Genomic DNA, 65,376 nt, shown 5'->3' with positions numbered 1-65,376 from the left:
AAGTGGATATAGAAAAATATAAAACCACAAATATAAAGAAACTGTCCCACATGTCATGTTTACAAGGTGGCGATGCTACAAACTCTGACACTGTACTTCATCACTTTGGTAGATATTTAGTCAACGATCAGTTTATGGAATTTGTTCAATATTCGTCAAGTGATAATCAGAGTTAGTGGGATTCGTTTCTCAGGATGAGTGAAAACTTTGACCGGCCAGTGACACAGATGAAAGGTCAGTTCTCCATCGGGTACAGAGGGAATCCATCCAATATTTGAGGTATGTAGTCCAACTGGTCCTAGAGAATAAGTCCTGTGACTATTGACGTCTGTAAGGATTCGTCCTCTTGGCCTCATGAACGTCTGTACAAAACAAAATGTCAATCCATATAACTGCATCTATAAAGCTGTGAATGGCTAAAAAGCAAAGGTCAGAGAATGAAGTCTCTGAATCTCCTGATCCGACCGAGTGACCCATCATTTCTCTTTATTTTTCCATCACCAAGCCTCCACTTGAAACCACTACAAGATGTTCTGCTCTCCTGCCCCCGACTGCATGAGGTCATCACCTCGGATTAACATGGCGTTGTGCTTTGAGGAAGAGCAGAGGAGCGACTGGTTCGAGCTGATAAACAGTCGCTAGACGGGAACCAGGTGAATACCCGCAGCCTGTTTCTGGTTCAAAGGGCTGACATCGAGCGGGCCATAAAAGTTTTGCCGCTGTACTTTCTACTTTCTTCTGCAGCTTCTGCCGGACGTTATCAGCGACGTATATTTACGAGGTTCTGGGCTGTGCATGCTGGGGTGGATTTGAGGGCTTAGGGTGAGTCGCCCCTTTAGGTATCTCCATGTGTGGAGAGAGGCAACTGGGAAAATCTTTCACTGAAAGGAAGGAAATCTAAACAATATACCACATTTCCTCTTTAATCACATCTTTTAATCAGTGATTCATCGTAGGGCCGACGGCGTTTAGGTTGTCTGAGCATCATCTCCCACAGGCTGGAGATAGAAGGAAGCAAACGAGGCAGTAACTTAGATTCAATGACCTTTAAGATCTAACTCGTGCAGCTTTTACCTCCTCAAACGTGTGGGAGTTTGAGTTGATCACTGAGGTCGTGACTTCATTGTGTAAACAGAGTCGCGCTGGCAGCCCATCACAGAAAACACATAAAATATAAAGCTGTCTAGAACCATATATTTTCTTGTCACGTCTCCGTCTCTCAGAGGTTAAACGGGGACTGTGCCTACAAAGTCATTTCCAAAGTATGAACAAGAAAAGCGAGATATAGTCGACTGCAAAGTGTCGTTAACTCGCTGAACTGGTTAACATTGTAACTGTGTTTTTCCATCGTAAACCGCTGTCGAAAAAAACCTGCGTGTGTTGTGTCTCCCCGTTCGAACAGTGTGACTGAAACCAAACCGTGCACTTCAAGATAGTTTGGAAATGTCCGTCAGGTTTCTTTACAGTCGCCTGCGACGCTCTGTGAGAAATCTGAGCTTTTAAAAGTATGCGGCACTATCAAGCAGAGCAGAACATGAGGGTATGAGAGAGGTACTCTGTGTGTACACTGTGTGTCACAAACTAAACAGTGGAGGACTGGAACAAATGCACAATCACAAGTTGCACTGGTCCAACTCTATGCAGACGATGTTCTCTAATTCACACACGAATAAGAAAAGTTGTTTTTCTGACGTTGGAACGTTTCATTCTGCATCAAAAATAACCTTAAAAACACTTTTTTGTCATTTTCTACAAAGATATTTTCCGATCGATCTTTTCTGATGATCTGGATGTGACCTCTGGACAAAGCAGTTTTACTATGATGGTTTTAACATGATAATCATTATTGGACCATTTCTGTTAAAGGCAGGAAACAAGCTTGGTCAATAATGCTGAACTCTGGAGGTCACTAATCGAGGGTCATTAATTATTAAATGCCCCCTTTTTAAAAAAAAAAGAGCTCTGTTTGAATGAATCCACAAGGGAAATAAACTGCTGTTAAACTGCATTTTTTATTCGTGGTCCATGTGGTCAGCCCTTTAAAGTACGAGGCTTCACCACATTCACACATCTGCACCGTGGAAAACTTACTGATCCACACTGAATATTTAGATTTCAAGTATCCTGTGGTTCAACCGTGAGAGGAAGACACAATTAAAAAGCTCTTCTTCAAAGACTCCAGAAAATGAGCATCATCTAAGTCGCCGAGATCGTCATTAGAGCTCGGTGAAAAACAGTATGTCTGAACCTTGACCCGCGCCGTCACCATCGAAGCCCCCCCCACCACCCCCCACCACCAGACACACACACACACACACACACACTCCCCAAAAGATGCTCGGAGATAAAAGCGAGTCGACCCGTCAGCCGTATGTACAGAGACTGGAGATCTGAAAGGAGGAAAGCCATGAAAAATGGATGAGAGAAGAAATCCACTTCACCTCCCCCCCTGGAGGCTGGCAAACCCCCCACAGTGCTCCCACTCATAATCCCTTCTCCTCCTGCACACACACACACACACACACACACACACACACACACACACACACACACACACACACACACACACACACACACACACATGCGTACATGTGGTGTATGCAAACAGTAAGACAGAGTAAAAGCACACACCACCCGAGGCCCTTTGGTAGGTGTTAGATTCAGGAGATACCACGATTTGATTTGACGCTACATTACATTAATAATTGTCCTTTATGTCATATTCCATCTCATTCAGGCTGAATCCTCACCAAACCGTTTTTTAACATTCGAATCATTCTGCACATTTCCTTTGGTTATGTGTATATTTTCAGTTAAAGATTGTGTTGATTCATTTCTTATTCAAAGGGATAAATGTATATCGAGGTTCCTCCGGTGAAGCTCTCAGGCTCAAAGAGATGCTCGACAAATTTCCTTAGTCACGCTTTCAATGGCGAGGCTCATATTAGAGAACCATTATGGCCTAAACGCTCGTTCAGAGGCAAAAACAAGAAGTACTTAACATGCAGGAGAAGATGAGCTGAGGTTTTCAGTTTCATGGGCAGGGAAATAAAAAACTAGATCCAGAAGATATTATCGAAATTAATAATTAGGGAGTATATGTGCAAGAGAGAGGAGTTTACAGCCATGTGAGGGTGAACCAGGAGGCTGTATATAAAGATGGACGACACGCCTCCACTTCCTCCCATTGTACAAAAATGAAGCCAACATATCTTGTGTATTGGAGCTGCCATCTGTCATTTGGAGCCATAGTCTGCCCAGTAGAGATTGTGGTGTCGAGGTCCTGCCGGTACACAAGCTCGACCAATCACAAGTCTGTCTCAGCTGTCAATCAGGATGTTTCACCTGTTTTTTTATCGCATCAAGTTACTAATTAAAGCTAAACATCAATCAATCAACTAACTGAAATGACAGAAACCGAGAAAAAAAGATTTTGACCTTTTAGATTGAACCTTGTTTCCGTCCACTGACATGGTGAAGGCAGGTTTTATGACCTACACTGCAACCAGCCACTAGGGGGTGATCAAGATGATTTTTGCCTCACTTTTCTCGTCAAAATGTACGTAGTCAAGGAGCTCTAGTTAATGCTAACGTCAACATTACAGCAGCTAATAAAGTTCAGCAGGAGCCAACTTCAATGGCGATTGATCGAATAGCTGTCAACACATTTGAGTTAAACCTCATGATAACAGCAGAGGGAAAGTCATGATGGTTCATCCTCTGGGCACCGTGAACGTCTGCACAAAAACTTCCTCACAATCCATTTAAAAGTTGTCGAGACATTTCAGTCCGGACCGGAGTTGTGGATTGACCGACTGACCGACATGTTGCTGACCCCGGAGGCACGCTGCTGGTGTGGCTACAAACCCCACATGTGACACACACACACACACTCACAGACACACACTTACACACGGTTCCTTCACCACCCGAGGCCCTTTACAAGGTGCGACCCAACTTAAGGCACTCACATGTACTCGTGACAGCGTGTGAAATGCCCCAGTCAAAGCGGCTGCAGCAGCTCTGGCTATCGGGGGCCTCCTTTGAGGGCCTATCTGACGGACTGGCAGTCGCCTGACGAGAAGAAGACGGAGACATGGGGGGGGGACGACGGGGGGGGGACGACGGGGGGGGGGTGCTGCTGTCACACACACTCTGATTGGCAGCTTCTCTCTGTCTTGTTGTGTCTCCTGGTAGCATGGTACGTTTCTCGTACACCTCGACTTGTTGTGTTTAATGTGCCGCCCGACGTGAAGCTGTTTACTGGAACATAATTAACCGCGACGTTTGACATAATTGAACTTTAACGACGTTCGAACAATGTCTAATGTCTGCAGTTAATATTAATTACAATCAGAACGGGTTTAGTATTGATGATTGAGGCCAATTAACCACTGTAGGTCAAAGCAATTATTTCATAGACAGAAGTCACTTAACTGATGACTGACTTAATGGTTTATTTGTCAACAGATTTATGGAAAAATGATTTCCTCCAAACTTGGTGGAAGGGTGTGGTTTTGTAGGAACCCATTAAATTTAGCTGCAGACGCTGATTAAGGGTCAGAACCAGGACTTTCTTTAACTATGTGTCGGTAAACAGTCTTATCGATCACTTAATCACACCCGGCTCAGCCATCAGGGGCAATCTGGGATTCAGTACCTTGCTCAAGGACACTTTGATGTGCGGACAAGAGGAGATGGGGATCGAACCACTGACCTCTGTGGTTAGCGGATGACCCACAGTACCTCCTGAGCCAGTGCCGCCCTGACAAATAAATCATTGAGCTCATCAGACCACGTTATATTTCTATTACAAGAACTAAACAATCATTCCTACTCTACACTTCTCAAAATCCACTGCAGACCTGCATGAGGGAGGTGGAGTTCACAGTGAACATCATTATAGTTTGTCACATCATTTGAGTCACATTACTTAACTGTGCTTTACACTTCTCATTTCTTGCATCACTTTAAAATGTTGCTGCAACGAAACACGCGCTGACCACCATGATGGCACTTTATCTTATCTGCACCCGCAAAAGAAACAAAACCCAAAGGCCCTGCAGCGTTTAGGTTACAGAGAACGAATTTAATATATGTGGGGGGGGGGAACAATATTTGGCACCAAGAACACAACATAACAAGACGTATTAAGTGAGAATAGAAAATAACCTGTTTATAGTTGCACATTTAATTTATTCCTTATTGCAATAGACTGAGAATGGGGTGGTGAGTGGTGCACAGACAGTAGAGGGCGCTCTACACTTCTGCAACGCATGTGGTTGATTTAAGGGGAGGCTCGATGAAAAAGTGCTTTTAACAAACATTAGTGCTGCAGAAACAGATGAATTAAAAAAATAAAGAATATATTCAGGAAAGAGGATTAAATAAATCGTGTCACAAAATGGTTCAAGTCAAATCTTGCAGTTTTTAAAACACCATTATGATAAAATAAAAGCAAATAGATTAATGTCAGGAAACAACTAAATGTTCCGTGTTCACTGTTAATTGAATATAAAGTATAATCACATGTCAGGAGTGGTTTTAAAAGTTATGTTTCATTGATAATAAACACACACAAAAGAAAGAAATCCTCCATCTTTGTCTTTGTGCTCAACACAAAGTGGAATTAAATCCAACACAGGTTCTCGTTTACAAAGAAGGAGCTGATCATATCTGTGGGTGCATTTTAATTAAAGATGCTTTGTCTGCACCCTGCACTGTTCAAATGAAGCTCAATGGTACAGAGGCAGCATAATTCAAGTTTTGGGAGGAGGAGGAAGAGGAGGGTGAGGAGGAGGAGGTGGTGGTGGTGGAGGAGGAGGAGGGGAGAGGAGGGGGGGGGGGGGGTTATTATACTATTGTCCGCCCCTTAATCCGGTTGGCTCAGAGACTGCCCGCAGGCCAATTTGTAAGTGGTTTGCGTGGCTGCCAATCAAATCAGACATCCTCTCCTCCTCAGGCTGTGGCTACGAAACATCTCAGTTGCTGTGTGGAGAGATTTGACGGAGGGATCCTCTGTGCATGGGCCGTCACACTGCGCTGCAATCCTGTCTCTCTCTCTCTCTCCACCTCACACACACACACACACACACGCATGTAATGGCTCGGTGAAATCCGGACGCACACGGCAGGAGGAAAAAAAAACGCGCATGTGAACAATCGTGCGTTTTTTTTGCATGTCAGGAGAGGAGGAACTCGTCGCCCGGTCCGCGGCTGCTCGTCTCTTTTTCTCCCCGCTTCTTCTCCCCCCCCCCACATGTCACTCTAATTCATCGGAGGCATGTGGAACCACCGCACCAGGATTAGGAGCCGCTTCCCGATAGTGTGCCTGCTGCTGACGCTATGGACGGAGGTGAGGGAGCCTCTTGTTTTATTTCTGAATCTCATCCAGCCTCGTGAATGATGCGTGAATCCGCCGCGCGTAAAATGAAGAAAAACCAACCAACCAACAAAAAAAAAAAAAAAAAAAAAATCAATTAAACGTGTTTTTCAATGTCAAAAGTTGGGTGGGCGTGGGCCGGCGCGTCGCATTAATCGATAATTGAATCGCGTGGCCGTCAGTTGTGCAGCATGTGATCATGTCGCGGTGACAGGGCTGAAGTGTGGGCTCGATGCGGGCGCCGCTCCATGTTGGTTTGTTCACCCCCCCCCCCCCAAAATCATGTGCGTAGATTGGGAACAAGTTTGGATCAATTTGGCCGCTGCAGCGGTTCGTTGTGCTGCTGGAGAGAAGAAGACGAAGAAGAAGACAACACCCCCACCCCCCCACCCCATGCTGCAAAGTGTCGCCTGTTCACGTGCTCCATTCATGATGCAGCACATTATTTGGGCACATTTTTTTACATGCGCCAAATGTTGGGTTTTGACGCCACTTGTCCTCCCTCTTTACGCACCGGTTCAAGCAGCCTAAACACCCCCCCACCCCCCCAAACAAAAACCACGCAGCCTGTATCGAACCCTCCTGAATGTGTCTGATTCCCTCTCTTTCCCTACGTGTGTCTGCAGGTGTCCCAGTCCACCGGCTATTTCGAGCTGCAGCTGATCTCCGTGCAGAACGTGAACGGGGAGCTGGCGGACGGGGAGTGCTGCGACGGCTCGCGGGGCTCCCAGGACCTGCGCTGCACCCGCGACGAGTGCGACACGTACTTCCGAGTGTGCCTGAAGGAGTACCAGATGGAGGTCACCACCGGCGGCCCCTGCACCTTCGGAGCTGGATCTACGCAAGTTCTCGGTGGAAATATGTTTTCTTTTAAGAGCGGGAAGAGCAACGCGAACAGAGGCGACGAGCCCGGCAGGATTTTGATCCCCTTCCAGTTCGCGTGGCCGGTGAGTGGACATGTCTTCTGACCCCCTTTCCTTCTTAGGAGAAGCTCGTTGGGGACAACAGGGGGGTTGAAGGGGTCACTCCTGGGTGCATGTGTTCAGAAATGAGAAGGAAAGTGTCTTACGACATCTAATGAATCACATTCTGCTTCCTTTAAACTGAAGTACACTCCTATGGATAAAAGTTCATCCACTCAAAATAAGTTCCTCCACGGTACATCTGTTATTGCAACAAGGTTTGATTGATAAAACACCAGAAAGCTCACATCAAATACACCAAAGTACAAGATCGTGTGGACAAATGTGTAGTTTTGACTGTCCCAAACCCCCCAAAAATATTCAATTTACTTACTTGAAATGATCAAAAGTTGCACATTTCCACATTTGAGAACCTGGAAACATCAAATTCGGTCACATTTCATCTTGAAAAATGACTTCGTCGATCAATTGATGAGCAAAATATAGCAGATGAATCTTCTTTTGAGTGATGAATCAATGAACGGACTGATTGTTGCGTCGGTGGAAGTTCTCGACAGAAAGATCCTGTTTGTAAAGTTCCAGTTTTACATAAAACCAAACCAACTTTGGTGCCAAATTTACCTTCACGATTGTGGATCAGGTCTTTGGGGTCCTGTGTGAGGATGGACCCTCATTAAATGAGGGGGGGGTTTGGCAGGGTCCCGTCCTTTATGAGAATTGACACACATCACAGCTAAATGATTGCATGCTCCACCAGGATCCGATTGCAGCTACAGTGCTTCACAGTGTCATCTGGGTCATCTTTTAAAGTCGCCTTGATATACGAGCGCTGGCTTTGTTCCAATCCTCCAGCTTGCACCTGCCAGGGCCGTGATAGGGTCATTAGACAGGGGGAAATGCTTTTGATATGTGGACCCTCTCGGGGGGGGAAACTACGCTCACTTCTCTTATGGATAAAACCGTTATGGCAAAGCTGTAATTCATCAGGGTAACTTCATCTCTACAGAATCCATCAAGTGATATTCGGTTTGTTCAGACTTCAGCTGTTAGGACGGGACTACGTTGCTGGTTACTGTTAGACGATTCTGGGGAAATGGCAGAAGAAGCAAAGGTAAAAGTCGACTTAAAATGGAAGTGCGTGGTTTGGTTTTCTACAGAATGGGAACTGGGCTGAAAAGGGGGCCACACCTCCATTGTGGTGTGACGTAGGAACATGTGCTGTATCCGCGGGCCCGGCCTGGACGGATGCTCCAATTAACTCCCTAATATAATCATGATTGAGTGACATTATTGTGCGAGCGTGAAAAAGACGTGTTCAGCCGAAGTGTTCGATGCCCCGGGGGCCGCGGTTCGGTGTGTGTGTGTACTGCTGACTGGTTTTTAACACCCCTTCCACCCCACTGCTTCCACCCCTGCTGTGGGTGCCAGGAGGCCCCTGGTGGCCCCTGGCAATTAATCTTGTTTTACAGCAGATGAGTGATAGCTGACGGATTAGGCGTGTGAATAAGGTGTGCAGGCAGGGAGGAGGAATCGCGCTGTAGTATTGTGCTGTAGCGCTGAACACACTCGTAGCTGTTTGTTTGATTTAGCCTTTGTTCTGCCTGGATTTGAATGAATTTACTGTAAATAGCTTCGGTCTGTGTCATTGTTAAAATCGCAGCTTGTATTTGATTGAGATTTCTGCTGCAGTGGAAGTGGAGTTATGATAAAATGAAGGAAGTTGTCTTTAGTTTGAACAACGGGCTGTAGAAGCAGAATATGTGCATTTTATTTTGAAGTGTAGTTGCAAAAGAAGTAACTTCATGATCGGCTTTTGGAAAATTTTGACTGCGAGACAATGAAACATTTCTAGAATGATTCTTCACTTCACCAAGAAAATAATCAGCAGATCAATGGAACATGAAATAATCATTATTTGCTGGATTAGATGATCAGCAGAAGATTAAACATTACATTTATTTATCTTCTATGACCATAAAGTCAATATTTGTTGGTTCAGTTCAGGTAAAACAAGCTTTTTTTCATTTATGGATCCAAAAAACATTATTTTGAGAAATGATGTAGTTTCCTTTTTGTAATTGAACTGTAGAAGGTTAAAAGATAAAAATCTAATTCTGTTGAAATGTGATGAAACTAATAATCAGCAGCTCACTGTGAGAGCTTTTAAAAACAAGGACGTACGTTTCTGTCCCTTTTTGTGTTGAAGGCATCAAACGTGTGATTCAGCCTCCGTCTTTGTGCGTTTAATGATTTCAGGGTTCCCTGCAGCTGAGTGTCGCTTTAGTGAATTAACAACCGGCTTCTACTAAGGTTTTTAAGCTTCAGGGCAAAATGGCAAAGGTGCGATTTCACACCGTAAAGGCCATATATTTAATGAGGGGTGCTATTGTTAAGACCATCAGGTGGGGGGGGGGGCGTTTACCACCTGAGCAAACCCAATTTTCTGTGTCCAACCCTGGGTAGGTTTTTTTTTTTTTTTTTTTAAAGCTACGTGCATATAAAAGCGCTCACCATCACTTACTGTATGAAGCCCTGGGAGTCTGTCACTTGAAGCACTTACTGACACCTCGAGGCGGAGGTGAAGAGGGCTATTCTGGTGTGTTGTCTTTCTGCTAAGTGGCGCTGGCTGATAACGGTGCACTATTCCAGTGCCAGATGTCACGACAGGCCTGCAGGGTCACTTGCAGTGGCGGCGTTGTCGCTTTCCTCGCTGGAGAAACAAAGATGCAGTGTACTATTGGCTGTGTCATCTGGCCGGCTGCCCGTGGAAAACCAAACGAGGGGATGGACCATTCTGTCATCTCCAGCCCGGCGTCTGAATCAACCCCCCCCCCCCTGAAAAATGAAAGTCATGCAGGAATCGTTCTGAAATGCGAGGAGTGTCCTCTTTCTGATCTGGGCTCAGCCCGTCCTGAGTCATGCAATCCACGCATCATTTGTATAGAGAAGCTGAAACTATGGCATGAATGGCATCTTGTCTGTGCAAGTGTGTGCAGGTTGAAAACAGATCTCGGTTCAATCAGCATCCCCAAAAAATGTAATTGAATAAGAATCTGCTCAACCAAACCCGGTGCAACACTTTCCAGCGTCTAAGTTCCTCATATTGAACAATTTTGATGCTTTCTGTTGTTGGGATTAAAGCCATTTCTCAAAGTGCACCTCTCATCTGCTGGTTTAGTGCAGAGCAGTCGATGTGTAACAGTGAATATTATCCGGTGATTTCTGGGAAGTGGTGCTGCTTCTGTGGAGAGACGGAGATCAGAGCCTCTTCTCCCTCCAGTCATCATCACACCACGGTGATACAGTCGATAATGGCTTATTGCATGATGCTTATCCATTGTTTGGGAGTATGCCGTTGATTTGTCAGGTCTGGTTTGTAAAGCCAGTAAAGAGGATGAGTCTGTATGTTACTGTCACGTCTGAGCTCTGCCCACTCTCAGTAATTTACTGAGTAAATGGCCACTGGACGCTGATTTCTCACCTTATGAGGGTCTGTAGACTGTCAGTTCAATTCACTTTAGACTATTCCAGAATTAACCGGCCTAGGGATTGAGTGAAGTTTCATTGAGTTTAAACCATGCAACTCATTTAAGTTTTGAGTTTTCCAATGAAACAATCTACATCATGAATTTACTTTTCGTGCCTCCCCTGCCTTCTTTGAAACCATGCTTAGGTCTGAACAAACGGTTCAACATTTTGGGAAATGCAGCTTATTTCGTTTCTCTGAAGCTGCTTCCAGACGTGCACTGGACTCCGCAGTTCCTCCGTAATTTGTCCGGAGGGGGTGCATGTCTCAACGCAAATGTCCGAGTGCGACACTCCGCATTTTCCACGGACTTTCTCCTCCCGACCTCCTGGTATAAAGTCCGTAGGAAAATCCATTTGAGAATCCGAATTCACTCTGTTTTAGCTCCATGTTTGGTCTCCTCCTCCTGAGATTTGACTGTAGAGTAATTACTGATAGCACCAGTATGTTCACCTGATGATTGTTATCTGTTGGTTGGTGTTGAACAGGTCGTGAACACTGGGTTATTATTACGACCCTGATGTGAAAATCCCTAAACGAACACTGTCTTCACATTGTTATTTGATTTATTTTAATTCTAATATAGACCTTTTTAAAGAAACTGCATTCACATGAGTTACCAGATCTAAACCATCTGATATGTGGACTTCACCTATTTGGTGTGGCCGTCAGACATTAAGCAGCCATCTGACTAAGTTAAGGCCTCGTTTGCTCCGTCTGATTGAGTTTCCGTTTTCTTTCCGTGCTGTGTGTGCACTTCAGGAGAGAGAGGGAGACATGTCTTACTTCCATTTGATCACTAATGAAATTTGCCGGTGGAATTTCTCGCCCCCCCCCGGTGCATCAGCCGGACGTCCGTTCGATGCCTGTAACTGTATCCGCTCTCAACCTGGATGTGTATCCGACCTGCGTTGTCACTGAGCTGGTGAATGGACGCGTGTAGTCAGTCGATCTGCGACCGACACCGACCACATCAAGCAGCTTCGAGCGTTGAATCTTGAGCAGCTGAAGATATTGAGCTAGAGTTTCCAGTTCCCAGCTATTGGAGTGTAAAGATGATCAGGGGATAAAGTGCGTGTGCTGCTCGTGGCCTCTCTTCAGCCGCATGAAGCCCATCATCTCAAAAGTGGGATGTGCAAAACGACCTCATTCACATTTTTAACAAGTTAATCTGCACGGACCTGCTGGAAATCGTTTTTCCTGGAACCGACTCAAACTATGTGAATGGTTTTGGCTCGCAGCTCTGGTCGTGCGTACGTCAAATGCAGAGTGCGGCGTGTTGCTGTCAGATTTTTTTTGTCCTACTGTCAAGCGTTGATATGCATGACTTTTTCTTTTATGTACAAGTCAAGAAAAGTGGTATTAAGTCCTTTTCAGAGAGGGTTATCGGGACCACACAGGTCAGGGGTGGTGTCCCATTCACACCCAGTTTTCCGGTCTATTTAATTCTGAGAAATGGAAGTTAACAGCACAAATTCAATGACACACTTAACAAGGATTAATGTGTTTTACTCTGTTGTACAAACATTACGACCTGTAGTATTCGTATGAGGAACAACTAGAGAAATGGAGACAGGTTCATATCCAAGTTTCAAAAGGTTGCAGCTGCATTTCCAGATTCCAGTAATTTAAGATTTCTGACACTGTTTGATAATTAGGTTTCATATTTACACCTTTACTGTCAACTCTTAATGAAAGAGGGAAGCTCAGTATCTGGCATATGATGACTTGTAAGGAGTCGTTGGCTTGAAAGGAAAGGTTGTCTGGACAAAATGTTCCTAAAAGGGACTCGTTGGCTTTTAGCCTGAGTATCTGAACATGCTGAATTTTGGTGCATCCACATTTCTGTGCTGGAGTAGCTGAAAATATTCACCCGTATCATTTTGATTTGCTAGTTTTGGTGCAGCACGAACAGAGAAAACTAGCCCTGAGCTTTTCTGTTTGGAATCCCTGATCAGTATCAACACGGAAAAATATACAAACTCTTATCTGCTCCAGTATGTTTTTCTTCAGCTCTTAGCGTAGGTGTTTATACTCTTTGGAAATTATGGATGAGGTCGACTGGCTGCATTTCTTTCCACTTATCAAAGTTTTCAGTTTGTATTGATGATAAAATGAGATCTGATCTACACTCATCTCGTTTATTTTTTATTGGCAAAGGTGACGTTTTACTTTGTGAATGCAATACGCTTCCGCACTATACAGATACATTATAGTGCTTGATATGGAAGAAATAGGACCCGTCTATTCAAACATTTTGATTCTGTACATGAACCCCTCCCACCCTCTCCTCTCATCTCTCTTAGAGACTGCAATTAAAGCACTAGCTATATTTTGGATGCACACACACTCACACTCACAGAGGCTAACGGAGGCCGCCATGGTTAGCCACACCTGATACGGAGCTTGTCAGAGCTGTTGCTAGGAGACGGCCACATAGGCCTCCAGTAAACAATTATCTCTCGTCTCCCTCCCCCATCCTCCCTCCGCTGGTCCCAGTGAGTCTAGTTTAAAGCCACTCACACGGGCCTCACCTGTGATGCAGCTCCGCTCTGTATTGATTATGCAATTAGTCAGTCAGGCCGAACTCCAGAGGTGAAGTGGCAGCTTTTACTGAGACGTGCACGAGCGTGTGAGTGCACGGTTTCACCGCCTCGTCCTTTTATGTGCTGCAGAGAGGCTTCGCTGTGCAGTAAAATCCAAAAATATCCAGTCACAACGGCATCAGACGGCAAGTTAGTATTCAGGGTCTGTGCTGCTGTTTCAAAATAAAAGCTCCCTGGTGATGCAGGCCTGTGGAAGAGTGTCCGCTGTGAGTTACCACAAGATAAAATCACAACCCTGAGCAGTGAGTATACATCCAGAGGAAGATTTAGTTTGCTGCATCACTTTGATTCTTAATCTGCTTCCTGTTCACACTGGCCTGTGTGAGTGGTCATGTGTTTTCAAGTGTGTTAGTCTGGACAGAGACTATTTCTGTTACTGTGCTGAGACCTCGTCTGGATGGAGACATCTCTGTTTAAAATGCTGTTGATAAATGAATGAGTTTGCATGTGGCTCTCGCTGCAGTGAATGTGGAGGTCTGTCCTAATCTGCAGCTTCACACGTTGGGACAGTTACAACCAGGCTGGATTACAGTGTCTGAGGGAAAAATCCTTCTGCATAATGTTGTGGTTTCTTGGAACTGAGAGCAAACGCATGAGTCACAGCGTTACACAAAACTAAATATCTATCTATATGCCTTAGATTAGATGATAAGATTCCTGGATTAGTTTCACTTTAAGGGGTTTATATTTAATCTCTTAGTCTGGCACAGTTGAAGAATTTCTTTTACTTCTCGTCTCTTAACGAACAATAAAATACAGTTTCATAACTTGACAGTCAGCAGTATTTTCCATGTGCCTTCATGTGTATCCCCAGACTTGCATTTACAATTTAAATTCTGCACAAAAAAACAAAAGATCCTGTTGAATTCATAATATATTTTTTGCAAAGAAGTAGCAAGAAAGTTCTCTTCCCATTCAGACACGGCACATTTTGTACCTTCTGCTCTGTTGCCTACAGACGTGTGTGTTGTTGTTTTGCTCATTAACAGAGTTGCTGTGTGTTGCCTGCACAGCAACTCTGTAGAAACCTGTGGAGACTGAACTCTCACTACAATCTCAACATTAGACTGATCTGTGTTGTGGTGAATTTCTCCACCTTATTTGTCGTCTTTCTGTGATTTCACATCACCTCTACAAGCAGGAAACACCAGCTTTTAGGTCCCATCTTCATTTGAAGCCTCTTCTCTTACTGAAGTGATGTGTTTTCAGCTCCTCAGATTTAGAGTTCTCGGGTCCAGTGGCGTTTCTGCTAATTTTGGACGTGTTTCCGTCTGGGTCGAGATGCCCCAGTTTCCCTCTGGTACTGTCCTCCTTACCTACTTCACTTACAAAGCTGTGAGTCCAAAACTGTGTCTCAAACCATCATAATCTAAGAAGCTGGTTTCCAACTAAACCTGTTCACCATGAAAAGTAGATATGCTAAAGTCCTTGCTTGCAACCTGCAGCCACAGTGTATTAGAATACTCTCATTACTCATGTCCAGGTTGGTGCCTCACATGGGCCGAGTGGCTTCATCACTTTTGAATGTTTAAAACCAACATTCAAATTGGTTGGTTTCGTGGAGACCTGTGCATGTTCTAAGTTGGGCGTAGTTTATCAGTAGCTATAATAAAATCATCAGTTTCTGCACATTAGTTTCCTTACTGGCTGGTATCTTGTCACTTTTCGTGATACATTTCTGCAGTTTGTTTTATTATTGTTACTAAATTGCTGCCTCTAGTGGTTGATATGTTGTTGACTGTTGATGCTGCTTTGATATTCTCAGCAGTCAAAGCCAGAATGTGAATAACCAGTAAAAGTAAAACATATTCTTGCTTTTGCACAACCTGTATCTGCACATATTGACGATTAGTCCAGACTCCGTGTATTGAAATAGATTGTGTCTCGTCTGTTAAAGGAAAAACAGGAGTCCTTGTGTTATGATGTTGCAGGTATTCCTGTGGGTGCAGTCGTGCGCACGCCAAAGAAACCTGCTTGATTAACCTCTCTCGAGTCTGAAGTCACATAACACGTGTGACACACGCTCCACTTGCTCCACTTGCTCCACTGTCTGAGGCCGGAATGAATGTTGTGCTCGATGCCAAGTGTTGTTGGAACCATGTGTTTGGGGCATTGCATGGCTTCGATTAAATGGTTGGCAAAAGAGAGATGACCGGAAATGACAGAGGAGACAGAGACGGGGACAGAGGCTTCCAGCTGGACTCAGACTGGGGACATTCCAGCCTTGTGTCACCACTGGGATACCCCCAAAATCTATATATGCACGGTAGAGATGTAGAAAACTGGCAGCATGTAAATATTACATTAATGTTGCACAACTGAAGATTAACCCTGTGACAGAGAAATCCTCTTCACAACACTTTATAAAGTAAAATAAATAATGGAGGAAATCAACTGTATCCTGCAGTAAATAAAGTACTGTCAAGGTCTCGCTTGAATCTGACCTCTCAGGTATAAGTACAACGTGTACCACACAGATCTGCATAATAGATTTGTGTAGTTGTGAGTATTTCCGTTGTCGCTCTGCATGATTAGTTTGAATGCACTGTACGTGTGTGTTGCTGTGGTCCACTGCATCCCCTGCCTCTTGTTAAATGAATGGTGTGCAGGTGCTGCAGGCTCCTTGTGGGGGTAATTAAAGCACGTCATTACATGGGCAGTTAAATTGTCACTTTACTGTTGAACCTGTTTGAAATGATAATGGCGCTCAGCTGGAGGCGGGGACTTGTATTGCTCTCCAGTCTGGCGCCCTGTTGCTTTGGATCAGGAATTAGCCTGTTTAATATTTCTGAAGCGTTTCTATTGCCGTAATGGCTCCGTGACTTCTTGAGGCACATTAACGCCTCAGGGAGTCGTTGACAAATATCCGAGGGTGCACGAGAACCGAGGTTTAACGCAACAGTTTAAGAACTTAAAGTTGTTGCATGCTTCTTTGCAGACATGATGCTGACGTTACAACAAGTGCAGAGTATAAAAAGTGTATTTTTGTGACTTCTAGCCTCGTTAGACCAGTACTTTCAGATAAGATGCTTAAATTCATTAATATATTCATAAGCTTTTCATTTAATTGATGTTGTCCTCTAGTATTTTTATGCAAATGTGAATGTGTTGATGTTTGTGTTGCGTAGTCTTGGATCCTGCTGGTTAATTAGCACCGGGAGGGGAGGGGTTTGTTGTATTGGAAGTGCATGGGTAATGACCCTGTTGGCATAGTAGCGGCATGCTCAATGGGCCGTGTGTGTGTCTGTGTGCGTCTACGTGCACAACCGGTACGCACCAGCCGGCCAAATGCCTTGTCATCAGTGTGACATCTCTTGGCACTGGACTCTGGCAAACTGTGTGTTTGTGTGCAGAACTCGCAGTGGAGATGTGACTGTGTGTGTAACCTGCGTCCACAACCACACGTGTAGTTGTAAAGCTGAACATAAATATTGTGTCGTAATAAAAGATGAAAAAACCACATGAAGTAAAATTAACTTGGCACTTGGTGACAACCGCTGCTGTGAATAGGATGTCTATGTTTAGACTGGAGCACAAATGAGAGCTTATTCTCGGTGTTTACTTCAGGAGTGAGTCTGGCTCACGGGCCCGAGGTGATCCTGTCCTAATCAATCCAACACTTTAATCAGTGTACTTGTAATTTGTCAAGTAAATAAGTCAAATACTCACAGGTACACGCTTCTCAAATGTGAGGAATCTACTACTTTTTCTTGACTTATTGGGAACTATTTCAATACTTTAAAAGATGTTTGACTACTGGGGCTCTAAAAACTGTAATTTGTAATTTAATTTAAAAAAAAAAGTGTAATTGGGTTTGACATTAATTGGCAAACTTGGAAGTGAAACTGGTCAGTTAAGGATCCAGCTTTCAGGTTGTGAAGACGTGCCAAGACTTCATGTAGATACACACATTTGATTCTACTTATATAAATTTGTCAAGCCCCAGTTTTGTCTACCTTGAATCCTGGAGAAGTGCAGCAGCGATCAGTGCGATGTCAGAACGGGTCGAACAAGCTGGATGGGTCTTGTACGACCCGCACTGCCAACATCATCACCGCATTTGCAAGGATTTTTGCCACTGGACATGTTTGATCCTCGCCTCTGAACAGATTGAGGAGCTGGACCAAGAGAGATTTACGTTTGAGTTCGAAAACGTTGCACCTTCAAACCCCCAAACTCTCTTTGCCTTGCTCCCATCGGAAACCTCTCTGGCTGAGGGAGTCTAGGTTTTGTGAAGTTCATGACTCCAAGTATCATTAGTAGTTAATTATACCAAATGACTTCTCTTCCAGTTCGTCTTAATTGATTGTAATAAAATATGCCACTGGGCATTTCAGGGTTGATTGATTTTATTGGACTATCATTCATTCTACGATTCCTCATATTGAGGCAGCTAATAATCCCCATTAAGGACGATGGAGTACCACTGTATAGTTCTGTCTGTAATTTTTAAGATTTGTGTTGGAAGACGGTGCTTTTGTGTCCAGAGACGACACAGCTTGATGCCCTTGCTCTGGAACAGTGTAGACTCAGCCCTAGTAAAACCAAAAGCTGGGATTGACATCACAGATTAATGAAGATTACACGCAGTGATTACTGGCCACGGGATGAATCGTGATGACCTCATGTCCCATCAGAGGGCAATAAATCAGGAGACGTCGGCGGAGAGATCCCTGTGGAGGAGCTGGGAACTGGGAGGTGGACATTCAGGTCACCTCTCAACGACACGGGAAACAGAACTAGCTCAAAGTTACAGACCGCTTTTTAGTGGGAGTGCTCATCTGTGATTTTTATAGTTATTGCATGAAAGACATTGTAAAACATCTACTAGGAATAATTCCCCAAGCTCAGCCAAGATTGGGCAGAAACTGGTCATTCAAGCTTCGGCTCCTCAAACGCAGATGCACCCTTCTATTGATGGCAAGTCGTTGCCAGGCTGGGATCTCGCATGGGATTACACACCAGGCCCGGATCTCACATTCTTGGTTTTCTTCTGATGCAAACACTCACGTCGCCCCACATGCAGAGCGCTGACCCCTCTTTTGAAAAAGGAGCGTGCAGATCCTATGCTTAGTGACCCCAACCTGCCCCGGCTTCCACTTTCCCACTGCCACCTCTCTCTGTTCCCCGTCGATTCTCATTTCAATGGCCACCTTCCACTCACTCATCCGCCGCTCCTCATGGCGTGGGAACCTACACCTGTGGCTCTCCCCAGACCTCACCACTATCTCCTCCTCTGCCTCCACAAGAATGGCCTTTTGTGAAGACCCAGTTGACCCTACCTGGATTCAATAAAGGGACGAGGGCTTGGACCATTTTGTGATGCAAAGATGGCACTTTAGTGTTACATAATGTTGAGAAAACAGATTCCCAGAGTATCTGACACACAAACATCTTCTTTTTTTTTTTCACCATGCCCTCCTTCCCTGACTTGAAAACTAGGATTTCTCTCAGTAAATCCTCTAATCCACTAGGGGAAGGGCCAGGTTGGGTTTTGGAGATTTGACTGACTGAGGATTCTTCACAGTCTCTGATAGTCGTCTGAAATGTTGTTGTATGTTGTGTTGCCTAAAAGGTCAGGTTAATAAATTAGTTTTTTTTTTTTTTTTAAAGAGGTTGTAATTTTAAGACTTTTGCAAGAACCACCGTCTGCTTTTCTTTTCTTTTTTTTAACTTTAGCCATGCAACCGTCCTGCCCAGGCTCAGTTGCACACATGCTGACACTAATTGTCCTCGTGCTGACTGTGTCTCTTCATGGACAATGGTTTTGATTGGGATGGGGGTGAGTTACGGTGTTGGGACAAGGGTCTTTGTTCAGTAGCCTTTCCCCCTTCCCTCCCCCACTTCTCCCCTTTATCCCCCTGCCCATCCACCTATCTTGTTCCATCCATTTGGGCAGCTGTCACTTAATCCAGCTAATCACAGACTGGGATGGTCTGTGGGAAACCAGACAAGTCCGTGGCTTTGCTCAAGCCCAACACACACTGACTCGGGGGACTATTTAACCAAACATTTACAACATGGAGGCATGCGAGCAGGCCTGGCTTTTGGGTAAACCCAAAAGGTCGGGGTCACAATTCGGGCACCTGCTCTTTCTTTGGTCTGTGGTGAGATTTGTCTGCAACACTTGCATAGTCCTGCACATCTTCCTAAGATCGACATCACCCGTCTTTAGGGCCACTTGTAGTTCTTCTTGTGTGCATTGGCATACGCACACACCCACTCACATGCTCAGTCTGGGGCAGCCAGCCCACCCTTTTGTGGCGGGGGGAGGGGAGATGGGTGGAAAGGTCAGAAACCGAGCTACATATCGTGGGATGATCCACGTTCATGTCAAATAATCCATCTTTGAGGCTGCATCTGTTGTGCGTCTAGGGTTGGACGGGTTGGCAGAGCTTCGGGCAACGGCAGCACAAGTTACCGTAGACCGCCTCCCTTTGCCTGAACCCCAAAATCCCCCACTCCTCTAGCCATTCTACTCTCAAACATCTCCTCCACCCCGGCCTCGCTCCGGCGCCTCACGTCTTGCCAGCAGCTACAGCCTCATGCAGCTGCACCACCCGTCGTCCAAACTCTGACCCGAGCCCTTTAGCTCACCTCTGTCCCATCATCTTCCATTCCCTTCCCCTTGTCACCCGTGGTCTTCCACAATAACACTCCCCTCCCCTTCCTCCCGCCACCACCCACAGCCAGACAAGCCTACTTAATCCCACAGCCCAGCAGCAACCAGCCTACCAGCTTGTTGGTCCCCCAGATCAACAACACAGACACACGCACACACACACATGCATGTACGCACACACACACACACACACACACACGCACATGACACACAGACACATTTCCCAATCCCCCTCTCTGTGATTTCTCTTTCCATCAAAGCGACCGCAAGTCCCTCCAACACTTCCCCAATTTGTGTGTTTCTACCACACACCCAGACTGACGTCCTGTCAGTGACTTTACAGTAGAGGTCACGGCAGTCACACTGTGGCTACTACAACTGTCACTGGTGGTGACGTAATGAATGCTATTTAGGTCAGCTGGTTGCCTAGCAGTGCGGCACCAGCTAGATTACTCCTGTGATGCTGGTTAGCTTGGTTAGTGTGTGTGTGTGTGTGTGTGTGTGTGTGTGTGTCTGTGTGTGTGTCTGTGTGTGTTTGTGTGTCTGTTTACTCAGACCAGGGAATTCTTGTATTATTCAATTAACAATTTCCTAATATGCATTTTTGACCAAAAAATCGATTAATCTGGATAATAATGGGAGATCAAGTAAAAACGCAAAGCTTTAGTTGCTGCCCTAATAGCGCCCCCCCCCCATTTTAACAGAGCTAAGGGGACGTCTTCAACAATCCTAAAACCAAATGTATTAATGTGAAAATTGCATAAAACAGAGAAGAAAATCCTCACATCTGACTAACAGCAAATATTCAGTCAGTGACTAATTGATAAAACTAGATTAATGGAATAAAGAAGATTTAAAACTCATTAATTAAAGCAGCGTTTCTGTGACGCTGCTCAGCAGTAAAGCATAACTTGGTGTGAAACCAGATAATCCCCATAGCCACTGATTTACCTCCCAGTCTGACAGCCAAGGACAAAGCCCGGCAGAGTTCATCTCACACAAGCTAATATTGGCAAAGTCACCTTCTTAATGGACACCATTACCTGATGAGGCTTTGTTTTTCCTACGACATGGTGGCGGGCTTTCAGAAATCATGGGGTCCAGTTGGGAGATAAGAACGTAAAACCTTTTGGTCTCGGTAAGATCCAGGACTGTGAACCCAATATTTACTGATCTGTTGGTTCTGGATATGTTGCAAAGTTTATTAAAACATATATTGCAAGTTACAAATCATATAAGATTAATACAAATGCCCAGTGTCTGCCCAGCTTAATGCACCATAGAGAGAAAGCATCCTGTGAACTGGCACCTTGAACTCAATGATCTCTGTATCTGTGGCCTTTCCCTCAGTTGAACTCCGTAATGCCAGCGTGCACACTGCACATGCCTTCATACGTCTACAGCGCAGCCCAGGAAGTTCGGTGTGATACTTCCCTCACATCCTTTCCTCTCCTCGGCAGCTTCTCTTGGCCTCGTCCCACAGTCGTACTCGCGGCATCTCGCTCCCCTCATCTCTGAATCTTTGGGTTTCACCGGCAGCGTAACTCAAGCACATCTCGGGGGAAACGGGGCCAAGTTGCATATACGAGACTCTGTAGTTGCAGTGACATCGATTTTTGCATCATCTCTTTGTGTGTGTGTGTGTGTGTGTGTGTGTGTGTGTGTGTGTGTGTGTGTGTGTGTGTGTGTGTGTGTGTGTGTGTGTGTGTGTGTGTGTGTGTGTGTGTGTGTGTGTGTGTGTGTGTGTGTGTGTGTGTGTGTGTGTGTGTGTGTGTGTGATGAAGAGCTGCTTCACCATGACTACAATATCTGTTGCAAGCACAATTAATGTTACTTATTTGTAGGCGAGTGGAACAAGAAACGAGCTCACTGAGATAATTTTGTTATGCTAATTGAGATCCTGCATAACATTAATTCACACCAGATGCATCTTGAAGAAGTATTGATTTTGATTCTTAAAGAGGGTTATTGAGTTTCCTCATAATCCTGTTGTGTGTGTGTGTGTGTGTGCACGCTCATGCAGTGTTGTGTTAAAGTAGCACATTGACACAGTTGATTATACCTCCCACTATATGAAGGCTGAAGTTTCACAGATCACAGTTGCAGCCAAACAAAATCAGCAAGTGGACAAAGCCAACAACAAACTCTTCAGCCTTGTAGTTGCAGTTATATTGTCGTATATTATATCATAATCATAATCATAACCGTTTCTTTCTTTTTTCTGCAGCGGACGTACACGTTGATTGTGGAGGCCTGGGACTGGGACAACGACACACGAAGCAGTAAGTCTTAACTTAGAATCTATGTCAATGCTGTGGCTTCTACTTTAAAAGCTCTAACTTAAGTTTTATCGCGTTATTACAATGATTTTTATCGTTGTAGCACAAATCTCAATACTTTGAAGAAATCAAAATTACTTGAAACCCCCCTGCCCCCCTATAAAAATATTTTTTGGCCATTTCTCCACTTCAGTTTCTCATCAGGTGACACAATAAGTCTGTATTGGACGGCAGTAAATTGTGCGTCTGTGATTTTGACAGTTAATATACAAATACACAAGGGCTTTATTTGGAATCTGCCGCTGACCGTGATGATGATTTTGATTCTATCTCATGAGCCTTTTCGAAGGTTTCTGAATATTTAGTTGACTTTGTAGGTAGCAGGTTGAAAACATGCTGAACGTTATCCCTGAGACGCCTCCTTACAGAATTCAAGCCTTCTCCTCAGCAATGTTGGCTCTGGCGGTCGGTGCTGACCAGCTGTATCCTGTTTTCCTTTGGTTGTGTCCGCTGGGTGGACTCCTGGACAAAACCCCTTTTTCCCGTCTGAGCAGTAGCACAGTCTGGGAGGAAGAGGACCCTCTGAGGACCAAAATGTCTGCGTGGACGCAGCTTTGATCTGCGGAGACGGGAGCATTTTTCACGAGTCTCAAATGCCTTTTTCTGTTACACGCACCTATCGGCATGAAGGTGTTTTACACACTGAACCAAACTGTCCTCGCCGGTCCAAACCTGCACCTTATTTATAGGAGGTCATTACATCCTGTTTTGTCCATAACATCAAACGCATTTCCACTCGCGTCTTCAGACAATGGAGAAGAAATAGATTTTGACATCACAGCTCTTTTATTAGACCCGTTGCATTCCTTGTGTAGTCTCCTGCTCCTCCACTAATCCTGTACGTTTACAGTAATTAGCTCCGATGCTTCTGGTTGATATAAGACCTAAGTGTTGCTTGTCCAATTGATTTCCTGCTGGCGAGAAGCACTTCAGTCTCAGCCAAATAGCTGTAAAGAGTCAAACTAGATGTTTTCAAGGATGCAAGACACAAGAAACACTAATTTAACACTTAATTTAACACAAATATTCTTCCTTTTGTTAGTTTAAACGTGGAAATGTTGGAATTTGACCTTTCAGAGCGAGTTCATCGGACTCTGTTGCATGATTTTCTAAAGCTGAACTGAAGCTGCTCTCGGGTCACAGATGTCTGCTGACTTCAACCTTGATGTCATGGGTTCAAGAAACACAAACGTCTGGAACAAACGCTCCTTTCAACCTCTGTGGAAGATGACAAGAGAATGTGATTGTTGTAGAAAACGCCTTAAAGGTCACAGTGAGTTGCAGCAGCGGCTGAAGCCTTTGCCTGACAGGCGGGTCGAGCAGGTCACACTTGTTTGTGTTTGGCGGATGTTATTTTGATGCATCACGACACAGATATTATGTAAATAGAAATCATTCGCTGGGTTTATGCAATTCCCGATTTAAAGACGGTTTGATTCTAAAAGCCTGTAGAAGTTCATATGTATCCCACGCTGCTTCACGACATCGCCAAACTAGGACTTTTGTTGTTTTTGATTGAGAGACCCCTAGTGGCCAAAGTTACATATTGTATGTTCAAATACAGTTTCTGTGCTCATTGGTTGGGTCACAACGAGCTCATGACTAAAATCTTCATGTTACCTTAAATTATAATGATCCTAATTAGTTTCTTTAAAAGAGGTGATTGGAGACCCAACTGGGCTCGGACTGGGAATTTGTGTTGGCAGACACTCAGAATGAATTGGTAGCTTGAGAGAAGAATTCAAATAGATGCAAAGAGATGTGGTTTTAGCCGTTTGGGTCATTCTAAGGCCTGGATGCTGCTGGTTTGCGTGAGAAGCTTAAATAAATGGAAACGAGGCTCCAGTTTTCTTTGCCTCTGCTGTCGTCTGCAGAGCTTTGACTTGCTGCTTCCCTACAGTCACATTATCAGCAGACGTGGTTGTTTTTACTCTATAGTTATGGAGACAACCACCTCACTGATGTGGCTCAACTGAAAACTGCAGGTTCAGATCCTTCTGCATCTGGATGTTTGAAACATTGACCCTATTCTAGGAATTTTGTAAAGGTTAGAACCATTTTAAAGTTGGCAGCTGTAGCTGTGGGACCATATCCTGAATAATGAGTTCAGGACTGATGGAGGTAGCTGTTTCCTGCCATTCTTGAAATGCACTGCAATCTGCTAATGATGCAAAAGGTTTGAACGGTTCTTTGTCCCGTGAGGTTTTCTTTTCTGCACAAAACGAGAGATACAAGTGGAATAAAACTTTGACCTACAGCGTGTCTCTGTGAGAGACTTGAACTCTCCCAGTTTTCTGGCCTGAGTCAGCAGCAACCTCATGTCTTGTCCTACGTAAGAGCCTGTTGGTCGGTCAGTGAGATTCCTCTCCTCCAGCGTCATGTCCTCCGGTGTGCCTCTCTTCCCTTCCCCCTGTGTTCTCAGGAAAAGCGGGCCGGCTGTTTTCCTTGTGTTTATCGAGCAGGAAGTGGAGTGGACTGGGCGGCCGGGCTCAGTGTTTAGACACCGAGGTAGCAGAGCCCGGCTTGGGCCTGGAGCCCATTGTTCTCTATCTGGCAACTGTTATTTCTGTTATTGTTGCTTAATTCTGTCTGACATTGTGTCAGTCCCCAGCAGAGGAAGGTGTGTGTGTTGCGTTGTGTTGCATTGCGTGTGTGTGTGTGTGTGTGTGTGTGTCCCGGCTTCCTCACTTCAAAATGTCTATGGTGCATTGCAGTCCAAAGCGATGGAGAAAAGGAAATCACAGACCCCCTATTTCCACAGAGATTGTTCGCCAGCTTCGATCCCACTCGGATAAAACCACAATACCAGATTCGCCGGTAACGCTCATATTGTATAACTCAGCCCAAGGACTCACTCGTTAAAAACAGAGCTTTAACAAACTGGAATAACTTACCCCTTAATATCTGCTTAATTATAAAGAATCTGCAGAAGCATTTATAGGCGTAAGAACGCAGACTGAATAGTAGGAGGATTCCTGTCCAGCTCCATATGAGTTTTATATTTCTCACTCTTTTAAATTCTATTCAAATGTATGCACCGTGTTGTCAGCTTTGATGTACATGTATGTAATTAATGTAATTAATGTTTGCAGCGAGCCACACAGAATCAAACCGTGTTTAATGAGGGTGTCGGCGAGCAAGAGGCTAAATGTTACCGTGCACTGGCAGAAAGATCAGAGGCAGCGGTGATGTGAGCCGTCACCAGAAAATAGATCAATTTGCAGACGATGCATTTCAATTGCATACTTAAGATTCAGTGGATACTTTCCACACAGACACAGACACACACATTGTGATATAAAAGCATCCGTCTGCTGAATATCAATGCAACTGCATTCTTTAGAGAGGCCGTGATTATACGTGAGATTAAAAGAGACTTCACACCGTTTCTCAGTGTTTGCAATAACTCATGTTTATCACCTCAGTGGCTGCTGGAGGCCCGAGCTGTGTTTGACTGAGAGCATTTAGCTGTTCACTTGAAATGTTTGGTTCACATCGAATATATATATGTTCATTATCTCTGTGAAAAATGCTTCTGTTCAATATTGGAGACATAATTACACATTTTGGGAAATGCACTGGAGTTTTGGAGACACTGTGAGGTTGCCGGGCAACCAGCTGGGCTAATTGCTCAGTTATGTCTCCGGAGATGTTATTGGTGGTGGTTGTTGTTGTTGCTTTTCTCACTTTGTTTTAATTGTTGGATTCATATGAAACAATCAATCCAAAAGTAGCTTTTCACCAAATATCTCTTTTATTCATACAGCACTTTGTCACAAATCACAAATTTCCCTTCAGGAGATTTAAAATCTGTCCTGAGGATTTTAATTTGGATAATTCAGTTGAAGAACTATGTATATGCATTTGGTTAATTATTCCTTTATTATGCATGTGCCAACGAGGTCGAATTTGCTCTGTGTTTGAATCTGAATCGTTTCGTCTTCATCTTTTGTTTCAGAGGAAGAGGAGCTGCTGATCGAACGCAGCGCGCACACCGGCATGGTGAACCCCGGTGACCCCTGGCAGACCATCCCGCACGCAGGGGCCGTGGCTCGCCTCACGTATCGTATCCGGGTGCGGTGTGACGACAACTACTACGGCAACAAGTGCAACAAGCTGTGCGTTCCGCGCGACGACTACTTCGGGCATTATCGCTGTGAGCCTTCAGGGGCTCAGGTGTGTCTGGACGGCTGGATGGGAACAGACTGTTGCACAGGTGAGCTGCCGGGACCGGAACGTGTCCATGTCCCAGACTCGGTACCGACAGTTACTGTCCAGGTTCATGAAGACACTGAGATGTTGTCTTGTTTGATTGACCAATAATTAATCTACAGCTGTTTTGATAATCAATTCACCATGTTGCTCATTTCCCGGCTCCAGCTTCTCAGATATGATGGTTTGATACTTTTCTGTGTTTTTGGACTGTTTGTCTATAAAAAAACTCCATTAAACTAAAAGTTAATTTGCATTTTTCAATATTTCCTCAACAAAATGATTAATTGAGAAAATAATCCTCAGATTATCAATTATTAAACTAATCACTCTTCTTCTTTCTATCAACAAAGTGTAAATTAACTTTCCACAGAAACAGAAATAACTCTAATGGCTCTCGGTAGATATTAGTTTGATAGTTAACATCAAGTTGTCCAAACTCATTGATCCCAGCACCATAAATATATGTGATTTACTACACGAGTGAATAATGGTTCAGGGACCAAAACCAACAATCTCCAATATTTTCCAATTTACTGGCCTTCAAATTCAGAAGATTATTTGGTGCTCAATATATCAGCCAATAAAAATTCCCATCAGTTGCTGCTCTATATTTTGCAACGGGATTATTGCAGATTATTCGCTGCATGTGTAAAGTTGTTATTTATGATCCCACAGTCGTGTTAAAACGTTGCTGTTGAGTTGGTGGGTGGTGATGGAGAGAGAGTGGGGGGGGGGGGCCTCAATAAATCACCGGACTGACCTCGGGAGTCGAAGGTTGAAAAGAGGAGGGGAGTGCAGAGGTGGCTTTTAAGAAGAAAGGGGGTCGTGTTGTACATGCAGGCCATAAAGTTGCCCCCCCCGCCCACCCTCCCCTGGTCAGGGTGCCATGAATTCTCACGTCGTGTTGCACTTGTTAGAAAGACGGCAAACAAACCTCCCACCTCGTTGCACCTCGTTGCCTCCCTTTCTCTTCTGAAAACGTAACGATGCACGTCTCCTGATAGGATTTAAAAAATCATGTTTTAAGCTGATTCTCTCTCTTTCTCTCTCTTCTTGCCTTTTTATTTTCTAGCAATCTGCAAACAAGGATGCCACCTGTTACATGGCGGCTGCGCTGTCCCGGGGGAATGCAGGTACGAATATTAACTCTTTCTTTTATACAGAAATAGTTTATTTTTTATTATCTCTGCAGGATCTTCTGGGCGATTAATATCTAAGCAAACATTACACTCCCTGCTCCTGTGTTGTTCGTGTTGCCTGTCTTTTGAAATCGATAATCGGTTTCTGTAAAAAACAAAAGTGCAGCAGTGTTTGACTTGCACCCTTCAGTTTTTATCTAAACGCCTGCGAGAGGGATTTCAGATGCCAAACCGAGACTCTTCACTTGTCGGAGCCTGCTGCGTTTTCCTCTGCCAGCCTTTCCTCCCCTCGTGGGCATCTCCGCCTCGGTTCAAAAGAAAAGGGCAGCGCCGCGCCTGCCTCCTTGTATTTTTAGCCGCCCGAGGTCCTCCGCTGAATACCAAGCATCTTGTCAGCTCTGGGCGGCTCGGGCCTGAAGAGAGGGACTCGATGGTGTGTGAATTTGACCACTGTAAACGTGCTGGGAAATCGCCACGTTCCCCCCCCCCACTCCCCAATCCGCATTGCAGTCCCGCTTGAAGGGCAGGGGGCAGAGGAGGAAATGAATATCCCACCGTGTTATGTACATTTCCCAAAAGTGGAAACGAGCGTTAGATAAAGCGACGCGGAATGGCCCCCGTTGCTCAGCGCTTCCAGGATGTGGTGCATCCCGTCGTCATTTGGAAACCCCCCCCCACCCACCCACCCACCACCTCCTCCCACCTGCCGGATGCAAAGAGACACTCGCCTCCCCGTTATTAGGAAAAAAGGTTTTTGGCTCGGAGCCGGGGAACAGCAGGGGATGACCAGCTTTAGGAAGCTGTTACACATTTTTTTTTGTTTTGTTGCGACGACCTCGATCAGCCGGCTACATCCTTATTCCAGTTCGCGGACCAGACAACGGAGGGAAGCGCCTTGTTCTTATGAAATGTCAAGTTGCAGTCAACAGGAAAGGGTGACATGAATGGAGGAGCAGCAGTAAAGACTCTTCCTGCAGTGGCATGAATTCAGTGGAGCTTCAGGTCCCAGAAAACTGGCATTAAATCCTCTGCCATCTCCTTTTCATTCCCTTTATTCCCTCCCGGCTTTATGGGCTTTGCCCCATTCGCCGCCGGCTTTTTAAGAAACACAAAAGCCGGTACGTGCCCGTTGTTACGAGTTTTTTATGAGCACACATTCGACTTGTTCTGGCATATTTGTCGGAGGCTTGCCGTGTCCCAAGAATCCATTTGGGCTAAGCGGTGCAACACATTTTTTTCACCGCTCTGAAAACATTTAGCAACCTTTGACATGTCAAGATGCTGGAATCCGACGAGAAAGCAGCATCGTGCCCGTACCTGTACGTGTTTGATGAGTAAACACGATATCAGTGACTCCTCCGGAGCTTAGAGGGACGTGTTCAGGTTTCCTCTCCCAAGTTCTGCTGGTGTTATTCCCACATTGCTGTCAGACTCCATGCAGCTAATCATGTGCAGTGGAAGAAGAAGCATGACAAGTATTCCCCGCCGCCCCTCCACCCCGCTGCCGGAGAATGGCAGTGATTTCTGAAGGCAGAGGCAGCGGTGCCGTCTGCAGGAGACTCAAAATAGCAGTCAATTGACAAGACAGCTGGCTCGACGACACCGCAGCCTTCGAATAGCCGATTGCTGTCATGAAGCTGCAGGCAGTGTATACACACTGCCGTCTCCAGCCCCCCCCACCCACCAGCCCCGGCTCCCAGACTCCAACACAAGCACTGGAGCCGCTGGAAGTATTCTTAACCCCTCCTGCCCTGGAATCTTACCCTCCACCGAGATTAGTCGGCAGGAGGCGTCTGGACGGGTGGACGAAGGGAGCAGGTATAATCTTAGGTGCAATGCCACTGTTGGACATGTTGCATTCAAGGGTTCACTTCCCTTTTATAGAGCCTGACTCGTATATCAGCTGGCAGATGATATTTTTGCCAGTAAACACCGATGTGAACAATATCATCATATATCATTAACATTATGTCCTTTAAAGTTCAGGAGAATCATCATTCAAAAGAAAGTTTAACCGTTGGTGATAGAAAAAGTGCAAAAGATTAACGGTGATGTTTTGGAATCTGTGTTTGACAGCTGTAACTACGGCTGGCAGGGCCAATTCTGTGATGAATGTGAGCTGTATCCTGGATGCGTCCACGGGACCTGCAACCTGCCCTGGCAGTGCAGCTGTGAGAGGAACTGGGGCGGCCTGCTGTGTGACAAAGGTATGAAAAAGTTCTGTCCGAGGGTCACACAAACTACTGAACTTATTTCCATGAGACTTGGTGGAGGGATGGGGCGAAGGAAGAACCCTTAAAAAGTTTGAGGCAGATCCAGGGATTTTGCCAGATCTCCCAGGGAGTAAGTCCTGGATCTCGATGAAAGAAATCTGACACATTAATGTGCCTGATATCTATGAGTTTGTGCAATTTGGTGCAGATCCAAATGAAAATGTGGATCTATCAGATTTAATGTGGTTTCATAAGGTAAAAGAAGACGCTGGCACAGTCTTCACCTTCATCCTGCTCGTCCCCTCCAGCTACAGTTGTCTGTACTCGATGAGTCACGAGCGACTCGGAGCCGAGATGAGGCAATTTGTCATCACTGAAAATACTGTAACAGTAATGCAGCAGGATTACAAACTACAGAACTGAATTCCATTCAATCTAGTAGAGGACTGGACCCAAGAAAGAACCCGTCAGATTTTGAAGCTGATATATTTATTTTTCCACTTTCTTAAACATGGCCAGGGATGAACTCTCAGAGTATAAGTTAGTTAAATAATCAAGTAGTGGACTTACATTAATTAAACAGTATTTGATTATCGATTAATTGCCATTTTTCCATAGAAACAACAAACTTTTCTTCTTTGCTGCTTCTCAATTGTGAGAATTTGTTACCTCCACTTTTGTTTTAAACTGAAAGTCGTCACCGAGCCTCTTCCATAGAGTTTGATGTGTTTATAGAAAATGTATTTTAGATGTAAAAAACCGGCCTCATCATTAATATGTATGAGTGGGAGACCTTCATATGAGGTCTGGGTTCTGCAGCTGGATAGTTTTACTGCCCGTGTGATCCGAGCAGCAGCAGACACTCGATCCCCCCCCCACCCTTCGTCACCGAGGGCTCTTCAGGGGATGAGAACGGGTCCTAAGATCCCGAGTGGAGACAGATCCCTGCTCATTTATTTACCAGCCTTTTACTGTGACCTGGCCCTCAGCCTAAGGATGGCGTGCAGGAGTCCGATAGGGGAGCTTACTCTGTACGTGGCGTGGAAAGAAACTGCAGATAACGAAGGAACAGAGGTAGAAGTACTGTTACTTCTTAGTGTGAACACCTCTGTACTGAACCTCCGTCATAATGCAGTGCAGCAAAGTGGTCGAGTCTGACAAGCTTCCTGGGATCCTCCGGCTACCGACCGGATAAATGGTGGAACGAGCAAAGAGCCGTCTCACAGGCTCGATCCAATTAGTCCGAAGATGCAGTTGCTGCTGACGCTGGAAGTTTTCTCCTAGTTTTTTTAAAAGTGTAGATGCAGGAGTTTATATTTTATCTCTCGTCCCAAGGTGCACTATTTAAAAAGACGCTCGTACAGCAAAATAAGTTTGTTTTAACAGTTTTCATTTATTATACAGGGTGCATGTTACCTGGCTAATGAGGGAAACTATGCATTTTAATACAATTGTACTTTTTAGTGGATTTAAAATCACCACTCACGATCAAACCCACATGTTTTTGGGCAGAATACACGGTCACTTCAGTTTATTGAATGTTAAACACATCGTCACATCCTGTATCTCCATAAATAAGTGTGCAGAAAAAAGCTGCATATTTAAATTTACAATTCAGTCATGATACTAATCTGTGTTTTAAATGCATCGTCTCTCTCCTGGTCTCCTCCAGATCTGAATTACTGCGGTCGCCACCATCCTTGCATCAACGGAGGAACCTGCCTGAACACCGAGCCGGACGTGTACCACTGCTCCTGTCCACAGGGCTACTCCGGCCAGACCTGTCAGATAGGTGAGTGGGGGGGGGAATCACACTAGAACCTGCTCGGCTGTTTGAGGATGATTCTTGTAGTAATTTGAAAGTTGCAGGAAAGTTAATATCAAAATAATGACAGAAAATGAAGAAGATGAATACATGAGTCCTGTTTTATTTTGACCGTGTCCTCCTCCTCTTTTTCTTTCAGCCGAACACGCCTGTGTCTCCGACCCCTGCGCCAACGGTGGCACGTGCCACGAGGTTGCCACGGAGTTCGAGTGCCAGTGTCTGCCAGGTTGGGAGGGTCCGACCTGCGCCAACAGTGAGTCGCCTCGCCCCTTCCAGTCTTCTCCTCTCTTTCTTCACCCTCCGCTTCTGCATCATTGTGTTCATGTTCGTAACATTCGACATGTTGTGTTTTCTCAGATTTGGACGAGTGTGCGTCCAGCCCTTGTGCTCAAGGGGGAACCTGCATCGATGGGGAGGACGGCTTCAAGTGTGTGTGCCCGCCGCAGTGGGAAGGACAGACCTGCCAGATCGGTGAGTGTTCAGTCCGCGTGTGGACGCACACGACAGTTCGCTTGTTCTTAAAACCAGTAAATTCCCCCGAGGCGCAGCAGACAGCCTCACTCACTGTCCTGGATTAACTGTATTTTGGGATTAAAACTGCAAACCAGCGACCTGAGCCCCACGGCCTCAGTGCACATTTTAAATGTCCTGGATGAGCCGGCAACACCCCACAGCTCAGAGTGTGAGTGTGTGTGTCTGTGTGTTTGTGTGGTTGTTTTTTTTCTCAATGACTTTACCAGCTACTAGTGCGTCTATATTCGGCGGTTTGTTAGTCACTGGCGGCGGAGCTCGTTTCTATGTCGCTCACATCCCAGCAGGCGGACGTGACCAGCACCGAGCCAGGAAATGGATTAGGACCGGTAAACAAAGTTGGTGGGTGTGTGTGGGTGGAGATAGGAAAGAGATCCCAAGAGTTCAGTGTCATCTTACCAGCTCAGATCTCGGTTTACGGGCAGCTATTGGCCTCCTGTCTTACCTGGCGATTGGTGTGTGTGTGTGTTTGTGTGGAGTGTTGGGTTTCACACAGAGAGAGAGAGAGAGAGAGGACAGGTGTGTGTGTGTGTGTGTGTGTGTGTGTGTGTGTGTGTGTGTGTGTGTGTGTGTGTGTGTGTGTGTGTGTGTGTGTGTGTGTGTGTGTGTGTGTGTGTGTGTGTGTGTGTGTGTGTGTGTGTGTGTGTGTGTGTGTGTGTGTGTGTGAACACAGCAGGACTCCCCGCGGAGCTACCCCCCACCCCCACCCCTTACCAATCCACTACCCCCTCAACCATTTGAATATTTAAGCAGCAGTGCTTTTCTTTGGTTTGCTCCACACCGATATGTTTGTCACAGACAGAAATGAAATCGAGTGTTTTAGCCGCGTATCAGAATAAACGACCATTCATGTTCACTCGAGTTTACCGAGTAGAGGCAGCACGGTCGGCGTTCTGGTGACTCACCGCCGGTAACTGCAGCTGATTGTGTTTTTCTGGAAAACCATTAGAGGTGTTGAGTGAAATTACTGTTTGGTCTCTGAGGCTCTTTAGTCATATCCATTCATATTGTACTGTATGAATAAAAAATGTAGAGGAAGACATTATCCTCACACTGTCGTACTGTGTTATCTTAGTGATTTTTCTAGTAACTACAGAACTATGCGTATATATTAGTATTGCAGTATATAATAACATACATGGGGTAAAGGATTCCAACCATGGCACCTTCCCTTTATTTCATTTTTGTGTTCTTGAGGCTGTAAAGTCTGCGTTTTCCCGTCTTGCCTCCCTCGGCTGGTTTCTACTGACGGACTGGGTCTCCCTCTACTTCCTGCCTTCACAGATAGGAATGAGTGCGCAGAAAGTCCCTGCAAGAACGCTCACGCTTGCAAAAATTTGATTGGCGGATATCTCTGCAACTGTTTTCCGGGATGGTCTGGACAAAACTGTGACATCAGTCAGTATTTCTTCCTCAGAATCACTTCATCCTCTTCCTCTGGCTCTTTCTCAACTGACCACTCCCCCTTCCTCACTCTTCCTGGACACACAACATGCGTGTGTCACTTCCCCCCCACCCCCCCCTCACCCACATGTTGTAACCAGTTCATTTCTTGGGAAACCAAAGCTCCGACGCTGACGTCTGAAACCTGCATGAACAGTTTCTCTCTCTGGATCCACTGCATGCACAGGTCCACTCTACAGGATCTGTCTGGCCTCACTAGTTGTTTCCTTTCCAAACTTTGACTTAATCTGTGCACCTCCCACTTTGTAGAGTTCACCTAATGATTAACGAGGTGATCACGTGGGCCTTCTTTTTAATTCCCACGTGAAAATGTTTGTCTTTTTTTTTTGGGGGGACAATTTAAATTAATGTAAAATGTTGGCGTCCTCCTCAGAAGTCAGCGGTTGCCACGGTCGGTGCCAGAATGGAGCGACGTGCAAGGTGCGGCTGATTTCATTTTTAACTTCAATATGATTCAAGCATAAATAGTTCCGCCCTTTGACCCTTGACCTTTCTGTCTGTTTCCTCAGGGTAACCACTGCCAGTGTCCTCCAGGCTTCGCAGGCGCTCACTGTGAAATCCAGAGGAACAAATGCGACAGCGCTCCGTGCCAGAACGACGGCCAGTGCCACGCGGTGTTGGACGGCTTCGTGTGCGAATGCCCGCCCGAGTTTGCAGGACAGCTGTGTGAGGTGGGTCTCGGGTTCCACGTGTCCCAGCATTAAAGAGCGAGAGATGCAGGGAGAGTATATGAGGCGGCGGCGGTAATGGGATTAAAGCAGCGACACATTAGACATGTAGAAAATGTTTACTGTGGTTGACTGTGGGAATCCAAACCAAAACATCATGATGATATACAGTAAGGGTGAGGTTGTGAGTTGGATTCCTGCTTTGCTCTCAGTTTCCACAGAAGAAAAACACACTGTGAAACCAACATGTTGTTTGAAAACATGTCAGTAAAACATGAGGGTTTTTTCTGATGAGCTGACAGAATTACCAACGTTCACAAAATCTTTTATTTCTCAGCTCCTAAAGCAGATGGATGAAATTTAAACATTTGATATCTTGATCAATTGGCTCTCATTGTAAATCAATGCCTCCTTAAGACTTGCCCAGTTCCCCCTCTTCTTCCTCCTCTTCCTCCTCAAACACGTCTCAGTCACATGTTTTGAAACCCGTTAATCATTTAGTAAAAACAAAGCACCTCAGTTTATATGAAATGCAGCAGGTTGTGTTGTTTGTGGAATAATCTCACACCACAGGGCTTCATGCTATCATCAGAAATCTGCAGTGGGGGGGGGGGGGGGGGGTATACTACCCCAGAACAATTTAAAAATACAATACAGCTGCTAAGGTGAAAAGTATTAATAGTTCCTTGACAGCCACTTGGCTTTTGGAAACTTGTAATAGCGTGTAAATGCAGTAGCCGTTCTGACCCCGTCCTCCGAGCCAACTGTCAATGGTAAACTCAATGTGCCAAATACTTGCGTAATGCTGATTTATTTATTTTGCTGCGAGCGTCCGTTGTAAATCAAATGTGTTCTTTGACACAGACGTTACATGCCAGTGTCCCCGCTGCAGCCTTTCTACATTCGAGGCGTGTGTTTGAAGTTTTAAAGTAGGTTAGCAGCGAAGGAAAGCGACACTTCACCGCGTCTCCTGGGCCCTGAATGGAGGACATTGCTGGTCAGGAGCCAATCCTGATTTAGCATCTCCACTATAAATATGAGCCTCCCTGAATGAGGTGATGCTGGAGCTCTGCCCGCGTACTACAGACCTCTGATGTCTGCGATGGCACGGTGCACATTCCTGCTCTGCTTTCCTATGTTGTCCTGTCAAATCTGGTTCAGACTTTCATGTCATTCAGAGCCACCATCAAGTCAAGGTTTTAATTTTGATGAATCCTTTATGACCATATAGGATTGGCCAATAAAACGGTGTCATTAACTATCACAATATAATCATTATATATATATAGTTTATACATTGTGCAAACACAGCAAGGAAGTATAACGTATAATTGTGGTCAGTCACAAATGTACATTCTAAGATTTCTCTCTTGCTACTGTTCAAAATGTCACTGTGACCCGTGAGTGAATGTTTATAGACACTTGTCCTCAGAGAAGATCCTCAGACCACACACACACACACACACACACACACACACACACACCAGTGGTAAAGAATAAGTAATAACTTTCTCTGACAGTCGGGGTAAAATAAACCGAGACCTCAGACTGTTGTTCTCCTCCGACTCCCCGGTTCAGCACCTTAAATGGTGACGGGGTGCACCCCACAGTTTACACCCTGTAAGCTCCTGTTTACATGAACTGAGAGGGTTTCACTCTGACCTCTCTATTGCGGCACGTTGGAAAAGACAAAATATGTCACCGTGGCCTCCAGATCAGTTCTTTGTGTCGTGGTGGTACGAGCGATGATTTATCTTTATTATATTCTCTCCGCGTGACGTCGGACTAGAGTCAATATTTGCCCTCGCGGTGGGTTGTCGTCCTCTCGCCTGCTCACTTTCTCTTTCCCCTTCTCCTCCTCGAGGCGTCTGTCTCAGAATAATCTTTCGAGATTACGCAGGACGACGAAGATGTGAAACCAAAAGCGTGGATCCCCTTGATGAGCTTAGGGAATGTTTCTGAAGCTTACTCTGCTCTTTCGTTTTGTTCCCCAGCGGCGGCGGTGGCTTGAGCCCAGCTAAGCCGCTCACCTACACAGACTTTAGCTCTTCTTTCTCCAACACTCATTTGGCTTCACTTGCTTAATTGTCTAAGTAATCACTCACAATTTGGAATTGTATTTGAATATCGTCTCTTCGTGGTTTCCACAGATCCCCAGCTGGTCCCCCTCTGACGCCTGTGATCCGAACCCTTGTGAGAACGAGGCTCAGTGTCACAGCATCTATCAGGACTACTACTGCGCGTGTCCAGAGGGCTACGAGGGAAAAACCTGCGAGCGGCTCAAAGTGAACTGCAAGACCGTCCCGTGTCAAGGTGACGGGGGAAACCTGCGCAGAATCCTAAACTACTGCTTTATGTTAAAGAGAAGTATTGAAACCCCATCCGTGTCTTTTCCTCCTCACAGCGATTGACAGCTGCACCGTTGCCGTAGCGACCAACGACTCGGCCGGAGTGCGGCACATCTCCTCCAACGTCTGCGGTCCGCGAGGCCGATGCCTCAGCCAACCAGGGGGCAACTTCACCTGCGTCTGCGACCCGGGCTTCAGCGGCATGTACTGCCACGAGAGTACGACGAGATTTTGACCTCCAGTTTAACATCAGACCAACATCTGAACTTAAAACTCAAATTTTTCTTGTCTTTTACTGAAATGTGCTCTTTTCTTAGTCATTTTAAGTTATTTTTAAATCTATAAGAGATTAACTCTAACATTATCATGTTTTGTGCGCAGATACAAGGATTTTAAAGTGTTTGTGATTATTATATTAACTGTTTTCATTACATTTTCCCAGTGTAAAGTAGCTTTAAACATATCTACTGATATAAAGTACAATCACAGACCTGATATAATGATCTTATTTGCCTACAACTGCATTACAGTGTGTTGTAAATAATTGTTTATGGGCTTTTATTCTTATTATAAGGTTGAAATGTGACAAAAAGTTAAATTTTTCTGTCTTTCCCTTTTACTCCTCTAGACATTAACGACTGCATCGACAGCCCCTGTGGAAACGGAGGAACCTGCATCGACGGGGTGAACTCCTTCCAGTGCTTCTGTCCTGACGGCTGGGAGGGTCGACTCTGCGACCACAGTGAGTACATGATTCGTTCACCGACCGTGTGGTGCGTGCGGTCCCTGCTCTGCTCTGTTCCCTAAATAAAAGAGTGGTAATATTCTAACCGTGTGCGTCTCCCTTCGCCGTCAGACGTCAACGAGTGCCGACACAACCCCTGCAAGAACGGCGGCCGCTGCGTCGACCTGGTGAACGACTTCTACTGCGAGTGTGCCGACAACTGGAAGGGCAAGACCTGCCATTCCCGTGAGTTATGTCCACTCCGTGTTAACGTGCGTGTTTATGTTCGTACTTTGCCGTGGGCCCCAAACTCCAACATGCTACGTCTCTGTATGTTTTGACAACTGAAGCGTGACCTCGACATGTTGGATCACAGGAAATCTCCTCTGTTACCGAGGCCACTAAAAGTAAATGGTGTCGGGGTGTTGGTACAATAGATCGTAAATAAAGAACTGCCATCTTGTGGATTCACCTGTTTCTATTGCATCAAATAATGAATTAAAACCAAATGAATCCCTTGATGTCCCATCCACTTACATGGAGGAGGCAGTCCTGCCACCTTTCTTACATCTCCTCTCTTTATAAGCAGTCTAAGGTGCAGCCTGTGATCTGAGTGTTTGTTTCCCCCGCCAGGCGAGAGCCAATGCGACGCCACCACCTGCAGTAATGGAGGCACCTGCTACGACCACGGAGATGCCTTCCGCTGCGCGTGTCCACCCGGGTGGGGGGGGAACACCTGCAACACAGGTGAGGCTTTCGGGATGACGTGTTATCAAACCATAAAGTACGTTTTTAATCCATCTGATCCTCATCCTCTGTCCTCTGTCCTCCCACAGCCAAGAACAGCACATGCGCCTCCAGCCCTTGTTCCAACAGTGGAACCTGCGTGGGAGGAGGAGACACCTTCACCTGCATCTGCAAGGACGGCTGGGAAGGACCCACCTGTGGCCAGAGTCAGTTCCTTTCACACATAACTAACACAAACATCACAGTTCTTTACAGCTGCATTGTGCTTATTAACGATTTGAGGAGGTGTATGATTCTTCCAAGGCTGCAAACAGAAGTGGCATTTAAGAGTTATGGTCAATCCCCTTTGTAGTGCAGTTAAAATAGGTTTTATAAATGACATGAAGGCCATTTCTTTCTTCATTGATTTATATGTATATGTATTATGTAATTTATATTGATTGAGTCCCAGATGCTGCTGCTGCTACAGAGCTGGTTGTCTTAAGTTTATTAATAAGTGTGAAGCTGATAAGTTGAACGGTTCTCAAACAAACAGAAAGAGATAAGACAGATGCTCAAATGTCATAAAATATCCCACTAGCTCATTGGTGCTTGACGAATATTAGAAAATATTTTATATTTATGAAAAATCTATACAGAGGGAACTTAACAAACAGTTAATTGTGTTCTCCTGGATTTTCTGTATCAAATGAAAAAGAAAATTGTCTGACTGAGCATTTTTTGTATTTCTTGTCTTCCACAGATACAAACGACTGCAACCCTCATCCATGGTAAGTACCACCCCCCCACCCCCCCCCAAAAATCCATCTTCTTGCCTCCGTCGTCTCCACACTTCACTCAGCCCCTGCATGAAGGAGGGGTGAAGGGCTAAAAGCTGTGGAAGTTGTGCTTAAATCAAGCCTCAAAGAGAGGAGGGGGGGGGCTTGTATGCTGAATAGGACGGAGAGAGAGAGAGATTTTGGGGTCGGCTGTATAGTGAGTGCAGGTGGGGGGAGGAATGTCAGGGAGGAGGAGGAGGGGGGGGTACGTGTCCCATTCTTCCCGTGCGACCTGGGGGGGGGGTGCTTTGAGGAGGACTGGAGGAGAGGCAGGATGAGAGGAGGGGAGGGACTGGACACGCCTATTAGCATCTGAAAGGTGGAGGCTGGTATTGATGAGTTGAATTGAGCCGCGTGACCCCCCCCCCATCCACACACACACACACACACACACACACACACACACACACACACACACGATGTGGCTTTGTTGCAGCAGGAGAGGATGTGGCTCTTGTGCAGTCTCGTCTAATCGCTTTTTTTTAAATTTCCTTTTCTCTCACAGTTACAATGGCGGTATCTGCGTAGACGGAGTCAACTGGTTCCGGTGCGAGTGCGCTCCTGGTTTCGCCGGACCCGACTGCAGAATCAGTGAGTAGTGACAACATGGAGCTATATGCAAATATACAACCAACCCCCCAACTCCCTGAAGTAGTCATGGCACCAAGTGTGGTGGTGAGGAGGAGGATGGATAGATGGATCGAGGAAGGAACCAAGGAAAAGGGAGGACGAGGAGGAGATGGACACATTGACACCTAAATGCAGGACCGGGGCGCCGCCCTCTCCCTTTTTCTTGGTCCTTAAACGCCTCGCGGGTCAGAGGTCGTCCCTCCTCCATACTCGCACAGTCACACAAACACACATCGAGGACAAATTACCCAGTGACCCCGAAATTCTTCTTCTCTGCTCCTTTGTTTGGGGCCGGATAGCGTTCACCTTTGCTGTCAGGCTTGAATCTGAGTATTCGCCCGGACCGTGCTCATGTGAAATCTGGGTGACAATGGTCGGCTTCTCAAAAGATTGTTGGTCGGACGGCACAATCGATTCGTCATCCTTCAAAGAGCCGGTCTAATAACAGAGAGGTTGATGATTAAACATGGGCACTATTTACCCCTTGATCCTCATATGACATTTTATGGGGTTTTTATTTTGCCCAGGCTGTTGTTGGTCTTGACCCAGGGGCTCATAAAATAAATCAATGAGTTGATTGACAAAATGGGTCACGAGCTCCATTAAATTTAGTTTATTTTGTGCCTTTTTTTTCCACATTTTTGCAGTTTTTCTTGAGACCGCATCGGCCAATCTTGAATGTGTGGTTGAACTGCCCGCATGTCATAAACCTACGCAACCAGCAGGGGGTCGTTGGAAGTGGTTAGGTCCCTGTCATGCTAGCATTTGAAACGCCGCTGTAATTTGTTGGTAATTTAGCTAAAAACTGTTTTTTTGAGAGAGCGGAGAAGTCCTGACGTTAAACTGCTCCACAGACGAGGGGGATAACTGGCAACGTTTAAATAAATAGTCTTAACCCACAAAGCTTCTAGAATCTAAACATTTCCTGAAGATTCGGGGCAGATTCAGCCGTTGCTCTTAAACAGTAAGTGTCCGTTGTCCATCCTAAAGGCGACGTTCTCTTCCCTTCACAGACATCAACGAGTGCCAGTCTTCACCCTGTGCCTACGGAGCCACGTGTGTGGACGAGATCAACGGCTTCCGGTGCATCTGTCCGCTCGGCAGGACAGGAGCCAGATGTCAAGAGTGTAAACAGCTTTTATATAATTTAACAATTCAAGACATAACTCGCTCGTCTTATAGTTAATGTCCTCAAAGTTTGTATTCAGATCATTGAGACACTTTAGTGACTGTAAACATGTGTCTCTGTGTCTGTGTGTTTAGTCATTGGTATTGGGAAGACCTGTCACTACGCCGGGCTGCAGTTTCCACATGGCAGCCGCTGGGAGGAGGAGTGCAACAACTGTCACTGCATCAACGGCAAAGTGGACTGTACAAAGGTAACACGGCCGCAATTAAATATCTGCTGTTCTTTACTAACTCGGTTTTCTCTAATCCAGTCAAACAAACCACCAATGACTGTGCTCAGGGATAAAAAATCCACAAACTGCCCATTAGGGACCACAAATGAGATATAACTAACATTAGCTGGTTGTTATGATGCTCGTAACATGCAGGGCAATAGAAATATGCTTTGTGTGGTCACATTCTGATCCTGTGTCGCCAGGTGCTGTGTGGTCGTCGCCCGTGCCTGCTCCAGCCGTCGGGTCAGCAGCAGTCCTGCCCTGCTGGACGGGAGTGTTTAAAGCACAGCTACCTCACTTGCTTCTCCCCCCCTTGCCACCAGTGGGGGGTTTGCGCCATTGCCGGACCCTCGCCCCCACAAGTCACCACCAAGTGCCAGCCGAACAGCGGGCATTTGGACAACAGCTGTGTCCGCATAACACTTGTTTTCAACAGAGACAAAGCACCACCAGTGAGTCATGTCTAAGGATGTTTCCTGTGTTCAGATGCTCCGTCCTGATATTCAAGTTGTGTGGGGTTTTTTTTGTGGTGCTGATCAGTGTGCGTTTGTTTGCATGTGCAGGGAACAACTGTGGAGAATATCTGCTACGAGCTGAGGTATCTTTCGAGCCTCCGGAGTTTGGCGAAGGACCACGCGCTCCTCCTGCTCTGTGACGTCTTTCATTCCAACCAGGACGCTGTAAAGGTGGCGATAGTAAGTGAATGTACATTGTTTAAGTTTTACTTTGTGCGTTATCATTCAAACCACCACATTTCAGCTGTGTTGGAGGTCATTAGCTCCTTTGCCCGGTGCTGGCTGGCACACATTTAGTTAGTTGAGCCCCCAAATACCCAAAACAACTGCTGCTCTTTGCTACAAGACAGTCAAGCCTACAATTGCTCACACAACCTGTTGTGTCGGTCAGTTTGCTGGAGGTGTGGGTAAAATGGACAAAGTCAGTTTACAGTTTGAAATTCTAGAAAACAGGTTTAATTTCACTCTTTTTCTCAAGATAGAAGAAAACGAATGAACTTGTTCTTTTATTCAACTTTCAGTGACTGCTTCCTTTGTGACTCAATTTTGTTCGGGGTGACTTTTTACTATTTAGACTCTTAATACGTGACCTAATCATGCACACTTTGGACTCTTTTGACACATTGCAGTGAATAAGAGAATAAAAAGAGGCTTGTTCCTGGTTACTGTGGCTAATCTCTTATGTGTTCTCTGGTTTGTTTCTCAAGTCTTTCCAGCCTGAAGATCTACAGGACCTCAGTATGATCCAGAAGGTTGCCAGCGCCATAGAAGGCACCTTGTCGAGGCGACACAACAGCAGTATAATGCTGGCTGTCACTGAGGTCAAAGTGGAAACGCAGGTCATGCCCCCCTCAGTGGGTGAGTAATAATTAACAAAGGTGTCCCACAAGGGTTTGTCACGGGCCCCTTTTTGGTTCCTGATTAATCCACTGATTTCTCTGCAGTGTTCTTTAATTTTCCTCTTTGTGTTGACAGACTACCTGGTGCCTTTACTCTGTGTCGTCTTCTGCCTGCTCTGCCTCTTCTGCATCATCGTATGCGTTTGGTGGACACGCAAGCGGAGAAAAGAACGCGAGAGGAACACGCGATCTGCTTCAGACGACAACGTGAACAACCAGTGGGAGCCGCTCCGGATAGTCGTGGGTCGTGCTCAGCCGCAGCAGCAGCAGCTGAAGGAGAGCAACAGGGAGGCTGAGCAGGAGCGCAGAAAGCTCATGGGTCCTTCCTATCGGACGTGTGATGAAGGGGAGGAGGAGGAGGAGACGGAGGGCGAGCTTGAGCTCGAGGAGGAGTGTGGTGGAGCGGAGGCGGGGAAGCAGCCAGTTTATAAGTACTCTAAGGCTGCAGTGCAGTCCAGTGGGGGAGTGCTCTGTACCCTGCACAGCTCCAGTTCATCCCTCAAAGCGCCTCACCGGACCCCAGGCTACAGCCCCAAAGACAACCGCTGGAAAAATGTCAGTGCCGTCTTGACTGGTCAGAAAGGCCGAAGAGACCACTGTGTATAAGACATTCAAACCAAGGACTCGCAATGTGCACGCGAGAGAAGCTGCAAGGCAGCAGCTCTTCTTATTTTCAGACTACTTTTGGAGAGAAAAGAGGCTTTTTGTTTTAATAAGCCATTCTTTGTTTCGATGTTTTCGTCACTGTCACCTGAAACGATTTTTGATTCAGGAGGCTAGAGCACAGTGAACAACCTTTTTTGCTTCTGTTCGCTTAATTTTCTTTAATTATGTACAGAAGGAGCTGAAATGTTAACGGTTTTTTCGTGAGGCAAAAGAAGCTCTCTGCAATTTTTGTTTTATGGATTTGTACCATTTAAGAAATGATGAATCAAGAAAAAGGAGAAAAAAATAACTTGTATAAAGTTTTTTTTTTTTTTGTTTGTTTACAGATTATGATTTAGTTGAATTGTCAGCGGCCTCCTGTTCAGTGTCTGTGGGTTCAGACACACGTTTAAAAGGGACGGTAAAGGAAGAGTTTAGAGGGAAATGTACTGTTGACGTCACAGCAACAGAGGAAAACTTCCAGTCTCTGTCCGGCTTCGCCCACTGATCCACCTGTGGCCGTCATGCGCCAGCCTTACCAAAACACTTGGCCTGGAGGGGAGAGGGGACAGAAACCCCAGTGCCTACTATGTGGCCTTCCATTGTTTTTGTTTTGCTCCCGTCTCTCAGTCGTCTCGGCTGAAAGCTCCGTTTGAGGATTTTCTGCAGTATTTGAGTTGGTAGCAAGTGCCTTTCTAAGAGCTGTGTCGAGGCTCCGAGTCGCGCTGCCCAGTTTGACCTCCTCGTTCTCAAATCTCAAAGGGATATAAGTGTACATTTAGAGAGTTCAATTTCACAGCAACGCCATTCAAGGTATTTGATCAAAACAGAAATGAATACTCTGTACATATGTGTAAATACTAAAGGAGTCGCTGTGTATATTTGAAATAAGTAACTTAAAGACAAGTCACACATTTTTATTATTATTATTGTTATTATTATTATTATAATTAATATTATTTTTATTTTTTCTACAATGCCATTCCTTTTATTTATGCCAGTCGAAAATAGGCAGGTTTTATAACACTTCATATCCAGTCCCACAGTAAAGAACCTTTACACTGAGGTACCACCGATGAAGGAATTTATGAAGGGTTTATAAATGGTTTGTTATTTTGGGATGCGTTTTCTTTTTTGTGACCCCGTCAACAGTTTTCTTTTACTGCTTTTTAGTTAATGCAATAAATAATTGATGGTTCTTTGGATTCATATTGACACTCATTTCATAGAATAAACATGATAAGGGCAAAAATACTGCTATTTCCCTTTGGTTTCTTTTCCTCTGAAAACATTCAGCCTTTGATGCTCAAGTCATTTTTTTTACTTTATCGGTTCCTTGTGGTTGTTCAGGAGCAGGATTTGCTTTAATAGGCAGCGTTAAAAAAAAAAAAAGCCTTGAAGTTCTTTTCCCTGCAAACATTTCCAGCCATTTCTAAACCCGTCACAAACCCTCCAGTTGCAGGTGCCTTAATGTAACGAGTGACGCATTATTTGTGTAATCAACGGTCATCTTTTTTATGTTGTTGGTTTGTTTTTCTTTATTAAGGAAAAAGTAATTCTTTAAAAAGTTGTGTGGTGTATTGTGGCGTGTTTTATTCGCCTGAGTCAAATGCTCTCACTTCACTATCATGAGATCTCTGGAATAAAACACTGATGGAGGATTTAAAAAGTTTAAAATGAAACAGTCCAACACTCGTGACTCTTGAGCGTCACGAGTGTTGGACGTCAGTCGGTCAAATGTGGACATCATGCATTTAGCCTCATGTTTGGTTTAAAGGCGTCAATGAAGGGAACGATATTTGCTGATGGTTGAATTTCATTTTGCAAACAATGCAAATGTTGTATTTTCTTTTTTTTTTAAGTTACCAACTCAGTTCTAAATCACAAATTTTTTACCCCTTTTCATATCACGTCTTTGTCTCAAAACGCCATCGTTTTTTCTGTACATGGGACACTGCAAAATAAAGAATTAAAGATGCATCACTACTGGTGTTAAAAAGCTGAATAATGCATATTGTATACTTTTTATTCTTCAAGGGACGTAAGTTAATTTTGTACAAAGCGAGAAAAAAAAACAAGTTTCCATTCTTTTAGTGGATGTTTAATTGTTCTAAATAATCATCCCAGTTATTTATTAAAGCAGTTTTGACACATCTTCATCACGCTTGTAATATTTGGTTTGATAAAGGTTCATGTGTCTGTGCCGGAGCTTTCGACCACCTCACTTCATTCAGTTGTCGTGGTGCAGCAGGATCTTTATCGCCATGGTAACAAGGATAAGCACATGGTTGTGGAACGTTCCTGGTTCGGTCAAGTTTAGGCACAAAAAACTACAAGTTGAGAGGATGTTTTATGTCATGGTCAGAATAAGAAAAGAGATAAAATGACGAAGGCCGTCTAAACTAAAGGAAGTACGGATCTCCTATAATTAACATAGTTACTAATGTATCTATGGATCATAATGAGTATAACATTACATAGACGTTATTTTAAGATAAGATAAGAAGTCCTTTATTAGTCCCGCAATGGGCAAATATGCAATGTTCCAGCAGCAGAAGACATTACATGAGTAGCATGCAGTACTTGGGTGAAAGAATATAAAGAAATAGAAATATACAACAATATATAGAAAACAAATATATATAAAACTCTGTATATTACAGCAGGACAGTCCTAAAAACTCAAAAGACGAAGTAGATTCTCTGTAGTGTTAACTAGTAAATGACACCAGGCCTTAAAGCTGCACTCATCAATATGTCTTCAAAAAGTGGATCCGATGACTGTGTAATATCAAAGTGGCGGAGAGAGAATTGACAAAGAACCCAACCTATCACTTTTATTATATATATATATATAAATAATACATTTAGCTCACTGCTGTAAACATGTTAACTCTGCTCAGAAACTTTCCTGTGTTCACTCTTCAAATAAGATGAAGCTTCAACCTCTAACGTCATTTGCAGCAGCAGAGGTCTGAAACCCTGCAGCACTTGCCCTCGTGCACGTGGGCCGATCGACCGCTCCCATCTCCTCGCCAGCCTCCTCGCCGTGCTGCCATCGCTCCGGCTCACGCACACACACACACCAATAGAACCTCATCTCCTGTTCTGGGCCGATCCGGTCTCCACCAATGAGAAGCTGGCCTGATCGTCCTGGTCACATCAAGATGTGAATGTTTCATGAGTAATGTTATGATGCTGGGCGGAGTGGGGGGCGGGGTGGCACAACCACCACCCCCCCCCCACGACTCCCATGGGTGCCCGTGGCTGGGGCTAATGGGAGCGCGTGTTGTTCGGAAAGGCCGGATCGACTTACACAGTTTTGTGGAAGTGGAGGAGTCGCAGGGGGAGAGAGAGAGATGGAGCTAATAATGGTTATGGGTATATTTATATGTGGATGATGGAAGAATCTTGTCCGGGCCTTATTATCTCTGCTGAGGAGGTTTTCATTGCTATTCGCTAGCAGGAGTAAGCAAGAAGTAAATAATAGTTGAAACAATACAAAGATGTTGATTTAAGATGTTGCTTCGAGGACTGATATCGATGAGGGTGGGAAATTTGGTGACACCTGATTGTGGGGCCTCGGTGGAGGCAGGTGCCAAATGCACTTCTTTCATATCGGAGTATTGTGTTTTGCTTTTGCAGAAATGCTTCATGTCTGAATTAATGTGTACCATCATCATGTCTTGGTATTCGAGGTTTTAGTGATGCCAAGTTGCCTGTTTGCCTTTTCAGCCTATCAATACCCCCCGCCCCCACACCCCCCCCACCCCCTTGCCATCCCAGACTGCATCAGTAAACTGACACCAGATTCCAAAAGTGGCTCCTTACAACAGCCAAGACGAGAGCCAAGGACATCTCAGAGCGCCGCATTTGTAAACACCGAGTGCTTCGCTACTGAAGGCAAAATGGCCGAATGCATTCGTCGGGGGGAAAGTACGGAGAAGCCGTGACTGCTCGGTGTCTGTGAACGTGCTGAAGCCGAGCACGTGTGTGTTCTCCGTGCGCACACTCACAGTCTGACTGACGGAGAGACGGTATTTGTATTTTGTGTGTGCTCTGCTCCCTGTGGCTGCTCGGTACATCTGTTGATGTGGGTCTTTGGGACCATCTGACAGCGGAGGCAGCTGGGTGACAGGATTTTAGGCTAAGCCCCTCGTCCCTTTAAACACACACACACACACATGCACACACACGCACACACACATACATGCGCACACACACACCAAACACGGCCCTTACAGCATATCGAGCTGGCACGTCCTGGCGGACAGTGGGCTGCAGCTGGCACTGTGGGCAGACTGAGGCAGGGAGACAGGCCACAGTGTCCTGACTGTATCACTGTGTGTGTGTGTGTGTGTGTGTGTGTGTGCACGGCTGGCTGGCTGGCACTGCAGGTCTGTTTAGTCGCTGCAGTAACCCCCACACGTACCCTCTGCACCAGGAGGTGGAGGGGGGGGGCAGTAACAGGAGGGAATGGGTGGAGGGAGAGCAACAGAGTGTCTTGCAGTGCCAGAGCAGCTTTTCTGGGACAACTGGTGTGTGTGTTGTTTGTGTGTGTGTTTTATGTCGTATACACAAGTGTGTTGAGATGGAACATGGATGAGGCCAGGGAGGAATCAACTGAGGTCATAATGACAAAAATGTGACATTATAAATGTACAAATACACATCGTGTTTACAGGAAACTAATTGTTACTAATAAATGGGGACAATAGTCTCTCTGCCCATCGAGCCACAAAGCTGGGCGAAGTATCTCCACAGCTTCTGTGATGCACACATATTCATGCTTGAATGTGTACTACATGTATTTTAGTGCAAACTGAAGGGCTGCAGAAATGAGAAGCACTTGAAACTTGAAAGGTCAAAGGTCAAAGGTCAATGGGGGAGGGGGGGGGGTAAGCAAACTGTGAGCTTTTTACATCTACTTCCAAACCTCAGGAGCCAGGAGCCCTTGTGCACACGTACACAGACTTACCATGCAAACACATCCATCCAGCGGCACGAGGCCGTACATGTGCACTTTGTTGACCGAATCTGGCCTTTTAGCATTTGTTAGTGGAGAAGAAAACACTGAACATCCAGAATATGTGACGTCCTAAAACACACACGTTCACATGTTGCTTGAGACTGAAGCTTTTTTCTTCAGATGTCATCATCTAGTTTTCCTCTCTTGGTTCCACATATTCCGTGCATGTCTGTTTGTACACGCTCAAGTGACCGTGTGCGGTGCAACCCAACACCGTGTACAGTGATATGCAAGGTCAATTTGCACCTCTCGCAGCCTGAGTGACACCGGGGAGTGTAAGATACGCCCAGGAGCTCCTCACAGGCAGGTCACAGTACGTACAGTACAACCCAGCTCTAATGTGCACTTTATTTACATATTTAAACTTTATTTATAACCTCACTGAGTGTCCTGTTCACGATAGCAATACTTAAATGTAGTTTTTAAGTACTTTTGATGCTACCTTACATAGGGAATACTGCAGTTTTAATTCCACTACAATTATCGGACCTTGGTAAAGATTAATCCAGCGGTTTCCCTCTCAACAATAACTGAAGCCTCTCGTCACATGTCTCAGTCGACTGGGTCGTCAGGTGGTGTCCACAGCAGCCATTTTGGGTCATGGTGAACCAGCAGGTGAGCACAGATGTTACTGATCTCATCCATTACGGCTCTGCTCTGTTCAGGTGATCGACCTGATCCGTTACGCCTGTGTTCTTTCTGATGATACTCCCGTGCATTTACTTCAATAGGACATCAAATGTATTTTCAATTGAATATTTCTACTCTGTGGTCAGCGTGTGAAACGAGTCGTAAAGTATATCAAGAATCTGAATCCCTCCTCTGCCACGAGGGGCAGGAGCAGTCATGGGACCTCCTCCACCTGCTGCCGCGTAAATCCAACACACCTCTTTTCAACATGGCGCCCGGTTCAAAGTGCTTTCACCTGAAGCTGCGGCTCCTTCTCTGACCTTTAGTAACCGGGATGATTCTGCAGCCGTCACCAGTTTGATAACGTGTTAAAGTCGAAGCGGTGCGTCCGAACTTGTTGCTTCAGCTTTGTGCAGAGAATGATTGTGTCAATGCCACATTTTTGCTTTCAACTCTTTACAAACAATTAACTTCCTGCAGAGGACGACAGCTGCTATTCACCGACTGTAAGTAAAGGCTGCTTGTGTTAACACGTCCATTGTAAGTCAGAGTTTTGGTTGTGTTCAGTCATGTTTGTGTGTGTGTGTGTGTGTGTTTATGTATTTGTGTTGCTATCTGTGGGTGATGGTTTGTTTTGCTTGTGAAATGTCTTCTGGTTGTGATGTGGGTGTTGATTTGACATAACGTTGCAAAATGTGAATATTTGACCTAGAAAGTCAGCAAGATAAAACACGCTGAGCTCAACACGAGAGAAATATCAATCAATCAATCACATTTTATCTGTATGTCTCATGTCACAGATCACAATTTATCTCATAGATCTTAACAACGTGAAACATGTTCTGTTCATAACCCTTAAGAAGAGTGAGGAGAAACTGATAGACTCGGGAAAAACAATTCTCAGAGAGTCGCATGTGAGGATCCCTCAGGACGGACACAAGTACAATAGATGTAACTGAACACATCAACAAAATAACAGTATTCACGATATTGATTAGCAGAAACAGTTTGCAACTGAAGTGTGTCAATGTTTAAAGTATTTATACATAAGAAACTGTCTGATAGAGCTGGAGGGAGCAGCACTGACAAATGAATTAGAGGAGTTACTGTCAGTGATGGGAGAATATGTGAGTATTATGTCAAACTGTCTTGTTCACAACTGTCTTTTACTCTTTAAATCATAGTTGCATAAAACTGCTGAACTCCAATGATTTTAAGATCTACACGTATTTTCTTGTTACAGTCATTTATTGGACAGAATTTGTATTTACTTCTTTAAATCTTTATCCTGACTCACGATTATTAAAACATTTGACAGGGATTTAACGGGCTCTTGCATGAACTTGCTGATTATCTTCTTGTGGAGTCAATTTATTGCGTTTCTTCAATCTCTCACTGCGTGTGAGGTGTTTCTGTACATCTAGTCAGAATTCAGCGGATTTCTTTTCACCGGCACTCCTCCTGTGACTCAGCCTCGACTCGCTTGGTTCATAATGAACAAGGAAATAATGAGCTGCGGTTTTTGTAATATCACGCATTCCATCGGTCGGTTCGGGCATGTCACAGAAATATGTTGCCTTGAGTCATGTGAAGTGTAGGCGAGTCATGTGTTTGAGAAACGAGCGATCAAACAAACTGAAACTCTCTCATCCAACATTCACAGCCTTGATACAAGCTGTGAAAATAGATGTTTTACTGTGAAATGATTCATCACAGCTGTAGAGTTTATTGCTGAGATGATTTGCCCTGAATTATTTGTGTGTGAGCAGCTGAACTGCAGCATGTAGGTGCGGTGCCTTGCCCAAGGGCATTTTATTGGTCCAGACAAATGCACCATGGTAATGTGTAATTCTTTTACAGGGCTTTAACTAACTATTATTTTCATTATCAGTCCTTTTCAGTAAAGTCCTCCATGAAATGATTAGTCAGATAAGGACTGTAACAAATCACTTACTTTTATTTTCTCAATTTATTCATATACGACGCATGAAAGCATCTATATTTAAATGTTTTTTCTTTAAAACGTATGGTGTAGCTTTAAAGATGTAGTAATCATAATAAACGTTGGCTGATTGCGGCTTTTCAGATTTAAACGTTTTCTGTCATACGTGGTAGTAAACTGACTATTTTCAAGTTTTATTTTGTAAGCCTTAAAATAATCACATGAGATGAAAGATTATTGATGAATTTAGATGACGTAAAAATTGGTTTAAATATATGTGACACTGTTTTACAACCCGGCCTGTACTGGATCAACGAGGAACACTCTGATAGATCAGGCAGAATTGATACGATCCAGATGTCTTGGATTTGTTTCCTCTGATTGAGACGTTGTAATTTGGGAAACCATCATCTTCTCTGCGCTCTCTGAACAAGATGTCATTTTGACTTCGTTTCGTGATATATATTTTTTTTACAGTGTACTGTGATTTCTTGTCTGATATTGGCCAATGAATCAGCTCCATTTGATTTTAAACTATAGTTTTGGAAATAAACTAGATGTCAGAGGATAGAAGACAAACTTTGATCTGATTAAATACAAAATGAATCAACCCAAAATAAGTTAACAATCCGTTTGAATTATTGATATGGATCAATCAAAGGCAGTTTTGGAAACCGAGCCTGACTTTAAAGAGCAGCTTCCAGCTTTGTGATGGATTAGTGTTTAAACGTCTCTCCTTACCGTGTTGATGGAGACGAGGTGAAAGGGAAACTCTCCAGAAGAGAGAAAAATCAATTAATCAGAAACCCACTCGATCCTTTAATCAATTCCCTCAACTTGACACTTGACGGGCGCGACCTTAGGACGGCTGATCAGAGGTCAACTCCATCTGTTCTCAATCAATTCAGTCGCAGCGACCCAATGAAAGGCTAACTTAAAGTTATGGGCCCGAGTCCCATTTAAAGATAATTGATTGGATTCTTCTTTCAATTATCTCCTTTTCTTCATTAAGACTTTGAGGGATCTTGTGCATCATTGACGATAATTGATAGATCGTTTTTTTGAGCGTACATAACCGAGACAAGGGGACGTTACTCGAACATCTGTGAGTCCCAATCAGATTAGAGAGGAATATTCCGAGGCTCGGGGAACACAGAGCCTCTGACTGGAGGTTGTGTGGGGTCACGCTGGGATTCGGCAGTTGGCGTGGAGAAATAAGGGCACAGCTGGGAATAGCAAGTGGATGGATGTGCCGCTTGGCAAGGTGCCCGATGTGACAGCTGATTTAATAAGGAAGGTCTTTTATCCTGCAGACGAACATGTCGCCGCTGCAGGCTTTCTAACAGACGGGGGCGGGGGTGGGGGGGGGGGGGATCACTGGCTGTCAGGAAAGCTGGTTGTGCCGATTCCACATTTTAAATTCCAAAAACCTTTAACGAGCTATAGATTAATTGAGGGTTTTTATTTGTACCTCTACCAAGGAGGCTGTGGTGAGTTAGGTGGTGGTTGGGGATTTGACGGGAGGCCGATGACGCCAACTTTAAAAATGACAGCTGCCGATTTTCTCTCCGGCTTCGACTCGTCCCAAACTTCCAACCTGATCGTCCTGTGTTGTACAGAAGAGACTTAACTTGACTTAGTGTGGACTCGACTAATGGATCACTCAATGACGCCATCAATTCCAAACGTGCCTGATTCTTTATTTTATATATTTTCCATCAAGGTGAATTATTCTGTGAGAGTTTAATGAAAATGTTGAACAATGCTCTGTGTCACAATGTTGAAGAAAGTGAAAAATTATTCCTGGATCCGCCCCTGAAATGTAACTGGTTCTTTCCTCACCCATCCTTCAAAGTTTAATGGAAATGGGTCAAGTAGATTTTGTGTAATCCTGCGATCCAACAAAAAATCGCAGACAAAAACATAAAATGTCAGCGATAAGTGAAAGAACACAATAATATTCCCTGGATTATTGGTGAAAATTTACAAAAAAAAACACTTTCGCAATTATAAAGAAAATCTGGATCTACGACTTTGTTTCGTTCTGCCCCAAAATGAGAGATCAATCTTGACTTATGTACTTCGAAATCAGTTCAGTATTTTTATAACATGGGGACAATAAAACCTCCCCAAAATGTAAAAAATATCTTGTTGATGGATTTGAAAGGAAGATCAAAGTGTTTTTCCTCATCACAGTCCCGTCCTTCACCCTTTTACCTGATTTCAGTCTCACTCACTTCCTTATTATAAACTACAACCTGCGTCCCGAACACGTTAATGAAGCCGACTAAATGTCCTTACTCAGGAGGATTTATCTCATCTTTCTATTATCATGAGGACAACACACACACGCATGCAAACATCCTCTAGAGTCAAGTGAATTATCCACTCACCCACTTTCTCCCCCCCCTTTCCCAGTCTGTCTGACTGAGTTCCCGTTCCCATCTACCCAGAGAGCTGCAGCCACTGGAGAGGCAGGGGGAAGAAAAACACACTTTGTTATTGACGACATTAAAGGGAGGCAGCCTTGTCACTGTGTGTCTGTGTGTGTGTGTGTGTCTGTGTGTTACCTTGTTTGATAGGGAAATTGGATCTAGACTTGAGAGGGGAGTGTAATGCGGTTAAAGGCATCATGAAAAGCCAGCTGTAACAGGATTTCATCCTCTGTGGAGCAGCCACTGACTGCTGCCGTGAGGGCAGTCATTAGGGAAAGTCCATGTGTGTGCTAGTGTGTGTTTGTGTGTGTGTGTGTGTGTGTGTGTTTGTGTCCCTATATGCTGATACTGTCAATAGGTTGATGCACATTCTCAGGAGTGAGGTGAAGCTGTTGTGCGCTTGTATCTGCAGAGAGTCAGAACTGTCACGACTGGGCCCTGACGTTCATGATTCAGTGATTTAAAATGATGGATTTGGTTGATATGACGGATAAGTGGAAAATCATATTAAATAATAAGGGGATCGAAGAATGAATAGATTGATTCAGGGATTCAATTAATGATTATTCTCATAGTTGGATAATGTGCTGATTATTTTTGCAGAATAAAAAAATAAAATGGTAGATAACCGTGAATAATTATGTATCTCAATTCTTTTTGACATTTATTGACACCGTCCAAATCGTACTTACAAAAAAGTAACTTTTCACATCAGAAAAACAGTTGCCAAATAATTTTCGACTAATAGCTGAGCCTCCTGATGGATGAAACGGTCGATAGATGATATCCTGTGATTGATTCTTGATTATCGTTCGTTATTATTGATCGATAGACACAATACATGAGATAAATATTGTCAATATTAATATTTAAAATAGTTACAAGTGATATGTTATGGAAGGTAAACCAACACATTGTTTGGTTGATTGATGGATGGATTTCAGGACTTCATCGTAGGTTGTACGCCAATAAAATACCACTTTCCCCAACTGTTAAATTCACTCACCCACAGTTTGAAACCCTTCACTTGATGCTACTGCTTGTGGATATCTGCAGAATGTTCTATCCCCCATTAGCTAATGAGGCAGCAGAAAAAGTAATCAGCAACTACTTTGATCATTTATTTATTTCTGTTATTTTTCAGGCAAAAATGGCAAAACAATTTGTAGGTCTTTTGTATCATTTTCAGACAAAGTGATGGTCTCTTATTTCTCTCTGTAGATTAATCAATAAACCTAATCATCGGTTGCAGCTCGAGATATGAAATGGAAATGTTGTTTCATGTTCAGTAGATGTCTGATGATAATAAAATGGATACACACTCTTTGCTTGTTTTAAATAGAAAAACCTTCTCCTCGTCTTCAGCGCGTTAATCTGTGTCTTTCCACCCACTTTTGTTTTGCAGCCCCAACCCGCCACTGAAACCTGTTTTCGCTCCACAGAGGCCTGCGGAGCTTTCATGTGCCAAGGTGAACGCACATACGTGTTTTTTTTTCGCTGGAGAACAATTTGAACAGCTCCTTGCCAAGGTCAGCGCCTTCGCTCGTGCTATGCGTGGAATGAGGGGAAGGCCTTCGCTCGCGGTGCCTTCAGCCGACTCCAGAGAGTCGCGCTCATTGTGTGGCAGCCGAGGGGGAACAAAGACATTTCCACTGGAGGAACTTTTGGGTTCCTGTCGATAAGGAGGGCAGCGTCGTGAGCCCGGCCCGTGTTTATGTGCTTGTGTACAGTCGGGGGATCGACGCTGCGGCAGAGGCCTCCACTTTCCAGACAACAAGTGCAGGCTGTATAAATAGTCACCCTTGGACCGGCATCAAAGAGAGGGAGAACATTCCAGCCGATGATCGAGATTCCCGGTCGTGTTTATTGGGGTTTAGAGGTTTAGAGCTTTCAAACAAAACCTGAGATCAAACCCGACTTTCAAACCATTAGATAACCTGCTGTTATTCAGAAATGTAGCCGATGTATCATCGAGTACAATGACTTTAGGAAGAAGCGTAAAACTGGACTAAAGTCGTTTATATACATACATTTTTTTTTTTGAGGGTTTGACAAAGACGGGTGATATTTCTGTACTTTTCACAGACTGGAAATAAAGATGGACGACATGTCGGTGAAGCCAAAGTGTCTTGATCGCCCCCTGGTGGCTGGCTGCAGTATAACCCCCAGCCTCCTTCAGGCTAGTTAATGGGACATGGACTTAACTAAAAAGTCAAAATTCACATGAAATTATAATTTATTTTTATCTCAAAGATGGTTTCTGGTATTTTAGGTAGTTCTTAACATGTCTGTCATGTTTCTGATCACTTTAGTTTTAATTAGTTATCTGATGCTGTAAAATGGGGCGAAGCGTCTTGATTGACAGCTCAGACTGACACACGATTGTGATTCGATGGTTATTCACTGATCCCTCATTGCAAAAGTGAATTCCTCCGGTGTTTCCCCATCAGAAGTCATGGATCCGCTGACTCACTCAGCGGATGCAAGACGAGAAAGTTGTGCATACTCATCTGTACCCGAGGGGTGAAATATTGATTTAATACTTAGGTCATGTGGAGTTTGTTGCTGCCCAAAGGAAAGTTCCACTGCCCTTGTGACAAAGTCTGTTTTTAGTTTAACAAATCAAAGGTTTAGTTTAGTTTCATATCGTGTAGAAGAAGAATTATAAACCTTCCTCCTGGTTTTCCTGTCGTCTGTGGGTTCGTGAGGACGTCGGCTCTCGACCCCTCGTTCTGTTGAGACCCCCTCTCTGGTATCTGAGCCCTGTGACTCCATTCACACACTGTCTGCTGCCTTTCCTGCCCACTTATCAGCCACTAATTGCCAATAATGTGGAGGAGACAACGCAGCATCTGAACCGTTCATTCACTTATCCTGGTGTTGAGCCGCCGGCTTTCATGTCGTGCATTCCCACGGTTTCGCTGCGGGGACTTTCCAAACTCTGCACACGGTTCAGGACGGGACGGTTTGCATCAGCTTCAGGAGCAAAGGGCTGCTGGTGCGTTTTTTTAAAATGTCCACAGGAGGAACTGAGCTGCATTAGTGTAGATTTGGAACTTTCCTGGTATTGATTTATCGGTGTCTTCACATCCGTGGACGATTCAGACTTTGTGTTGCCTCTGTAATCACATATGTCTGCATGTCGGTGTTTGTCACGTCTCATAAATCACATGTAGGAGTTGGTCACGTTTCTCTTGTCGGATGAGTTTTTTTGAAGTAACTGCATGAATTGATCTGCAGAAATCAAATTCATGACCTTTAGTCAAAATATATTTGAATCTGGCCTCATGGGGACCAGAGCCCGGTGCTAATGAGGCAAAATCCTGGTGAAGGTTAAAGGTACGATGTGGCTTGTGGGTAGGTTGAGGATAAGGTTAAGGTTTTGTTTAGGCTGTACAAAATGAATGGAAGTCAATGATAAATCCTAATAATATTGTATATATATTTTATATATGTGGGAATGTGTGTGTACATGTGCAGTACTTGTCATTTATATGTATGTTTATGTATTTGGCCATTTATTTTGTCCTGTGTTTCCACAATTTGATCTAAATGTGTCACTTGAATGGTTTTATTGCCTGATATGATCAATCTATTATCTATCAATGATAACATCTGGATGCACCAACTCTCACATTGAGAGTTTTAATAAAAAGAGGAAGAGTCCAACTTAACAGTTTTTTAGTTTTATCTAAATTAGTGTAAACGTTTCTTATCACAGGTTTTTCCACCAAACTTTCTGATCCATTCACTCTATAAGTGCAACAGTTTGGAAAATGATTCTAATGTATATTGTAAGATGTTGTGGCTGTTCTTGAATTATTGGGGATTATGATTGGTCCCGATCAGGGCTACAGCTAACTTCATGATAATGATTATTTTCATTTATTCCATATCAGAAAATAGATTTGGAGTAGATAGAATTTGTAACATGCAAATGTTTTTGCATTTTTCCTTAACAAAATGATTCAAATGAGAATTTGATGATCAGAATAGTTATTCCCACCAGATCAAGTAAATGATGAATCGTTGTCCTGCTCCAGCATCATCCTCCACGGCCAATGCTCACTTCCACCTGGACTGAGAAGTGACTGAAAAGTGTCTTTTTGTTGTGTCTCTGGGTGCACGTCACGCAGCTCAGACGCCGGGGTGTGAAGGGACAGGCCTTCAGTGACACCAAACCCACATCTGACACCTGATAAGGAGCCGGAGCGCGGCATGGACACCAGCAGGCGTGGAGCCAAAGATACTCGGTGGCGGCACATTCACGATGAGGCCTGAGAGTGCTGAGAGGTGAGACACAGGTGTGGACAGGGGACGGGCGGATGTCCCCACATTGGGCCTGTCGGAGGTTTCCTTTGTGTGGGAAGACGTTTAAATTGTGTTCAAATCAACATTCAACTTGTTTTTAATCAATGTTGTAATTTAAAGTGTCAGTTTTCATCTTTTTTTTCTATAGATCCCAAAGGAAATATGAGGGAGTTCACATGTAAACATGGATCCGAGTGAGATCTTTGTGCTGAGACCACGTCGGCTTCCCTCAGTTAAATCTAGTGCTGATGGTTTTACAGCTTTACCAGTGCTCCTTCCTTCAGCGGCTGTTTTGACCCGTGCTTATTGATTTTTTTCTCCACAGAGGCAGTCGATGCAGAGATGAACCAGCGCTGCAGCAAAGAGGGTCAGTAAGTTTACAGCCGAAGGAGGGAGGGAAGGATTTCTACCTCACACACATGCACACAGACGTGAGCACAGAGAGGAGAGAAGAGCCAGTGTGTCATCGGGAGATGGTTTATTTTTAAACCTGGGAGAACATGTTACAAATATGATATCTGTGCTTTTGCAGGGTTTAGAATATAAAGTAAAAGTAGAGTTCTTGTTGCTGGATTCATATCTTTATTCAGTTTGGTTTGTAATTTGCAGATTACAAAAGGCCTCTTGTCTTTTGCAGGTGGTTAAACATTCCCACCACAATGGATTAGTTCCTGGTATTTAAAGGAAAATGACCATAGAGACCAAACAGAAGAGCAAAATTAATCTTTAACAGAGCCTGTGGCATCTCAGTTTGGTTTTAAGTCTTGTACACATGTAAAGCTGCAGCCATTAGCACTGTGGCCTCACAGCATGGAGGTTCCCGGTTCGATTCCCAGGGTCTTTCTGCGTGGAGTTTACATGTTCTCCCCGTGTCTGGGTGGGTTTCCTCCGGCTTCCTCCCACATTCCAGAGAATTCTTAGTAGGAGACCATAAGTGTAACTGCTTGTTTGTCCCTGTGTCTTGGTCCAGTGATTCTCTGCTTATCACTCATTGGCTCCAGCCCTGCACCCCCGAGCCTCAACTATATTTACAATGCACTCCAACTGTTTTAATTACTGATTTGATTTTCTAATTCTGTATGTTTACTCACTAACATGTCCAGAGTAGTGTGTGTGTGTGGTATAATATTACATTTATAGTACATGTACTTGGTGTGCGAGTATTTGTTGTAGCTACACATGCTTATACTGACCTCTACTGGTTCACTGTGGCTCCTACAGCTCTCCTCCACGCACGGTTTCCTTTGAGAGATTTTCTTTGTTTTTGACAGAAACTTTCTCTCTTGATGATTCAGTGACTGAAAACAAAAAAATGAAGTGGAGAGAAAGTGTTTAGTTTACCTGCTTCGTGCCTGATAATCATGTAGTTGTATTTATTACACATTAAACTGATTTAAAGAAGTTAATATAGACTTTATTTCAACCTGCGACATCACCAAACTAATTTTAAGACTCTTAGGAATAACTTTTATTAACTTCTTGTATTATTCATCATGCTGCACTTTCATGATCTAGTAATACTGTGAGTATTTTGCATAATATGTCTTTTTATTTGTTGTGAAGGTTTTGAAAACAAATTCCACCAACTCTGCTCATGAGGCTCTTATAGTGAACTTAATTATAATAACTCTAGTAATAACATTGTAAAGCGGTTCGTGTACATTGAAAGGAACTATATCAATCCAAGTTATTATTATAGTAAACTTGGATTTATGTAGTAATCAAGGCCACTTTACAGAATAACAATAACAAACACAGAATAAAAATAAAGTTGAAACAAGGAACTAAGGTGAAATAAAATCCAGACTTTCACCTGTAACGGAGAATTTATACAATAATCATCATTCAGATATCATCAGTTTTCTATAAATACATTTAAATTATACAAACTAAAAATAGAAAAAAGTCATTATAGTGTGTGTGTGTGTTTGTGTGTTTGTGTGCGTGAGACTACAGGGGAGCTTAATCATTACCCGTGTCCTCATGCAAACACACAGCAAACTGCCTAATTAATGGAGCGTCCAACATTCCTGGCTTTTATACTGGAACACAAAAGAAGCCTCTTAGTGTCTCGGCTATAAATCAGCTGCTGCAGTCAGTCAGTGACACACACACACACACACACACACACACACACACACACACACACACACACACACACACACACACACACACACACACACACACACACACACACACACACACACAATGTGACAGTGATATTTCTGCAGCGGCCGCAGCCACGGAGGCGTCTCAGGGCATCAACACATTTCTCACCTCTTCAGTCAACTGCTTTTCAGGAATTGGCTCTAACCATGAAATCAGGCGTGAAGGGAGGTTAACTGTTAACCAGCAGCCACGTTAGTGAGTGTGAGCCACTGGGAAAAACAACAAAAATAGATGGCTCCTTCATTCAGGAGTCATGATGGTAGAATGTGCAAATGGTGGAAAGAAGTAGACGAGATGCGTCTGACTCACTGAATCGTAGTTGATCTTGTTTGAAGTGAAACTGAGTTAGTTTCCACTTTGCTTGTGCACCTGCAGTTTGAGCCTCAGAGGGTTTAAAGTGCAGTCGGGCTCGTGCATGATGGTTCTCTGAGTGCAGGGTGTAGTCAGAGAGTGCATGTGGTGCACACACAGCAGCCAAATACTATATATTTATATATAACAACATATATCTATGAATTCAAACTGTTTTTATATTTAGTTTAAGTGACGAGAAGAGCTTTGGGACGAGGGAACCGGACAAACTCAAGACTTTACTTTCATCAGACGTCCACTTGGTGTCATGGCTCACATCTCTCACATCTCGCATGGGAGTTTTTGTTAAGTCACATTTATTTTTTCCATCTGATGATGTGGGTCATTAAAAAATACATAAAACCTGCATACAAATATTTAGAACAAATACTGTACAATTCAATACGGGATCACTTCATTAGAAAAGAGGAAATCAGCCAAAGTCCAGTGAGCAGGTTCCACTTTTGTTATTCAAAGTTTCTAATCATTGTAAATTAATAATAGCAAAACTATTTTGAGGATTTATCTTTAATTTAAGAAACCAACACAAAGTGATAAATGTGGACTCTGTGTATAAACAGGATCTTTGGGGCAAAGCAGCAGATGTGAGGAGCCTCCAGTGGGGGTGGGGGGGGGGGGGGGGGTCTGGTGACGGAGAGCTGTCGTCTCCATCAGCTTCATTAGTTAATTATATTGTCAGGGATCCCATTAGTGTTTTTACACTTCACTGAACTCCTCCCTTTGTGTCACCATCGTGTGTGTGTGTCTGTTTGTGTGTGTGTGTGTGTCTGTTTGTGTGAAACCTTCTGTCACATATTCAAGCAGCTCTTCTTACAGTTTGTTTTTTTTACTTTCTTATTTCAAGTTCTATATATTTTGCTGTTTTGTGTTTTCTTACGTAAACATATTTATAATGATGGCAATTGTTACACTGTAAAATATTAAGGCATCAGAAAGGGTTTTACTTTTCCAATATTGGTATTTTCATCGGCCCACAACTTCAAATTAGTATTTAAGACAATATAGTTATTGACAAAACTAAACATTAATATTTTAAACTGAAATGAGAAACTTTCGGGGGATGGAAAACTGAAACCTGAAGTTTATATTCAACCGTTTCACCTGAATGTTGAAACTGGAGGAATCGTCTCATTGCAAAATAAAGTGATTGGAGAATTAATCTTGCAGGAAGTTGTTGTAGCAGCAGTTTGCTTTGACATTTCAGTGTTGAATAGAAGTAAATGTTGTGTAGAGCGACGTGTGACGTGTGCTGAAGATTCACACAGTAAATCCAACCACATTAAAAGGACTCGGGTTTTATCAGTGTATTGTGACATTTCTTTCTTTATTGACATTGAGTTTTGGATAAAAGATAAAAAAACTTGATGAGCTTCAACGACCCTGAAACATAATGTATCAACGATTAAAACACATTTTAATGCTTTGAAATTTGTCCTCAGCATCTATTCACTGCAAGTGAGGAGAACGACCACTAGGCTGCGCTGTCGTCCCACAGTCAAACATTTCAGTTCCAGGGCAAATAAATCCTCCTGCTTTTACATGACCATGGTCAGTAAGTTTGTAGGAGACTCTCAACACATATTTAAAGGAAGTGAAACAAAAACAAGCTCAAAATATTAATAAAAACAGAAGATGTATTTTTTTTCATGATAAGACAATGAGTCATTATTCGATACTTTATTTATCCCCACGGGGAAATTCCAGTGTCCAGTTGCTCATTAGGTTTAAAAACAAGGGTTAAGAATCTCAGATCTCGGTCATGTGTGATTTTAATAAATAAATAGATTAATAAACATGTCTGTGTGTTGAATTTGTTCCTTTTGAGTTTTGTAAACACAGTTGTTTGTCACAGTTGTCTTTATATTGAATAGTGACAGTGGAGCGCAGAGTGTATATTATAATATAATAATAATAATATATAATATAATATAAACAGTCAAACCAGGAACTCTTCTCGCTGTGAATGTGGCAGATCATCAAATCTCTTAAGATTTCCCAGGTTCGAAAACGTAACTATTACATTGAAAAAGAGAAAACTGTTGAACCGACTTAACTGGTAACAAGTTATATCAACACAATTTATAATTTAATTTGCAAGCGACCCTTCGATATATGTTCCTTAATATGTTTTCTCTATTTCTGTGTAAAACAACAACTAACGGTATAAGTCAGGTTAATAATATCATTTATTTCAGTGTCTGTCTTTAAACTTGTGACCCGTGTCATCTTGTCTCATTTATAAATATAAAGCTTTTACTCTGTTGCTGAGAAACAAACACAAAGTGTCTCATCTTGAGTCTCACACTCTGTTTCTTCCAGGATTGTGTGACACACAAAGTGAAACTCAACCGAGCCCATTAAGTGGCTTTTAATGAAATCACGTTGTTTTTGTGCATCTCCAGGTCGACCTCGGTATCAGGAAAACAAAAAAATCAGGTTCAGCCGGATCTAATTTGAGCCGAACTGAATTTGTTTGTTTTTTTTCTATTTAAAAAAATGAGATTTAATGAAATTCTTATCGAAGTCCTTTCATTGGAGCTGGATTGAATAAACTGGACACATGTGGCTTTGCTGGGGAAGAGACGAGGGTTGTTTCCTCTGTTTGGCTTGATCTGGAACATGCACCAAACCCCCCCCACTAACAAAATGAAAATAAAAGGAAGGACAGAACCAGAATAATCTTTAAAACACAACAGTTTTAATTGCTTGTTGAATTTAAACGCACCGAGCTCTCTAAAAATAAATTTAATTCTTCAGGTTGTTACGGGAAACCTGCAGCAAAATGTCCATAGTACTGACACACACACACACACACACACACACACACACACACACACACACACACACACACACACACACACACACACACACACACACACACACACACACACACACTCTGAAGCCCCCCTTATTGCCTCCTTCCTCATCTTCTTCCTCTCTTATATATCTTTGTGATTTCCCCCTGTTCACAGCAGGTGCTTGATGCTGCAGCCACAGGGATGTTTTCTGCTGATGATCATCTTCACTGAACAGTAGCAGATAAACTGTTTGTCCCCTGTAGACTGTCCAGTGTCCTCTCAAGACGTTAACCTGCAAATTTCTATTATTATAAGAATTCTACTCTTGAAACCAGATTCCACCTGCGGGGAAGCCAACGTGGAGAAAAACACTGAATCTCTGCCAATGCTTCTTGCTTCTCTTTAGACTGTCGGTGTCAAATAAAGACAAAATGCTTAAATATGTCAGTAGAATAAAATCTTGACAGAATTATAGTTAAGGGTTTATATTCAATCTTCACTTCTCGTTTCAGAAAAACCAAAACCTCATGTTTACCTCTGAGATCTGTCATTAACCCACAGCTTTCATCTTTCCTGTGAAATCTTTGTGTTTCTTCTTGAACCACTTCTCTTAAAGCTGTTTGCTTACATTTGATTCCACCTGGGAAAGTTCTCTACTTTCCTCAATCTGCTCGCTCTTTTATTTCTTTACACTTGATGTGATGCTGTGCACATCTTTCTCTCGTCAACTCTGCCTCTTTACCTTTGCTGATTTACGTGTTAACTTGTTTGTTCATTTAAAAACCAACATGTGGTCACTGGAATTAAAGCAGCTGCAAAAACTACAACCAAGCCACCGCCAATAAATGAGCAAAAAGCTAAAAGTAAAATGAAATTCTGAGAAAGTTCTGAGATTAGGTCTAAAATAAAAAGCCAGATAATCCACAGTCTTTATGGACGGACAGAGAGTCGAACTAATCAGCTCTGCAGGAAATCCAAACTCAAAGTAGGTAAATCAAGACTTTTTAACAGGATGCGATGCTCACCTGGTTGAAAAGGCCGCCCCTGCACGGAGACCCTTTGCTGCTCGTCTTCCCCCCCGCTCTCCGTCTTTGACCTACAAAGCTGTGACTCTTGTTTTTAGTCAAAACTTTGCATAACTTTGGTCTTAACAGTGTTTTTCCAGGACTTTTTCACCCCCGAAAAAACACGAATTTGATCCCAAAAGCCACTGGAGCAGATCCAACAGATTTGATCCCACACGTCATCTAAAACCCTGAACCGTGTAGAAACTGTTGCCGGGCCTCGTGTCTCAGCCCGGCTTTATTTCAGCTGCAGCCAATAGATCGTGCCCACAGCGATCGACGTGTGACAACAGGCTGCCCACACTGCCCTCAGGGTGACCTCATGTGCCCGGCTGCCACAATAAGAGACGGCAACTTCCCACTCTCACTTCTACAAAGCTGCCGGAGGTCAGCGTGAACCTCTGACCTTGACAGGACCCTGCCAGCCTGGAGGTCGGGCAGTTTTGATTCCCTGTTTTGATGCCAACTGAACCGAGATTCATGCATTTGTTCACGAGGATTTCTATATATATATATATTGTATTTGTTTGCATCCTGTGAGTCCCCAGAGGTTCATTTTGCTCAGTGTGGGGTTTGCACATCTGCTCATGTGAAGCTTCGTAGCAGATCCATCCTTCCAGATCCGATATTTTCTGCAGCGTCGGTGTCGTACACAGATTTTAAGGTAAGAACTTATCTATTCACCCACACAGGCAGCAGTGAGACGGAGGGCAGCTCGTTGGGGTAATGAGCTTTGAAGGGGACACGACCTTCTGTTCCTCTTACTGATGGACCCATCTGAGGGCACGGAGGACTTCTCCTTTCTCCGTACCAGCTGTTTCCGCAATAATACACTGTCTCGAGAATATTCATACAAAGAAATGTTTGTCCATCACTGTCAATCATGCAAGTGCCCCAGTCAGCAGTAAACACTGTTTTCATAATATGATAATTCAACTTTATTTATATCAAATGTTCTGAGTTACAAAGTGATTCACTGAAAGGAAAAATACATAAACGGCAATTAAAATTAAAAAAAGGAAAGATGATCAGTTCATAAAACAGAGGAGAATAAAATGAAATCACTCCTTTTTAAATAAAACAACAAAAGAAATGTTTTATAAAAAGATTTAAATACACTATTGATATATCAATAGTTGAAATGTTCCACATCTTGGCGAACTCTCATATCCTGCATCTACAAAACGCGATACCCACATGAACAGTAGGGGCACATACTCACCTTTATCATGATGTCAATGATTTAAAGTATCACCATGTTTGTTTTAATTTATAGAATAAATAAATCCAGAAGATTATTTAAAGACATATTTGGACAGCAAGGCTTTTATTGACGGGACAGAATCTAAGCACGAGAGCAATGGAGATCTGTTTTACGCAGTCTGAGCCCTGTGGTGCGCCCTCTACTGGAATGTGCAGTACATGCGTAGCAGCAAGTACGTGAA

The 65,376-nt window shown here is 44.0% G+C and overlaps 1 protein-coding gene across 2 annotated transcripts; it reads left to right on the top strand.

Annotated features, from left to right (window-relative positions):
- The first annotated feature begins 5,769 nt into the window (after positions 1–5,769).
- On the top strand, positions 5,770–44,380 carry jag2b (jagged canonical Notch ligand 2b). Of its 2 annotated transcripts, XM_034579590.1 has the most exons (26): positions 5,770–6,355; positions 7,009–7,329; positions 22,287–22,341; positions 26,357–26,614; positions 27,686–27,746; positions 29,829–29,959; positions 31,638–31,757; positions 31,930–32,043; positions 32,148–32,261; positions 33,606–33,719; positions 34,159–34,205; positions 34,295–34,456; positions 36,604–36,766; positions 36,858–37,019; positions 37,430–37,543; positions 37,658–37,771; positions 38,159–38,272; positions 38,362–38,478; positions 39,015–39,042; positions 39,596–39,681; positions 40,734–40,847; positions 40,984–41,099; positions 41,327–41,575; positions 41,687–41,818; positions 42,346–42,496; positions 42,614–44,380. In XM_034579590.1, the coding sequence occupies exons 1-26, from the start codon at positions 6,284–6,286 to the stop codon at positions 43,141–43,143; spliced, it is 3,759 nt and encodes a 1,252-aa protein (XP_034435481.1). In that variant the 5' UTR covers positions 5,770–6,283; the 3' UTR covers positions 43,144–44,380. The 2 variants fall into 2 exon arrangements, with proteins under 2 accessions (XP_034435481.1, XP_034435482.1); XM_034579591.1 differs by lacking the exon at positions 33,606–33,719.
- Positions 44,381–65,376: the final 20,996 nt, after the last annotated feature.

The sequence above is a fragment of the Hippoglossus hippoglossus genome, chromosome 24 (genome assembly GCF_009819705.1).
Source record: "Hippoglossus hippoglossus isolate fHipHip1 chromosome 24, fHipHip1.pri, whole genome shotgun sequence".
NCBI classification, from domain to species: Eukaryota; Metazoa; Chordata; class Actinopteri; order Pleuronectiformes; family Pleuronectidae; genus Hippoglossus; species Hippoglossus hippoglossus.
This window is presented reverse-complemented; position numbering and strand designations above follow the sequence as displayed.

Excerpts from the sequence above, each read along its gene's own strand:
- jag2b (XM_034579590.1), top strand. The coding sequence starts at position 6,284 with ATGTGGAACCACCGCACCAGGATTAGGAGCCGCTTCCCGATAGTGTGC. Across the intron at positions 37,544-37,657 it reads GGGTCGACTCTGCGACCACA|ACGTCAACGAGTGCCGACAC; the intron begins GTGAGTACATGA and ends CTTCGCCGTCAG. Across the intron at positions 37,772-38,158 it reads GGGCAAGACCTGCCATTCCC|GCGAGAGCCAATGCGACGCC; the intron begins GTGAGTTATGTC and ends TTCCCCCGCCAG.